This window comes from Eucalyptus grandis, chromosome 5, assembly GCF_016545825.1.
Source record: "Eucalyptus grandis isolate ANBG69807.140 chromosome 5, ASM1654582v1, whole genome shotgun sequence".
Classification (NCBI taxonomy): Eukaryota; Viridiplantae; Streptophyta; class Magnoliopsida; order Myrtales; family Myrtaceae; genus Eucalyptus; species Eucalyptus grandis.
Window position 1 is genome coordinate 18,581,098 of NC_052616.1, and position 72,089 is coordinate 18,653,186.

The following is a 72,089-nucleotide window of genomic DNA, read 5'->3' on the forward strand; positions in this document are numbered from 1 at the left end:
AAGAACTCAGATAATTCAGCATTAACGATGTCTGGGAGTTGACTCATAAACCAAAAGGTAAATCTATTATTGGAGCTAAATGGGTTTTCAGGAACAAGATGAACGAGAAAGGAAAGGTTGTAAGAAACAAAGCAAGACTCGTGGCCAAGGGATATACGCAAGAAGAAGGGATAGACTATGACGACACTTACGCACCAAAAGAGCAAGGTTAGAAGCAATTCGATTATTACTTGCTTTTGCTTGTTATAAGAATTTCAGGTTATTCCAAATGGACGTCAAAAGTGCTTTACTGAATGGATTTATCCATGAGGAAGACTATGTGGAACAACCACCTGGGTTTGAAGACCCAAGGAAACCAGACTCAGTGTTCAGACTGAAAAATGCCTTATATGGTTTAAAACAAACACCTCGAGCTTGGTACGACAGGCTGAGTAAGTTTTTAATTCAGAACGGCTTTGTCAAAGGTAAAGTAGACACTACTCTGTTTATCAAAAGAGAAAGCAAAAGTTTTTTGCTTGTTCAAATATATGTTGATGATATTATTTTTGGATCCTCTAATGAAAGTTTGTGCAAGAAATTCTCTAAGTCTATGCAGGATGAATTTGAAATGAGCATGATGGGTGAGCTAACCTTCTTTCTAGGACTTCAAGTGAAACAATTGAAGGAAGGGACTTTTATCCATCAAGAAAAATATGCTAATGATCTTGTCAAAAAGTTTGGACTGGAAAATTGCAAAAAGACTGATATACCAATGTTAAGTTCTTTGAAGATAAACAAAGATGAAGGAGGAAAGAATGTTGATTATAAGCTATACGGGAGTATCATTGGTTCACTTCTTTATCTTACTTGCTTCTAGACCCGACATTTTGTTTAGTGTTTGCATTTGTGCTAGATTTCAAGCACCCTAAAGAATCTCATCTAAGTGCTGCAAAACGTATTATCAAATACATTGCTTCAACTTCAAGCATCGGTCTTTGGTATCCTAAAAAGGGAGACTTTACTCTTCTTGGATACTCAGACGCAGATCTAGCCAGTTGCAGAGTTGATAGAAAGAGCACCTCGGGTACCTGTCAACTACTTGGAAGCAGGACAGTGTCTTTGTTTTCAAGGACGCAAAATACAGTAGCTCTCTCTACAGCAAAATACAGTGTCTTTGTTTTCACAAATTCTGTGGATAAAACAACAGCTAAGAGACTTTGGAATTGAAGATTCATGCACGGAGATTAACTGTGACAACACCAGCGCAATCAATCTCACCAAAAATCCAATTCTTTACTCAAGAGTAAAGCATATAGAGATTCGACATCACTTCATTAGAAATCATGTTCAAAATGGAGAAGTTTCGATTCAGTATGTTGACTCAAAGAACCAACTGGCGGATATATTTACAAAACCTTTGGAGAAAAATCAATTTGAAATCATCCGTTCCAGACTCAACATCTTGAAGTTTGAAGAAGTTAAAGTCTAGAGACTCTCAGACTCAGACAAACAAGATTCTTGACTGTAAGTTATTTTATTTTCTCTCATATTAAATCTCGGAAAGGTACTATCATCTATCTATAATTGATTTTTGGTACTTTCAATTTCCGTGATAAGTGCAATTTTTTTTTTTCAAAAAGAATTAATTTTTCTTTAAAAAGGCAGTTATCTATTTTTGAAAAAGGCAGTTATTTTTAAAGAGGCATCTTTTACTTTCCTTTACGACGTTTGATATTCCCCTCTTCGACCGACCTATATACGGTTCCTCTTCGTTTAACTCCAAAAACCCTAAAAAGTATCGATCTTCCACTCATGTCTTCTCCCCTTGTTTAATCTTCGAAAAAGTTGTCATCTTTCTTGGGAAAGTCAAGTTTGGAATCTTTCAAAGACTGAGAAAGATGTCGTCTTCAAGAAAGTCTTCGAGGATCGCAAGCAGGGGACCGCAGAGAATGAGTGAGGGTCCTACTCACTTTGATCTCACCGAGGAAGAGGAGTCACCCAGTCAGCAACAGAGCCCACAACATTCTCAGCAGCGTCATTCTCCACCAACTAGTCCTCAGGATGTTGGTCATCGAGAAGAGGAAGAAATAGTTGAAGGCGCAGATCCTGTAATAACTCAAAAGCCCTCTTTTATTTATAAGCTTTACCGTGCTTTAAAGAGGACCGATACTCCATTGAACTACATCGATGAGTTTCTTAAGGACAAAGGGTATGGTAATGAGTACATCTTTTTACGAAATATGGAGCGTTTGGGAATTGCCCCTAAGGGGTTGGCAGAAGAAACCCTTACAAATATCCCAAGTGATCCGCGTGTTAGAGGAGTGAGTCAGCCAGATGGGAATGATGATGACAAGTTGTACAGTCAATTTCAACTGAGAATGGGTGTTACGGCAAAAATTCGGGGAAAAAGGACAGACTTGTTTCGATCGAAGGAATAGAAGGATCTATACTCTAAGTTGTTGAAGCGTGGGGTGATAAACCCTAGGAGTGTGGACTTTGATTTCCTTGATGCTGTGAATGTCAATTTGAGGGAAAAGTTCAGTCTTCTTCAACTTAAGCAGTTTTGTTCTGACTCTACAGAAGCCTATGCTGAACTCACTACATATTTCTATTCGAATCTTAGTTTCTTGGATGTGAATAGATTCTCTTTTAGTGTCCGAGATCATGACTTTGTGGTGGATGTAGATATGCTGGCTGATGTGATTGGGGTTGAGAGAGGGAGATATCAACCTATCAATGTCTCTATTGCTCGTGCCACATTGGAACTTGTTAAAGATAGAAGGACAGAGGGAAGAATTTCCTACTCAAGGATGCGTGCGTTCAACATTCTGCTTCACAAGATTGTGATTAATTGCATCAGACCGAAGTCTACTTCAAAGACTGATGTTTCTAACTCAGAGGCAAAGCTGATGTACGCCATCAATGCTGGGAAAAAGTTTTCTCTTTCTCACACTATTTTGTTCCACATGTATAGAGCAATGGTGAAGGACAAGGGTCAACTTCCTTATCCAACTCTTGTGTCAAAGTTATTCAGACATTTGAATATTCAGCCTCCACGAATTCTTTGTGTTCGATCGTGTGATCAAATGGTGGTGGGACTGAAAATGGTGTCTAAAATGCGTCTGAAAGAACTTAACAAGGCGTTGGAGAAATTCAAGGAGACAACCCCTGCCAAGCCTCATCAAGTCTCTTCGGCATAAAAAAGAAAAGGGAAGGAGCCCATGGTTGCTCCATCCAAAAAGAGAAGAGCCCTCATCATTGAGGATGAAGATGATGATGATGACATCACCATTTCTACTATGGCATTGAAGAACATGAGTCGTTTTGTTCCAGAATCAATGGAACGACAAGAGGAAGAAACGAAACAGAGGACTGGAGAAAGAGAAGATTTGGAAGCAGAGGAGAGAGAAGATGAAGAAAGAGATGCAGAGGAGGAAAGGTTTGAAGAAGAAGAAGAAGAAGAAAGAGGAAATCAAGAAGAAGGAGAGCATGAGGAACACTTTTCTCCACCTAAAGGCATGGAAACAGGGGGAGATTGTGAGAAAAGAGGAATGTCCTCATATCCTGCTACCAGTGAAGGAGTCAGCCGCTCTCCAGCAGATCCAGAGGACGTCTATGCCTCTCAATTTCCTGAGGAGGAACATGATGTTTCATCGCCAAATCTGCGTGACTATGCTGATGTGCCATCGTCTGCCTTTACTCCATCTGATCATGTATAAACCAGAACGCAGACTGATAATTCAGCAGATTTTCGCAGAATTCTTGATGTTCTCTTGGAAATGCGGGGTCAGATATATGCTCTAGGATGCGAAGTTCAGAATTTGTAGAATGCAGGTCAAGCTTCCTCAGTTTCCTTGACTGATCAGATCCAAGCCCTTACTCTTCAGATTCAAGCAACTGCTAAGGGTGAAGAAGTGGCTCAACTGAAGGAAGAATTGAAAAAGCTGGAAGGCATCATCCAGACAATGGGAGATTTCTAGCTTGTTCGTGTTCCCAAGCAATCTTGACTCTATTCTATTTCCATCTCAACCTTTTTTATGATGACAAAAAGGGGGAGAGATGCGAGATTTGAAATCTTTGAACTCAAACTTGTTGAACTTTTAGTTTGTTTTGATTTTTGACTTGACTTGTGTGTCTAGATGTGGACTGAATTTGGGATTTGGATATGATTGCTTATATTAAGTACTATTGATATCTTATGAATGGCTTTACTCTCATGCAAGACTAACCTATTTTCTCGTGGTTGCAGATTCTAGTGTTATCATTAAGCCATTAATCTTTATGAGATATCCATCTTTGCTTGAGTAATGTTTTGCGGTCAAAGTTATTCAAATCGCAGGAAAGTTTTGTCACCATAAAAAAGGGGAGATTGTTGGAGAAATCTTCCCTGAGTGTTTTGAAGCCGACAAAACGTTTCCATCAATCTAGTCTAAAGATTTGCGACTCTACTATTTAAAGTCCAAGACCTCCTGGACCGCGACTCAAGACTCAAAGTCTATCCTCATTGATAGTTTCTAGTTTGTCGAAGAAGGTTTATCCAGGACTAGATGTTTCGTTAAAGATTTGATCTTATCGACTGACGAAGATCTCTTGGCTGGATATGACATAACGGATTCCTTTATTTGAATCAAGATTGATTAAGGATCCGATGATTAGTGAAGTATACTTGGAAGGTTCTACTTATGGAAACCGAGATCCTGATTGTATGGGCGAGCAGGATTGATGGGCTATCGACATGTTCCTTTAATAGCTCGAATGATCTTCCTAATTGATTCTGTCCAACGGGAAGATTGGAAGAATTCCTTTGATAAGTGCCAACGGGTATGATGGCATAAAGGAGTATATAAGGAAGACGTTCCAGTTGTTCGAGAGTGTGCACGATAGAAGAATTCCAAAGTCTGAAGCTCCTTGTTCTTAGTCAATTCATTCACTGAGCAAAATCTTGTACGCAAAAGAGAGTCCATATTTTGAGATACCTTGAGGAAGTGTGGTAGAGTATCTACACTGTGGAATCAAGGAAAAGCATTGATGTAACATCTCTTTTGTTCATAGTGAAATCCAGCCGGTGGGCTGTCAGTGCGGAAGAGTGGACGTAGGCTTGGAATAAGCCGAACCACTATAAACCTTGTGTTCAATTTTCTCTTCCCTACTCTCTGCTTTACTTTGATCATAATTCGTTTTGTTAAAGGAGAACTTCCTTTCTATTATCTGCCTAGTATTGCTCTCTTATCTCGAGAAATTATTTTTACACCTATTCACCCCCCTCTAGGTACTTATACTAGCTATATCAAATTGAAGTTGTTTGGTGTGATTTGAGATGAATGGGTGCAAAATTCGTAGGGTTGTGGGCTGCTGCTTTTTGGTCTTCAATTTGAAGTCCCTTGGTGAAGATTTGTGAGGGAATTGGCTTGTGGAAGAAGCCTTGGCAGCTGGATAAGGGCTGAGGACTTTTGGGGTTGGGCACTCAAGTGTTTTGGATATTTTGGTTGGACTTTGAAGGCTTTTATCCCCTCTCCTTGCTCGACCGCTCCCCCCTTGCAGCCACTTCTGCTCCCTTTCTTCCTCTTCACTTCATCTTCCTCACTCCTTCATTCTCCATTGTTGCTACAACTCACATCTATCAACCAGCCACCACCCCTGCAAGCCGAGCCAACCACCACTAGGCCTCACGCCACCCATCCAAGCCGTCGCCAATCTGCCTGAGCTGCCCGTCGACCGCCCGAGCTGCCTGCTTGCCTCCGTCCGTCTCGCGTCTGTCGTGTCTCGCCAAGCCACGATGCCTAGCTGCCCATTGCTACCTCAGTTGCTACCATTCCGCTTGCCCGAGCCACCGCTGCCCGCCCTCGCCCGAGCCACCACCGTCTGCCCTTGCCCGCGCCACCGAACTGTCTTGTCGTTCCCTCGCCGTTCCAGCCTCTCGGCTCCCTCGAACTAGCTCAAAGCGGAACCAAACTCACAGCTTAAGCCGTGAGCTGTGTGGGCCTTTTCTAGCCCTTTCCCGGCGTGCCTTGGTGTCGTTGTAGGCTTGAGTCTTGCTCACCTTTGCACCGCCGTCGCCGTGAACATTCTAATCCCTAATTAGGAGGCTAATTACTCTTAGGAGTGGATTGGTTAGGTTAATTAGGCTTAGGATGATTTAGTTAGAGTAAGTATTTAGTTAGTTAGTTAGTTAGTTCAACTAGGATGGTTGGGTTGATTTAGTTAGGAATTAGTTAGATTATATAATTAGTACGATTATATTAAATTAGGTGGTTTAGTAGATTAATTTAATTAGTGCACTTAGGTGGCTAGATTAGCTTATGTTAATTTAATTGAGTGATTTAATTTAAATATTTTTCAATTTATTTAATTAAATACAATTTATTTAATTATTTATTAATTATAAAAAATTATACAGGGATAGCCGGTCGTCGAATTTCGTGTTGATTGTCATGGTTGTATTGGTTTGTGCAATTGAGTGCTAATTTATACAATTGGATGCCGAGTGATGATTTTTGAATTACTATTTCAAAAATATGAAATTTTGGTATTAAATTAGAAAAATACTGGGTGTCGGGTGTTGACACTTAAAATGTTTTTAAGTACTATATTAAATCGTGGGATTTTTAAATGGGAGAATATCATACTTTATGGTTCAAAATGATTGTGTACCCATACACAATTATTTTACTGGGTGTTTTTAATATGAAGAAAATAGGCTAAGTACATTATTTGAAATTATGGCATTTGAGTGCAAAGTACGATGTCATTGGCCAAGATTGGATGTGTGTGTGATCATTATGAGAACCCGTCACGAACGTTTACGCCAGACGATCGCAATGGAGGCTGGGCCGATGCTCATTCTGGAATGCCGTCTAGATGTAGACGTTGACGTGCTCGACGAAGCGAGACAACGCCCGGTTATGCCAAATGATCGTCAACTATTGAGTTGGCCGTGGCCATTGGGCTGTAATTAATTGGGATGCTTGAATGAGTGAATTAACCGCGCCTGATTATGGGACAAAATTGTGTGGCACGGAATGGGACGTGTCTTAACAATTTGGCCTTATAATCGGGACCCCTGTGATTAATTGATATATGAAAGTGAAGTGTTCCAATCATCGAGTACAATTACTGTGTGCAAATGTTATATGAGTTATACTAACGTGCAGGAAGGTAGTGAAAGAAGGTAAGTCTTTGGTGATGTGTGTTTAGGTTGCTTCTAGGTAAATTATCTTCCTAATTGGGGTTTAGGGTGTAGACTCGCCGAGACACTGTCTCACCCCGTCATGGTTTACAATTTTTCAAGTCTTTAGATGGAGGTGTGCCCAGTTGGTTTTGGGTGGCCGCGAGAGGCCGATACCGAGCGTACCATCTTCCCTGTCCCCGGGAATCCTTGGACATGCGAGCTCGTCGTGACCACAATCTGGGTTGATGAGGGCCAACCTCAGTTGGTGCCTCATCGATTCAAAGCGTGGTTTCGTCACGAGCTTGACGGGGTTTGGGAGGGCCCCTTGGATGGTTTCGATGGACCTGCCGTTGAGGGTGAGACTGAGGTAGTACTTGACCCTGTCCTGGACGCCGATATTTTGGTTGATATCGCGGCGCACCGGTTGCCTGAGGCTGATGAGCCCGAAATAGAGGAGGTAAATTATCCTCTAGACCTCAACATCCTTGATGGTGTTGTAATGGACCTGAATTCCAAGTAGGAGGGTTCGGGGTAGGGTTAGCTTAGTAGCCTCTTTTGAGTATAGACCTCCTGTATATAAACCGTAGGTTTAACCTGGCTGTATATAAACCTGAGTTGTTTATAAAGTGTGGTTTGTGTAAATTTGGTTGTCCTGCTTTTCTATCCCATGTTTGTTTGTTATCTGGAGATTGTTTAAATTCGTTTCCGCATGTGTATAAAATGAATGGGTCGGTGACGAGTCCTGGGAACATCACAATTTGATTGACCACCGAGGGATGTGTGTGCACTTGAGGTTCGAGGCGTGACAACTTTGAAGTCTGCTGTCATGCCCCGATCCTCAGGCGCGCGCCCATCCTTACATGGTCGATTAAATAGCGACGTCCCAGGACGCATCGCCGACCCTTTCATTTTACTGCACATGTGGAAGTAGTTAAACAATCCTCAGACAATAAAACAATGGGATAGAAAAATAGGGCCATATTTTTCGAACATGAAAAAACCATAACCACACTTTTATAAAAGCAAATCTCATCGTATATAATACAATACTATTCACAGGAGTTTGATCTATCATGTGGCATCCGGGTTTTTTGTCAGACCTCGAATAAGTAACGGCTTGTCACGGGTTGACGGGAGTATCGACAGACTGCGTCATTGGCACCATTTGCGGACACTATTTCCTTATTGTCATCATCGGTATATAGCGTTAGGACATTGTTTCATCATCACCCGTCGTTCCGAAACATTCTTTTGGAGAGAAATTTCCCATGCACGGCCATGCACACGTCCGATGTTAATCCCGAGCGGTCTCGCCAATTGATCAAGCTGAAGGCCCGTAGCATGCAACGGCCATGCGTACCTGAAACTTTACGACGAAAATTGTCGAAGACCTCTCAATCGTGTACCCCGCAAAGGACCGCGGATCAACGCAGCTTCGTACATGATTTTTCCCCTCGGATAGCCCGGCGAATGGCCTCATTCATGGCCATGCATTCACGTAAACCTACCCTTCATGCAATGCTCGAAGCCCCGTCCGAATCTATTCCCTCAATTGTCGACCCGAAGAAGATGTTGACCAACTTGCTTGGCCACGTCATGCAGCTACGTTTAATTTTCCTTCTTCGGTGAGTTAACTTCGTTGCTGCCATGTTGACAAAACGTGTCAACTACGAGTATAATAGTTGACCATGTGGTCTACTAATTGAGGGGCACGTTCCACTGCATGGAACTGCAAGTGGCAGCCGAGTGATGCCGAGAGCAGCCACGTCTTCAACAGCTGCCCTTCACTTGTGCAACGCTGGACTTTTCCCTTGTGTTGACTCACGAAACCGAATAACAAAGAAAGAGACCGAGCTGGCGAGAGAAGACCGAATGCAAGCCACGTTTCTCTCTCCCTCTTCGGTAGCCAGCGGAGAGAGTGTCCGGGACAGCATGCCAGCCACGTTCCCACTCACCTGTCCTCGCCTCCCCCACCTGTCCATTTCTGCTGCATCAACCGAAACCCCTACATGCAGGAAATCATCATTAGCTTAATTGATATTTAGAGGGAACAAAATAAGGCTCGGTTTTGAGAGAAGAAAGGGATTAACCGAGCAGATTTGTGCAGCGAAGGGAGAGGGAAGAGACTGCCCCTCTGTTCGTGTGCTGCCGATGCCGCTCGAGTTCGCCGTCGCCGAGCTGCGTCCGAGACCCGAGTTCTCCGTTTTTCTTGATGTGGTCGCATAGGACTTAAGGCAAGTAGAAGTTCATCAATCTACGTGATGTAGTGCTGTTGCTGTCTAGTGTAGTGCAATAGACTTGAGGAAGGGTTGAGATGAAAACTGAATGCCAATCTGTGGAGGATTGAATGTGAAGTTGCTGTTTTGTGTTGGATTGAACTTGATGAGTACTAGATTGAGTTAGACATCTAGATATAGTCATATGAATGTAAAAACACGAAGATAGAAGTGTACCTATTGAAAACAGTAAGTTGTTTCGTAGAGAATAGCTTGACCTTCGATCATTATGTGAATTTTCTGTAATTTTCTAGATAGAATTTGTTGGAGAAATCTTTCCAGAATATTTTGAAGCTGACAAAACATTTCTATCAGTCTAAGTCTGGATATCGATAGTTAAAGTCTCAAGATTTTATAGTCTCAAGACTCTGTTATCTCAAGACTCAAGACTCAAGACTCAAGACTCAAGACTCAAAGTTATTCTCACTGACAGTCTTTCTAATCCAAAGTGTTGAAGGAAATCCAAAGTCGAGGTTTATGATTGAGGATTTGATCCTATCCTCTCGGGATAGATTCTTTGGTTGGATAATCATTTCGGATTCTTTATATCTTATCTAAGAACGATTGAAGATCCGATGGTCGACGAAATAATCTTGGATTATTCTATTCTTGGAAACCGAGATCCCGATTGTATGGGCGAACAGATTGATGGGCTATCATCGATTCCTTATATAGCTCGGATGATCTTCTTGATTGATTCCGTCCAACGGGTAGATTGGAGGAATTCCTTTGGTAAGTGCCAACGGCTATGATGGCATGAAGGAGTATAAAAGGAAGACGTTCTAGTTGTTTTAAGTGTGTGATCGATAGAAAAATTCCAGAGTCTCAAGATCCTTTGATTGTTAGTTGAGACGAGCGAAATTGTATACCGAGAGTGTTTATACTTGGTGACGCCTTGAGCAAGTGTGGTAGATCATCTACACCTAGAAATCAAGGAAGATCAACACCGTAACAACTCTTTGATCATAGTGGAATCCAGCCAATCGGCTGTCGGTGCGAAGAGTGGACGTAGGCTTGAATCAAGCCGAACCACTATAAACCGAGTGTTCAATTCTCTCTTTCCCTTACTCAGTCTTGCGATTGAATTTTCAACTGTTGCAAAGTCTCTAATTGTTTAAGTATCGTGCAAACATCGAGAAATTTTTGTGTATACCTATTCACCCCCTCTAGGTACTCGTACTAGCTATCTCAATTGGTATCGAGCCTGTGTTCTTACTTTGTTTGAAGTGTTTTACTTGAGTAAAAGATCCATGGCTAGTATGCTAGCACCCGCCGATGGAGGGCAAAGCAATACCAGACCTCCCTACTTCGATGGAAAGGATTACAACATCTGGAAGAACAAGATGAAAGCTTTCCTACGATCAAAGGATCCTCCTCGAATGGGACGTAGTGGAAAAAGGAATCACTATTGCTGCTGCATCAAACACCGAAAGAGGAAAAGAAACCGTTGAAACCAGCGGAATGTCTCAAGAAGAAATAAACAAGAGACAAGCACTTGATGCTAAAGCAATTTATTCTTTATATTGTGCTTTGTCACCAACTGAATATAACAGAATATCTTCTTGTGTCACAAAGAAAAGAAGTCTGGGACAGGTTACATATCACTTATGAAGGAACAGATCGAGTGAAGGAGACCAGAATTAACATTCTTCTTGGTCAATATGAATCCTTCAAAATGAAACCAGGAGAATCTATAACCGACATGTTTAGTCGTTTTTACGAGATATTGTCAATGGTCTTGAGAACCAAGGACAAAAATTTCTGATCCCATGAAGGTGAACAAGCTTCTACGTGGACTCTCCAAGGATTGGAATCATATAAAGACTTCAATAAGAGAGACGCAAAGAATCATGCCATTATCTGTAGACGAACTGATTGGAACTCTTCAGTCTTACGAAGTGGAACGAATTAATGAAGACGAAGATCCAAGAGGTAAGAAATCTATTGCACTGAAATCAAATGATGATTCTGATGATGCAGATTCTGAAGATGATATGAATGATGAGGAGCTCGCCCTCATGATAAGAAGATTCAGAAAACTGAATAGAAAAGGCAGAAGGTTTATCCCAAAGAAACAAAGTTCTCGAGACAGCGAGACCAAGTCTGTTGATGATGAGGAACCAAACAAAGAAGTAGTTTGCTTCGAATGTAAAAAGAAGGGACACATCGACCCAACTGTCCTCTTCGAAAAAGAAAAGAGGAAAAGCTGAGAAATTTCGAAAAGCTCTTAAAGCCGAAACCTGAGCGATACAGAGTGTGAAGAGAGTGATGAGGAATATGCCAACCCGTGTCTAATGGCGCAATCGGACTCGGACTGGATCGGACTCGGACTGAATTTGAGGTAAGCAATTATAAAATCCCTGTCAAAGTCTCTAAATATATTAATGAGTTATGTTTTAGTCTTAAGACTTCTCTTAAAAGGATTTCCGAACTTAAAAGGAAAACTCAGTTTTAAAACAAAAGGAAATCATTTTAGAAGAAAAGGTAAAAAATTTAGACTTGAATGTTTCTACTCTTAAAGAGAGTGAAGACAATCTTTCAAAAGAAAATGCTTTCTTAAAAACTGATTTATCAAATATTTCAAAGAAATTTTCAATAGGGTCCGAAAAACTTGAAAAAGTTCTTTCAATCCAAAGACCTTACTTTAATAAGTCGGGTCTAGGTATGACAGAAGAAACAATCCCTTTGATTGATTTTCCGAAAGTAAAAGAAAGAATTAAGAAAAGACCATCGAAAGAGGCTTATAAAAATCATTTCAAAAGAGTTTTTGTAAAGCCCGTAGGTCGAAATGCTTTAAGGTGTTCTAAGTGTAACAAATCGATCATTTTGAAAAAGAGTGTCCTATGGTTTGGAAGCCTGTGAAGAGAGTATGGCCTAATAATGCTTATCCTACTAACATGAAAGGACCCAAGAAAATTTGGGTACCAAAGAAAGCTTGAGACTCTTTTTTGAATGCAGGTCTCTGTCAAAAAAAGAAGGTAAAGTGGTATCTTGACAGCGGATGCTCAAGACACATGACAGAGACTCGAGTGTTTCATAAAGCTTATTAAAGTGAATGGTGGAAAAGTTTCATTCGGAGGAAATAGCAAAGGAAGTATTGTGGGATTCGAATTGCGAAAATTGGAAATCTCACAATAAGCAATGTCTCTCTAGTGGAAGGACTCAACTACAATCTACTCAGCATTAGCCAATTGTGTGATACTGGTTACAAGATCTTCTTTCAAGAAGGCATTTGTTCTGGAATTAGCAAAGATTCGACTCGCCTTTCATGGGTCGAAGGCATGGAAACATCTACCTCCTTGATGTAAAGCCAAATGAAGAACAATGCTTAATTTCAATTCAAGATGAAGCAATTCTATGGCATAGAAAGCTTGGCCATATCAACAAGAAGCAATTAGCCAAAATCTCTTCAAAGCAGCTTGTTAGAGGTCTACCTAAACCGCCATACCAAAAGTCTGACTTATGTACTCCATGCATTCTGGGAAAGCAGGTAAAAATTCATTTAAACAAATAAATCATGTATCTACTAATCATGTAATACAGCTTGCTTCATATGGATCTCTTCGACCAACAAGAACCCGAGCATTGGAGGTAAGAAATATTGTCTAGTAATTGTAGATGATTACTCTCGTTTTTACCCGGGTATATTTTCTAGCAAACAAATCAGAAACCTTTTCGTACTTTGAAAAGTTTGCTAAAAAGGTTCAAAATGAAAAAGGATGTGCTATTTCTAGTATAAGAACAGATCATGGAAGTGAATTTGAAAATCAAGATTTTACGAGATTCTCGTGATAAATCTGGTGTTAATCACATGTTCTCCTCTCCGTATACTCCAGAGCAAAATGGAGTTGTGGAAAGAAAGAATAGATCTCTTCAAGAAATGGCTAGAACACTTTTAATTGAAAGTAAAATTTCTTCACGATTTTGGGCTGAAGCTGTTTCAACTGCTTGCTATATTATAAATAGAGTCTTTTTAAGACCTATTCTTGATAAAACCCCTATGAATTGTTCAAAGGTAAGAAGCCTATTGTTTCATACTTTCATGTGTTCGGTTGCAAATGCTTTATTTTGAAAAATGCAAATGATCGAGTTGGTAAGTTTGAAGAAAGATCAGATGAAGGCATCTTCCTTGGATATTCTACATCAAGCAAAGCCTACAGAGTCTACAACAAAAAAGCCATCATGGAAGAATCAATGAATGTCAAATTCCAAGACTCGGTGCAAGATGAATCCAGCCCGGACTCGATGCGATGAGACTGAATCCGCTCTAGATCTTCAAATGTCTACATCTCAAGAAGCATCTCGATTCTCGAAGTCCATCATCAAGACGATCATGGAGAATCAAATAAAGAAAGAGATCATCAACCCGGTAACTGGAAACACAAATCCAGTCATCCCAAAGATCTTATTATTGGCGAACTTAATGAAGGAATCCGCACTGATCAAAAAGGCATGAAGAATCTAGTGCTGTGGCTCTCATCTCTGAAATTGAACCAAAAAGCATAGAAGAAGCTTTATCTGATGAAAGCTGGATCGAAGCTATGCAAGAAGAGCTTAGACAGTTCAACATCAATGATGTCTGGGAATTGACATCTAAACCAAAAGGTAAAACTGTTATTGGAACCAAATGGGTATTCAGGAACAAAATGAACGAAAAGGAAAAGTCGTACGAAACAAAGCAAGGCTCGTGGCCAAAGGGTATACGCAAGAAGAAGGAATAGACTATGACGAGACTTACGCACCCGTTGCAAGGTTAGAAGCTATTCGTCTATTACTTGCGTTTGCTTGTTACAAAAATTTCAGGTTATTCCAAATGGACGTCAAAAGTGCTTTCCTAAATGGATTTATCCATGAGGAAGTTTATGTGGAACAACCGCCTGGATTTGAAGACCCAAAGAAGCCGACTCGCCTTCGGAAAAAGGCTCATGGTCTAAAGCAAGCACCTCGAGCTTGGTACGACAGATTAAGTAAGTTTTTATTACAAAATGGTTTTGTCAAAGGTAAAGTAGATACTACTTTGTTTATCAAAAAGGAAAACAAAACTTTTTACTTGTTCAAATATATGTTGATGACATTATTTTTGGATCTTCTAATGAAAGTCTTTGCAAGAAATTTTCTAAGTCTATGCAGGATGAATTTGAAATGAGTATGATGGGAGAATTAACATTCTTTCTTGGACTCCAAGTGAAACAAATGAAGGAAGGAACTTTCATCCATCAAGAAAAATATGCGAATGATCTTGTCAAAAGGTTTGGATTGGAAAAATGCAAAAAGATCGACATACCAATGTCATGTTCTCGGAAGATAGACAAGGATGAAGAAGGGAAGAAAATAGATCAAAAGCTGCACGTACATGATCGGTTCACTTCTTTATCTTACCGCTTCTAGACCTGATATTTTGTTCGGTGTTTGTATCTCGTGCTAGGTTTCAATCAGATCCTAGAGAATCACATCTCGGTGCCGTGAAACGAATTATCAAATACGTTGCTTCATCTTCAAGCATCGGTCTTTGGTATCCAAAGAAGGGAGACTTTAATCTTCTAGGATACTCAGATGCAGATCTGGCCGGTTGCAGAATCGATAGAAAGAGCACTTCTGGAACTTGTCAACTACTTGGAAACAGAACGGTGTCTTGGTTTTCGAGGAAACAAAGCACTGTAGCTCTTTCAACAACAGAAGCAGAGTATGTAGCTCTTGGAAGCTGCTGTTCGCAAATTCTATGGATAAAACAACAGCTACAAGACTTTGGCATTGAAGACTCATGCACGTAAATCGATGTGACAACACCGGTGCTATAAATCTCACCAAAAATCCAATCCTTCATTCAAGAGCAAAGCATATTGAGATTCGACATCACTTTATTAGAGATCATATTCAAAATGGAGAAATCTCGATCCAATTTGTTGATTCAAAAAGTCAACTAGCGACATATTCACAAAGCCTTTGGAGAAGAATCGCTTTGACTTTATCCGCTCAAGACTCAACATTTTGAAGCTTGAAGAAGTTAAAGTCTAGAGACTCACCAACTCTAAAGACTCGATCTCTTAGACTCTAAGTCCCGAGACTCGGACATTCGTGGATAAAGACCGTAAGTTGTATTTCTTCTAAAAGGTACTAATTGTCATTTAATCGAAAAGGTACGATCTTTTGTTTAATAATTTTGGCAGTTATAGATTTTGAAAAGAAGTAATCGTTCACTTTCCATTGCACCGATTGAACTTCCCTTTTCAAAAACTAAGTTATATATACTGATTTTTCCCCAAATCTTCAAAACCCTAAAAAGCACTCTTCTCTCTATACTTGTTTCTACTCTTTGTTCATCGTCGAGAAAGTGGTCATTTTTCTTGGGAAAGCAAGTGAAGGAATCCTCCAATAGACAAAGAAAGATGTCGTCTTCAAGGAAATCATCAAGAATCGCGAACGAGGGACCACAAAGAATGAAGAAGGGACCGACTCATTTCGATCTCACCGAGGAAGAAGACTTATCTGGTCGGCGACAAAGTCCGATCGCTCTCCTCCACGTCATTCAGCATCTCCCCGCCCCACAAAGTGAAAGTCATAATCTGGAAGAAGAGATAATCGAGGATGCCGACCCAAGAAGAGTTCAAAAGCCTTCCTTTTTGTATAAACTTTATTGTGCATTGAAAAGCACAGTACTCCATTGAACTACATAGATGACTTCCTTAAGGACAAAAATTATGGGAATGAGTATCTTTTTCTGAAGAAAATGGAGGAATGGGGAATTGCCCCAAAAGGAAAAGCAGAGGAAGCTCTTGCGAACATTCCAAGAGATCCTCGTATGCCGGACAAAATCTGATTGACGCGAATGATGATGACAAAATGTTCCTTGAATTTGAACCTAGAATGGGTGTGGCGGCAAAGGCGAAAGGAAATCGGATGGATTTGTTTAAATCCAAGGATCAAGAAAAAGTGTATTACGATCTGTTGAAAAGAGGGGTAATCAACCCTAGAAGTGTCGATTTTGACTTCCTGGATTCCATCAACTTGAACCTAAGAGAGAAGTTGAATTTGCTTCAACTTGAGACTTTCTGCTCTGACTCTACAGACGGGTATGATCATCTGACTGCTTATTTCTATTCAAATCTTAGCTTTTTGGATGCGAATAGAATTTCATTCAGTGTTCGAGACAAAGTCTATGTGGTAGATGTGAATATGTTGGCGACATAGTTGGAGTTGAACGGGGACGCTATCTCCCAATTAAAGTCTCACCCGCTCGAACTACTCGGATCTTGTCAAAGATAGGGATGTAGATAAGAAAATTATCTATTCCGAATGAACGCTATCAACATTGTGCTTCACAAGATTGTGATCAATTGTCTAAGACCTAAGTCTACTTCAAAGACTTCTCGTGTCTCTTTCTGAAGCAAAGTTGATGTATGCGATCAACTCGGGGCGGAAGTTCTCTCTCCCGCACACTATTCTTTTCCATATGTACAGAACTGTGTCAAAAGACAAAGGACAATTGCCTTATCCTGGTCTGGTGACCAAGATCTTCAGACATCTGAATATTGAACTGCCACATACTTTTTGTGTTAGACCGTGTGATAAGATGGTGGTAGGGTTGAAAATGTTAATGAAGATGCGTCTGCAAGAACTTTCTAAGGCAATGGAGAAATTCAAAGTGAAATCTCCAAATCGATGCGCTTCAAAAGGAAAAGGAAAGAAGGCATTTAGTGCTTCTTCGAAAAGAGGAAAAGAATTCTTATCCTGGAGGATGAGGATGAAGATGATGATGATGAAGATCCCACTATTCCAGCAGACCGACAAGAACAAGACGTTACGTGTCTTATTCGACGTAACTTCAGCGGAAAGCGAGAAGAAGAAGAACAGAGAGAGAAGGAGAAAGAAGTTGAGGAAGAAAAAGAAGAAGTAAAAGATCGGTCTGGCGATAACTGAGAGAAGGGAAATCAAGAGATTGATCATCACTCTTCCCCTTTCGATGTCCTAGAGACAGGGGAGTTAGCGAGCAAGAGAGGTCTCCACCTCATGCTGCTGAAGATCAAAGAAAATCTCCGTAAGACCCGGAAGAAGCTCGGGTCTCTCAATTGCTCAAGAAGATGATACGACGATTCCAAATCTGCAAGACCGTTCGAAGCGCCATCGTGCACACACACCATCCGAGAAAGCCAATGCCGGTATACGACGGATGATTCGTAGATCTTCGTAGTATCATGAATATTCTTCCGGAAATGCGTAACCAGATATATATTCTGGATTGTGAAATCCAAGTCTTGAAGCATCTTTGGACAAGCATCTTCGAGTCTCTCGGAAGAAAATACAAAGACCTCTCTCTACAACTTCAAGCCAATGCCAAGAGAGAAGAGGTAGCTCATCTGCGAGAAGATCCGAAGAAGCTCGAAGGAGTAGTCCAGTCCATTGGGGATTTCCAGATCGTGCGCATTCCCAAGCGAGACATGACTCCTTTCTCACCCTCTTTTAATGATGACAAAAAGGGGAGAACCAATTTGAACAAACATTATTTATTTGACTTTTGTGGTTATGTTTATTTTTGAGTATGACTTGAGAACTTGAACTTGAGTGTTAGACTGAATTGGTTGTGGATTTTGATGCTTGACTAGTTTTGCATTTATATCAAGTATTGTTACATGGTATTACTCATGAAAGACTAACCAATTTGCTGTGGATGCAGAGTCTGGTTGTTTATTAATCTTTATGAGTTAGCCATATTGCTTGAGAAATGTTTTTGCAGGTCAAAGTTGTTCAAATCTTCAAGAAAGTTTTGTCACCATCAAAAAGGGGAGATTGTTGGAGAAATCTTTCCAGAATATTTTGAAGCGACAAAACATTTCTATCGATCTAAGTCTGGATATCGATAGTTAAAGTCTCAAGATTTTATAGTCTCAAGACTCGTTATCTCAAGACTCAAGACTCAAGACTCAAGACTCAAGACTCAAAGTTATTCTCACCGTGCTTTCTAATCCAGTGTTGAAGGAAATCCAAAGTCGAGGTTTATGATTGAGGATTTGATCCTATCCTCTCGGGATAGATTCTTTGGTTGGATAATCATTTCGGATTCTTTATATCTTATCTAAGAACGATTGAAGATCCGATGGTCGACGAAATAATCTTGGATTATTCTATTCTTGGAAACCGAGATCCTGATTGTATGGGCGAACAGGATTGATGGGCTATCATCGATTCCTTATATAGCTCGGATGATCTTCTTGATTGATTCCGTCCAACGGGTAGATTGGAGGAATTCCTTTGGTAAGTGCCAACGGCTATGATGGCATGAAGGAGTATAAAAGGAAGACGTTCTAGTTGTTTTAAGTGTGTGATCGATAGAAAAATTCCAGAGTCTGAAGATCCTTTGATTGTTAGTTGAGACTGAGCGAAATTGTATACTGAGAGTGTTTATACTTGGTGACGCCTTGAGCAAGTGTGGTAGATCATCTACACCTAGAAATCAAGGAAGATCAACACTGTAACAACTCTTTGATCATAGTGGAATCCAGCCAATCGGCTGTCGGTCGCGAAAAGAGTGGACGTAGGCTTGAATCAAGCCGAACCACTATAAACTGAGTGTTCAATTCTCTCTTTCCCTTACTCAGTCTTGCGATTGAATTTTCAACTGTTGCAAAGTCTCTAATTGTTTAAGTATCGTGCAAACATCGAGAAATTTTTTGTATACCTATTCACCCCCTCTAGGTACTCGTACTAGCTATCTCAGAATTGGACTCCGAATCCTTAATGAAAGTTGTAGGACATATCCTTAGGAATAATATATCAAAATTTGAGAATAAATGGACAATTTTTGGTTGGTGAAATGATTTTTCTTGTAAATGTTAAATCTGGAAATTATTACAGAGTGTTAGTAAGGAATATCGAAATTATTTCTCTTGATATACAATGAATCTGACTTAGTGTTCTTCATGAAACATTTTCCTTTATGTATTTTTTACAACATATCCAAATTTTAGAATTTTCTGAGTTCATTTAGGGGTTATTTCGAAATTTTCATTAAAGATGCACATTTTGGTTTTTAAGCTGTTTTACTCTGACTTTGTTCAACTAATTTCAAAAGTGAATGCATCTTGGGTTGTTATGTGACATGATGATACTAGCATTGGCATATCATGCAATATTGAGGCGTGATGAGACTCAAGTGACATTTTGTCATTTCATTGAAAAGTGTTTTTGGAAATTAAGATGTTAATTGTTGCCGTTGGACCCTCGGGTCAACGAAGCCCCGAGAGTCGGGATGCCCAAAGGTTTGAATGAGTCGATGCCCTTTGGATGCCTGGTTCTATTTTGAATACATGCCCAGAGGTTTTTTCCCGGGAGTTTCGGGATACCCGGTGGTATGCTTGTCGGTACGTAATTCCGGATGGCTAGGGTAACCATTTTCATGAGAGGCCCTCGAGGTTCCTCGTGATGCCAGGTGGGGTGCAAGATGCCCGGAGGTGTGTGCCGGAGGCTTCCACAATGCCAGGGTTGGGTGCGGAATCCTAGAAGGATGCAAACATTGGTCCTCTGGGGGAATGAAACCTTTTGAATGATAAAACGAATGATTATATTAAGTGTGAGTGTGGTCTGGTTATGGGACTAAATTGTATGGCATGGAATGGGACGTGTCATAACAGTTTGGCCCCATGATCGGGACTTCTGTGACTAGACATGATGCATCTTATTGGTTGGAAATGCACTGATCATCGCATTGAAGAGTTATATGGTTTGGATGCATACTCATTCATTGATTGCCTATCTTGTCTATCTTGCATGAATCTAGATATTGATGGTACTGCGTGATATAGCTTAATGAATCTTTTACTGCTGAGTGGTTGTACTCACCCCGTTTAGGAACTAACATTTCAGACTAGACAAGATATTTCTACTGTCACCGCCACCAGCAAATGGATCAAATGGTTGGATATGCCCGCGAGGAGGAGGACAGCAAAGGAAGGAACCTTTGGACGCCGACACCGATCGATGGACTATAAGTATACGACTATTGGAAACGTCGGTCATCTTTCAAAGTATAGCCGAGTATAGAAGACTATGGCATTTTGATATACTGACTAATCATGTCTATCTAGTTATGTAAATAAAAGTGTTTGGCTTTTAACTTATAAAAGTTTTAGTTGGTGTGCATCAATTTAATTTCAGGACGGGGAGTTGTTGGATACACTTCCGCCATATTTATGTGCAGGGACCGATCTAAAAGATATAAACCCTAAGGAGTTATGGGCCTATTATGATTCTAAGGTATCAGAGTGATATATTGTTAGAGCAAGAGAAAGGTAAGCGCACTGTGGCGACCCCAACGGATCGAGGGCCGTTCGTGGGGTGCCACATATCATCACCTTCCGGGATGGGACCCTCTATTCGCCCATCATGGTAGTGACGATACCATGATCGATACTCGTGCGGTACCAGGTCATCTCTATTCACATCAACCCAGACCTTGGACTCTACCAACACATACTCTAGCTCTTCTGGGTGGGGGTGTATCAGGAAGTGATACTCTATCTCGGTCATCTCCTGGGGAATACCAAAATGCATTGGAGGACGAGGAGGTGGAGGTGCTGCCATCTAGGGACCTATCTCACAACGGGGTGAGACTACGTCTTAGCAAATTCTATCCTCCTAAGACCTGATTAGGAAACCAATATGCCATAAGGGCTGCTTATGAACAACACGGGTTAGAGGACTTACCTTGGTTTCAAATTCCACCTGCAATTGAACACAGTTCAAATAGGCACCCGATCAATCAATCAATCATCACAATAGATCAACCTATTGATCAATCGACCTAGTCGATTACATGTCACCACGACCTCCCTTCGGTCAATACATTTTACACTATTTATAATGTCCTCTCAAATCAGGACCCGCTCACTCTAAGCTGATAAATAGATAGTATAGCTCTCGCTAAGCTGATAAATAGTGTACTATTCTCAATCTAAGCTGACATATCAAACCCTTGGGTTGATATAATACACTAATAGTGCTCTCTCTAAGCTGATAAAGTATACTACTCGCAATCTAAGCTGACATATCAGAACCCATATGATGATATAGTATACTGGTAATGCTCTTTCTAAGCTGATAGGTTATACTACTTGTAATCTAAGCTGACATATCAGAACCCATATGATGATATAGTATACTAGTAATGCTCTTTCTAAGCTGATAGGTTATACTACTCGCAATCTAAGTTGACATATTGCTTGTAGGCTGATATATTATACCACATCCAACCATTCAAATCCCTTTTTCAATTTTATCATATCCGATAAAATACACGTGCGTGGGTACACGGCCGACCTTAGCCAAAATACAAGATTTTCCTTTCCACAAATCCCACCATTTTCTATAGTCCACCAAAATATTTTTGGTGCCGTCAACCGACGCCCGGTTATTTTTCAATTAATTACCAAAATGACTTAATTTAGGAAATAAATCCTAAAATCGCAATTAAATCAATTCCTCCCAATTTAGCACTCAAATAAATAAACAGGCTGCACCACTATAATCAGCATAAAATTCTGGTTACCAACTATCCCGGTCTAATTTTCGAAAAATAAATAATTAATTAAATAATTACAAAAATTAATTATTAAATAGCAATAAATCCGATTTAGGCCAATAATGCCTAATTGGACGCCAAAACGGACCCGGAAAAATTCCAAGGTTCGTGCAATAAATACTAGGACATATTTACTTGCTAAGTACCCTAATTGTATGCCTAACATACATTAATAAATCGCTAAACTAATTGCTCTACTCTAATCTATCCACCTAATCATGCTTAATTAATGCTAATCAACCCCTAAACATCATTAGTCTACTAAGCATTGATTAATGAGTTAGGCTCACTTGTTTAACGAGCCAAGCGGTTCCAAACGTCGGGAACATCGCGGGGGTCGATTCTTCTCAAAGCGGGCCTAGGTTTCGAGGCTCAAAACTACCTCAAAATGGACCATGAACACTGCTGGAAATCCACAAACTTTCTGTTTTGTTCTTGCTAAAACAGAAGAGAACAAAGCTGGTTTAAAGTGGGACTTGATCGAGGAAGGGGAAAAAGGGCAAGTCGGGCCTTGGCGAGGCTTACCAACGGAGCACGGGCTTTGGCTGAGCTCCACAAGCTGCTGGATAGTGGCTGGGATGGCATGAGGGCGAGAAGGAGGCAAAGTGGCGTGGGTGGTGGCGCGTACGGATGGTGAGCAGTTCGGCGGTGCGAACGGCCGTGTGAGGCGGCAACGGGCGACTCCGGGCGGCTTGCTGGCGAGTTGCTCGGTTTCTCCTCCTTTGCTGGTTCGAAAATGACAAGGTAGAGGAGTGTTTGGCCGGCTGGTGAGGAAAGAGAGAAGAGATGAGGGAGAGAGAGAAGGATAAGGAGACAAGGGCTCCACCAAGCCAACTTCTTCTCTTCTCTTGTCTCCCTTGACCAACCACAGCCACTAGCCCTTCCTTGGCTGTCCATGAGCCACCAATGCTCACCCATAACCCTTGAAATGGTCCATTTTGGCTAGGCCATGGGGGGCACTTGAAATTCCAAGCAATTGACTTCAATTGGATACTTAATCTTGCTCACCCCAATCCCATTTGGCTTTGATAATTTCAATTGGTACCTCAATAATCAAATTAGTATTTTCCTCACCAATTGATCCATCTTGCATCCCACTTGCGCGATCAGAAACGGCTCCGACCTTTTATTGGACAAAAATGGCTCTAAGACAACTTTTTCCCAAAAAGTCTCGGATTTCAGAAAAATCTTCTGAGACTGAGTCGACGCTCCTATAATTTATTGTGACATGACATAAACTTCAATTTCTAAAATCAGACTCAAATTCACGGTTAATTTTCATTCGGCGCGTTTTTAGCGTAACCTAGGCTACCGGGTAACTTTCAGAAATTTTTCAGTGCAAATGACCTGTGGTCGATTTTCTTCGATCCACAATGAACCCACTCGACTCATTGGCGACTCTCGGTTGTCATGAAAATCTCAAGGATCCAAATACGAACACATGGTACCAAAACAATAAGAAAATCAGTCTAGTGCCGGCCGACGAGAATTTTCCAATTTAGTGGTGTCACCCATGATCAGCCACACATCTCTGTCAAACCAACCTATCTCTAATCTCAAATCGATTTTTAATTGTGCCGTAATGGCCTCTAAAGATGAGTACAGTTGAGAAGCCGATTCCTGGTGAAATTCTCAAGTCTATTGCCTTAAAATTCCTTAATGGTTTTCCCAAATAGTCTAGTTATCTCAAGAGTGATCAGCTCTGAGAATAGCCCTATAGGCGCGTCAATGAAATGCCCGATTTATTCAGTAGAAAACAAGACTGGAAATCTGGGATGTCACATCTGCTGTCAAGTGAGACCCATTAGACACGTGGCAATCAAAGAGTGGAGCAACCATACAAGGATGTAAAGTGCCGGACCTATCCAATATTTTCCCCATTTTACTGTGAAGCTTCACTTGTCCTCTCAGCATGTCATCCCATCAATCCAAGATAGTTAATTGGCTTTGCAACGGATTTATAAGCATGAGAAATGTAAGGAAGAAATTGAAGAAGTAACTAATAGGATAGGGTGTGTAGAGTGCATTTAGCACAAAAGAAGAATTCTTATAAATTGCAATGAAGGGACTTGTGTACAAGGGATTCGAGTACGTCCTTAAACTATTTCATCTGAACTCTGGGACGTTAAACAATGGGGTATTCCCTCTTAGGTAGGGAAGAAAAATATTTACTAAGAATTAAAGGACTCTTCTAAGTGGGGAGGGTATACTCCATCGCGCCCTTCGAGGTGTTTGAGGAACTGGTAGGTCGATATGGTAGCCGCCAGCGTCGGTGAAAGTGGAGGAGGTGGGTAAAATGCCCATTACATTGACATTGTGTGAAGGACAAGTCGACTATATAGTGGGCAATGAGCAATGATAGGGACAAATCAAAGAAGGCACCAATAGGATAGGGCGTGCAGAGTCCATTCAGTATAAAAAAGAACTCTTATAATTTGCGATGAAGGAAGTGGGGGCTCACATTCATAAATGAAAAGTGGAGCTCTCACCTTTCTTAAGTAACATAAAAAGAAAATGAGCTCACTTTTGGGGTATAGAGGAGAGACTCATTTTAGTATTATTTTGAGCGCAAGGTGTAGTAGTCCCTTTGGTCCTTTATGCTTTCTTTCACCAACCAAACAGAAGGGACTCTCTCTAGCCGAAAAGAAAGGGGTCCTCAGCACGAAGTACGTGCTATAAAAACCATGGATATTGGGGATAATTATATAATTGAAAAACCCTCGAGTATGTAAGCAATTATGATAATGTTCTAACATTTGGACCGAATCACGTTAGTTTCTCATATCCTTAATCGTTCCTTGTTTTATTTCTCAATCCAGTTTCACTTGCTCTCAATTTGATTACTAAGTTTCGATTGACTTCTGCAACAATATTTTCACAACACGTCGAGTTGCTAATTAAAAGGTTATACAAAAGGTTAGTGAAAAGTTTGTTTTCTAATGGGAAATATTGAGCTAAGATCAAGCATAGATTGCAAAAGAACTAATCTCTTAACTTTATAGTCATAAAGAGATATCGCTATCGAGTTCGGCTTTGTAGCCATAGTAGTTGGCGACTATGCATTAAGTGAAAGTGATTGGGCAACTAACAGATTGGAAACAAGAAAAAGGAGATACGGAACCACGGTGTTCTTAAGGCGCGTTTAGTAATATTTTTATTCCCGGGAACAATTTCTGATAAGAAATGATTCTTTTTTATTCTATTCTCAAGAATGATTTCTAAGCATTTTAAGGTGTTTAGTAATTGTCCAAAATTTCTATTTCCGGAATAGAATTGCATTTGGCACCGTTCTTAAAATTTATACTCCAAATCATTTTCTTTTAATTTTTTAATAATCTATTTACTTTTTTTTTTTTTTTTTTTTCTTTCTTTCCCTTCTTCCTCAGCCGATCACCGGCCTTGGGATGACCGGTGACTAGCCGACGAGGACCAGCAACCTCGTCGGAGGGCGTCGATCCCCGACGAGGCCGTGCCTCGTCGGCCGAGCCTCACCCGGCCAAGCGAGGCTCTCTAGTGGCTAGGGGAGGCCTCAATGAGGCTTGCTGGTGGTTGGCCGAGCCTCCGACGAGCTTGCCGAACCTTGCCCCACCAATCGCCAACAATCGACGACGGTGAATAGCGGCGGTGACGACCAATGGCAACAACGGTGGTGGAAGAAAAAGAGAAAAGGAAGAAAAACAAGAAGGAAAGAAGAAGAGAAAAGAAAAGAAAAATTTCGGTTGGCTTAATTTTGGAATTATTCCCAAGAACAAAGAATCAACTTTTTTTTTACTTCTCAATTCTGTTCTAAATCTACTCTCGGGAAAAAAGAATATAAACTTGTTCCCAGAAAATTTTACCAAACGAAATTTTGTTCTAAATCCACTTCTAAAAACAAAATAATAGAAATTTTTTAATATTTGGCCAGTTAGGGTGCGTTTGGTAACCATTTTGTTCTCGGTAATAATTTCTTATCATAAATAATTCTTTTTTATTCTGTTCACGGGAACAATTTCAAAGTAAAAGAAAGCGTTTGGTAACCGCACAAAATTTGAGTCGGAATAGAAAAAGAAAAATGCGTTTGGTAATCGCATAAAAATTTTATTCAAATTCTTCTTCAATTACCTTTTTAGATGAGTGTAAATTTGATATTGAATTCTCATGGACCACTTACCAATATAATTGTCTTTTTATGAGTGAAGAAATCATATTATATTTTATTATATTTTCAATTTCAAAAGAATTCGAATTTAGAATTCTATTCTATTCTAAAATTTTATCAAATTGTAGAAATTCTATTGATTATTTATATTTATAATAAGTAATACAAATATTAACTAATCAAATTTTTATTAAATAGTAAATAATAAACTATAGTATAAACTATAAATATAAATACTAAATAATAAATTAAAATACAAAATAAAATATGTATTCTATATATAGCAGAATTTCAATTTCTACTTCAAATCATTTTTATTTTATTTTTTCCTTATTTTTTCCCTTTCTTTATCCCCTTCTTCTTCTTCTTCTTCTTCTTCTTCTTCTTCTTCTTCTTCAAGGTGGCTAGCGACCTACCCGGAGCGTTGCCGGCCCTTGGCGAGACCATGCCTCGTTGGTCGAGCCTCGCCGGCAACTGGGCGAGGCCGAGCTCACCTAGCCACCGACGGGGCTCGATCTCGCCGGGCCACTGCGAGGTCGACCTTGCCTTGGCTAGGCGACGCCGACCTTGCGATGCCCCGGTGAGGTCGAGCCTCGTTGGCAGCTGGGCAAGCTTAGCCTCGCCAGATCTGGGCGAGGTTGAGCCTCGCCTAGCCATGGTCGGGCTGAGCCTTGCCCGGCCAAGTGAGGCTCGCTAGTGGCTAGGGAGGCCCGGGAGAGGCCCACCTTGCTGGTGGCTGGGCAAGCCTCCGGCGAGCTCGTCGGCGACTGGCGGCGGCGGACGGCAGCGGGTGACAGCGGTGGCGACAAATGGCTATGGCGGTGGTGGCAGCACTTGAAGAACAAGGGAGAGGGAAGAAGAACAAGAAGAAAGAAGAGGAAAAAGAAAAATAAGTTGACTTGATTCTAGAATTGTTTCCGAGAATAAAGAATCAAGTTTTTTTTTTTTATTCTCGATTCGTTCGAATCTACTTCCGGGAACAAAAAAAAAATAGAAATTTGTTCCCAGGGAATAAAAATTTTGCCAAACGTATTTCCGTTCCAAATCTACTCCCGGAACAAAATAATAGAAACACACACTATTTGGCAAATTGCCAAACAAACCCTCAACAAATGTGCCCTTAATGCCTTTTCATTCCATATATTTTTGTAAGATATGGGAATATGGTGATATTTTCTGAAGAAAAGGGAAATACGGAACCACGAGGGCTAAGCCCTCACTCGATTTCCTTCCTTTTTTTTTTTTCTAAAAATTAATTAATTTTAATATAGTTTAATAATATTGAAATTTAAAACTGTATTGGACAAAAATGCCTTTGACTGGTCGAAATATTTAGCCAGCCGACGAGGTCGAGTCCTTATTTAAAATCATCATAGTCACTCGTAAGTCTTATTTGAGACCACTGTGATCATTTCAAGCCTTTATTTGAAACGATGTCCACTTCAACCCTTTATTTGAGAAAATGATGACACTTCTAGGTCTTATTTAGAATTTTTCCTTCATTTTTTACACCAATTATAAAATGCCAAGGGATATTTTGGTGTCTAGTATTTGGCCAATCCTAGATTTTTAGAAAAAGACGGCACGATGGTCAGGTGACTTGATTGCCACGAGCACGTACAATATTCAATTTTCAATGCATGAATCAATATCAATTTCCTCGCTGACGAGAGAATAACGAAATTGAAGAAGAAAAATATTTTAGCATTCATTTTTTTTCCTATGATTTTTCTTTGAAGTAAAAGAACTTTGGATTTACGAAGTATCTCAATCATATTCTAGAGGTGTGTTCAAAACTCGGGCATGGAGTTGAACGTTGAAATTGTTTGCACTCAAGGAAGTGAGAATCGAGTTTCACAACGGTGCTTCCTAATCTACACAAGTGTCGTTATGTAATTCACCTACGCCCGTGATTTTTGATGTAATTACTTTGCCCGGTCGTTAAGCACGAGAAGACATTTCCCATTGATCTCTTGAAAATGTGGAAGATCGTATTGTTATCTTCACTCAGTCTCGCAATCCCCGTCATATTACCAGTGCAAACGAGCAAAACACTGCAGGGCGATGGTCCTTGTTGCGTCCGAGACAACCAGGTCCATCCATTATAACAATTCAGCAATTTTATGGGTTCCAATAAATCCGTCCTCGGAGAACTCGAGCTTAGAGACTAGTCAAAAGGACAAAGGGGTCGCGTCTTTTCACTTATCTAGGAAGAGGGAGGATGAGAAAAGATGTGAAGGAAATTATAGCATCCACTAACGACTGAATACCCTATTGCTTTTGCCACATAAGTAATCGTCAAAATGCCCAAAAGAGTATTGAGACCCCTCGAAACAGCAATAGACTAAAAGCCAAAACTGTCATTGTTGACAGCAAGTTTGATCGGAGCCATTGCTCCAACGTCGTGAGCCCTTACATTCCTCTCTTGGACAGCCAACTCCAGAAACTGTAGAAGGGCTTCAACAAAGCCATTGGTCCCAATAAACATTCTAGCATCGTCGTCATCCTTAGATTTGTTAAATGAGTGGATCATGTCACGTTTGGGTTGGGTCATTACCCAAATCGACCCATTCAAGCCATTTATGACCTATTAATTGTAATGCAAAATTCTTGACCTATGCCCGACCCGATTTATTCTCAACTCATACCTAACCCATTTAACTAATTCTAAAAAAGCTTATTTTGTGATTTTTTTAAAGATAAAAATGATGTCCTAAAATACTTTCATGCAATACAAATTTGGTGGACAATTTTTATATATTTTTTAAAATAAGCCTCCATTTGTTTCTTCAAGAAGTATTTTTTTTTTCAAGAAAATTACAATATTTTATAGTTTTTGCTTGAAATATAAAAATAAGTTATAAAATATTTTCTACTGTTTGATATGACAAATATGATTAAATTTTCCTCCGTGCACTCCTTGTAATATTTTTCTTTTTTAAAAATGGAATTTATCATTATTTTTATTTTTAAAAGAATTGAAAATTTTAATTGTTTCTTTTATCTTTTTCCTCCTTCTTCGACCAGTCACCAACCCTGATGACAATCAGTGATCGGCTAAAGGGTGAGCCAAGTCTCACCAGGTGTGAGCGAGGCCTCAATCTCGCCAAATTCGGCGAGCTCAAGCTTCGTTGACCTCCAACAAGCTTGTCCCTTGCCTGGCTGGTTGCCGGCCGTCACCGTGCCAACCATCGGTTGAGGAAGATGGAAGAAGAAATATATAAAAAATAAAAAGCAAAATAAAAAGCAAAAAAATGAAATATAAAAAATAATTATAATTTCAATTTATATAAAAAAAATTATTTTTATAAGGCTAAAGAGAGAAAGAGAGTGTGTTAGCCTTGAGTTGAAAATGGGTTCTCAGTCCGACCCAATTAAACCAATTTATTTTAGGCTTATAATTTTTAAACTCATTTAAGTAGGCTCTTCAAGATTTAAGTGATCCATTTATGCTTTAAATGAGTCATATATGGATTTAAGACCCATTTTGATAGGTTTAGTCATCCTTTAACAAAAGCCTGATTTGTTCTACACAATTCCTCTTCTCCATTTAGCACTTCAATAAAATGGTCATGTTTTTGAGAAATATCGACCTGAAATATCGACCTCAGGCTGTTCCGATGCAGAAAAATTTCTTTTCTCATCCTCTTCCTCTCCTCAATGGTCTCCGCCAAAGGAACCACTTTGACCCCTTTTGACTTGTAGGAAGCGACACTGTTCATTGATCTTGAATTTGTGGACTCAGACTCAGACAACACCAGCCTCCAATAATTCAAAACAAGAGACTCTGGAGGCTCGTCTGGGACAGGAACACCATTTTGCTCGCAAAAGCTAGCAACAAGTCCTTTCACACAATAATTAGGATTCAAACAAGGATGAGGCCACTTCTGTTGAGTTTTAGGACAGGTGTCGTGCCCATCACTAAACCATTTCTCAAAATGCAGATCCTTTCATATGTCTGTCCAGAAGAAATAACAATTGGATCATACATAAGTTGCAAGGATATTAGACACCTTAACTCTTCTGGTGGAAGTGGTATCTGGCCTGATTTCCTGATACTCGGCCTGAAGTTAAATAGAACTCAGCTTTGATAGCTATCTTTCAAATGCTTGACCATTGGCCACGGTGCCTCCCTCATCAAGGGAACCCTGAACGGTTGATGAACAAGGAGTTGATCCCTGCGAATCATTGTCGTCAGAGAATTCACTCCTGAATAACTTCAAATACTTTCGTATTAGATGTAAAACACAAGCCACAATTGATTCCTTTTGCTTATCTTCCTCTGGTCTAGCTCTTTCAATAAGTTTCCTTAGAGCTCTTCTCTCTGTAACAGCCGCTCTGTAAGAGGTTATTCCAAGTTGATTATCTGCTTGATAAAAAGACTAAAGTTCATTATAATCGTTAGAATCATTAAATTTTCTTCCTTGCCGGAGCAATGCAATTATTTCCTTGCCAACTTGCTTCTCCTGCGGATCAAGTGAAGATACAACAGCCTCCAGTTCGGCAACAATCTCCAGTATCTACAAAAATAAAATACAATGTCTGATTTAGCCTATTTCCGTTTAATCAGGAGGGACTCATGGACCATTCAAATTAATTAGAATGAAAATGGAAAAATACAACATGCAAAGTAATAACATTCAATAAAATTGCCAAACCACATAGAAGGGCAACGAACTTGTAGAAACATATAAATAATTGCCACAAAGAATGTTCCATTAAATCAGTAAAGAGTAAAAGAGTAGATATCTCGGTGCCCCTCGTCTGAAGTCTTGCTTACTAAGTAGATAAACAAGCCAGTCATCCACGTATAGATCATCCTAGTCAATTTCCTCTCAATTTAGGAGAAAGGTCTCCACAAAAATCAGCTTGATTTAAAAAAAAAAAAAAAAAAAAAAAACTTGCCCCTATATCAATAGTAGTCTAAACAACTAAAAATTACCTAATAACTGATAGATTGCGGGACAATGTCTTCAACTCTTGTGAGGCCATCTGCAAGAGCAAACCGAGCCTTTTCAAACTAAAGAAGAACAAAATCCCCTATTATTGCCTTCAAAGGAAAATGAATTGTTGAGAGAAAACTATAAAGCTTGGCACACGAATCAAAACTGATGTAATAATTAAATAAAATAGGAGAAGAAGATAGGAATTATGACACCGAACGCCTCTTTAATCTCCCTGATGGATTTTTTTCCTTTTGATGGGCTTGAGTTGGCCCGTCCGCCCATGATGGGCCCAAAAGGCCCGGCCCGTGAGTTGAGGGCCCATGGAGGAAGTTATTAAAAATAAAGGAAAATCAGAGAGGCGGTTATCTGAGATAAAAAAAAAAGTTACGTATTTTTTAGAACGAGAGATTACATCCTCTCTCTAAGTTACGTCTTATTATACCGCTTTCTCCCAAAGAACGGAACAGGATTATCCTCTCGAAGAACAGTGTGGATTCTTCCTCGTATCATAACACCGGTGTTTAGTCTGTGGAAACAAGTTACGTTCGATTATGTAATGTGCCTCAGGATCAGTGATTCATGATTTTTCCTGGGCTTGCTTTCGCTACGTTGTTTCTCTTAGGGTTTGATTTTGTCTCGAATCACTATTTTGGGGATCCGTTTTCCGAATTTTCCCTTCATTGGTATTAGAGCATCCTGCTCATGTTTCCCGATTACTATTTATGTTTATAAACAAGTTTTGATTAATTTTTTCATTAAACGTCACTGTTGATTGATTTAGAGACGGAAAAATCCCGACACCGTACTGTTCCCCCCTAGTTTTTGTTTTTCCATAGATCGAAGTGCGTTTTTGATTGCTTAGGGTTGAAGTGCTCATTGATACGAGAATTTCGAGTGGTGGCTCGCCACCGGACACTGTCCGACGTGCCGCCAGGCGTGTGTAGCAACAGCCCACACGTGCAAGGCATGCGCCGGCGGACGTCATTGTGACGTCGACCGGCGGTTGCCCATGCATGCGCAGGGCACGTGCTGGCCGGTTTGTCCGACTGGCCCATTCTACCCGACCGGCCTCACCGGTCCGACCAAACCAACCGGACCCGATCGGTTCGACCCGACGGACCCATTGACCAGACCCATTGACTCGACCGGTCATCCGTTGACCGTTGATCGGCGTTGACCGTTGACCGTTGACTTTTACCGTTGACTTTTTTTTTTTAAAAGGAAAAGAATGTGTTTCTTTTTCAATTATGTCTATGTGGATTATATGTAATCCCTTTTTGTTATGCATTTGTTGCAGGAACAATGCCTCCCGTAATACTCGTGCATCTATTCACACAATTCCTGATGAACAAAAGGAAAGGCTTTCAAGGATGATAGCCGATTTGAATAATTATCGATGGGAGAGTGACAATATAATTGATCATATTCTTGAGGTCAACGATAAGTTACAAGAAGTCATTTGGAACGGTTATCCTATGCCAGATTCTTAGATGGTGTGATTCTTCATGAACACCCTTCCACCAGAATGGCAAGGAGTATTGAATCGCCTATGGGTGGTCAAAGGATTTACTAAGTATAAGGAACTAGTAATGGCCTTTATTGACAAATATCATCGGACTGGAGCCACAAAGACTGCGACCCTAGGAATGACTTCGATTAGGCGGGGGATGAATGTGCGAAGGAGAAATCCTAAGGGATATCCGTCAATCTTTCCGTGGCTGTCAAGAATGCCTGAAAATTTTATAGAAGAAAAGAAGAAGAAATTGAACCAAGAAGAAGCTTTCCCTGTTCGTATAATGACTTGGTTCTAGTTTTTTTCGAGTAATCTTTCTTTTAGTAAGCTTTGTGGACATATTATGTGAATATTTTTCTATCTCGTTGATGTCAGTGTAACATCTGATGTGTTTAGTTGCATAATATGGAGATTTTCTTTCTTTAGTCATTAATGGATGTTCAATATAATTTGCTTCCATTATATATTGTTGTAAATTAATATGTTAATTTACAATTCATTGTGGGAAGTTCAAGAAAGTTTTAGTGACTTTGCTGAACTTATTTTGCATAGAAAATTATATTAATGATAATTTCAAGTTAGGATTTTTATATGATGATTGGAAACTTCAGTGACCTCTTGATTCTGAAACCTAATTTGAAATTATTCATTAATATGATGGTTTTATGAAAAAAAAGATGCATAAATAATAGATATTAATAATCGGTGCATATATGTCTGATATGTTTAGATCAATGGCTTCAGCAACTAAGAACATAATTGCTGATTTGAACAAAGAAAACAAATTGAACAGCGAGAATAGTGAAATATTGAATATGAAAATTCAATATGTGCTTGAAAAGCAAGAAGCACTAAAAGCTCTTGACTATGTTATGGAAGATCTTGAGAATGCTGTGTGCCACCTTGAGCTAGCAGAAGACTGCCTCAAGGCATTTGAGCGAGATACAGATATTTGCTGTGTTGCTTTCAGCTCAGAAGGGGCTTCGAGCTCTAAGCGCAAGCGCATTGATTCATTCAATATGTGGAAATGCAAAGGATCAAGTCATTCTTGCAAGAAACCAAGAATTAACCAACATAAGAGAGAAAAACGTCCTCGTGTGAAGAGAGGAAAACGTTCTCGTGTGAAGAGTATTTCAAGGGTGAAGTGTTTCAACTGTGACCAAAAAAGTCACTATGCTCGCAACTGTCATGAGCCAAATAAGATAAACACCCCTTGTACTTTTAGGAACTTTGCATATGTGTCAAGTTCTGTATTCTTAACTGAATCTAATCATTTGTGGACTGTAGATTTGGGAGCAACAGACCATGTAGCGAAGGATAGAGAATCCTTCGTAGAATTTCGATGAGTTCTGACTAGAACTAAGTAGATCTATGTAGGAAATAACTCTAGAGCTGAAGTTAAAGGGATTGGCACTGCCAATTGAACATGCGTGGTGGACGCACCTTGTTCCTACATGATGTTTTATATGCTCCGGAGATTCGTTGAAATTTAGTGTCTGTTTTAGTGTTGGTTAAGCTTGGTTTTAATTTGAACTTCCATAATAGCGGTGTGGATTTGTATTTGGATACAAACTACTATGGTTGTGGTTATTTTCTGGATGGTTTTATTGTACTAAATGTTGACTGTGGTGATGTCAATGTTTGTTATTCCCTTTTCACATCTTCTACTTCATATGATAAAGATGTGAATGTGTGGCATGCTAGACTTGGTCATATTGGCCAACAATGTATGAATAGGCTAGCCAAAGAGGGCTTGTTGGGCAACATTGAAAAAGTTGATTTGCCCATATATGAGCATTGCCTAATAGGGAAAACAACAAGAAAACCATTTGGAAAAGGAAAAAAAGCTGAATTTCCTTTACATTTGATCCATTCTGACGTTTGTGGTCCAATGAATGTGAGAGGAAGGCATGGGGCTGTTTATTTCATCACATTTATAGATGATTATACTCGATTCGGATATGTCTATTTGATTTCTCATAAATCTGAAGCATTGAGATGTTTCAAAAAGTTTATGAACTTGGTAGAAAATCAATTAGACAATAAATAAAAGTATTGAGATCCGATCGAGGTCGTGAATATTTATCTGATGAGTTCAAAAACTTATGTGATGAAAAAGGAATAGAAAGACAGTTGTCTGTTCCTTATACTCCTCAACAAAATGGTGTTACGGAGAGAAGAAACAGAACTCTTCTGGAAATGGTTAGGTCCATGATAGCGCATGCTAACTTGCCTATCACTTTTTGGAGTGATGCTTTGTTAACTGCTGCTTATATACTTAACCGTGTGCCTTCCAAATCAGTTACTTCCACTCCATATGAGTTATGGATAGGTAGAAAATCGGACTTAAGTTTTCTTAAGCCATGGGGTTGTGCTGCCTATACTCATGAGCCATCTCACAAGTTTGGGAAATTGGGTCCTAGAGGAAAGAAGAGTATCTTCATAAGATACCTTGAACACTCTAAAGGGTATGTGTTCATAGGTGAGTAGGAAAGTGGGAGTATAACTGAGTTTGAATCATGGGATGTCACATTCTTAGAGAATGATTTTCCTAAGAAGGGCGAAATAGGTGAGGACTACTCCCTATTTGAAACCTTGGATCCAGATAATGAATTTAGTGAAGTTCGTCCAAGTGGGAGTAATATGAGAAGTAATGAACTTAATTCAACTCACTCTTAATTACAACCACATGATGAGACGATATTATCATTATCTAATCCGAGTGGGAGCATAATGGGGAATGATGTGCAAAGTGTACCATCTCCCATACAGCGAACAAGTCGCAAAAGTATTCCCCATCAACATTTAGACATTGAAGGGGAAACTTTTATGGTTGCTCCGTAAGATGAAGATGAGCCAAGGAATGTAAATGATGCTCTAAGTTGCCCTAATAAGGAAAAATGGATACATGCAATGGAAGAAGAGATGGAGTCAATGAAGTTAAACCATGTTTGGGAACTGGTTGATCTTCCAAAAGGACGCAAAGCCATTGGGAACAAAATGGGTTCTCAAAATTAAGCGTAAAGCTGATGGCTCGATAGAAAGGCATAAGGCTCGCCTTGTGGCAAAGGGGTATAATCAATAGGAAGGAATTGATTATGAGGAAACATTTTCTCCTGTCGTAAGATTTACCTTGATTCGCATTATTTTGGCAATAGTAACAAGTATGGATCTTGAGTTACATCAAATGGATGTAAAGAATGGTTTTCTCAATGGAGAATTAGACGAAGAAATTTCTATGGAACAACCTGATGGTTTCATTATGAAAGGCCAAAAACAAAAGGTATGTCGACTTTTGAGATCGATATATGGCCTTAAGCAGTTGTCGAGACAATGGTATATACGTTTTCATAATACCATAATGGGATATGATTTTACAATGATTGATGAGGATCATTGTGTATATATCAAAAGGTCCAAAGATCAATTTGTGATCATATCATTATATGTTGATGATATACTGATTGCCAGAAGCAATAAGGAGTTTGTTAATATTGTCAAAAGTTGGCTATCTTCCAACTTTGAGATGAAAGACATGGGTGAGGCTGCATACATTCTTGGAGTTAAGATTTCAAGAAATCGTTCGAAGAGATCATTGTCTCTTTTGCAATAAACATACATAAATTGGGTTCTTGAATGATTTTGTATGCAAGATTGTAAACCCATAGATACTCTTATTGCAAAAGGCGAAGGATTGAGCCACAGATTGTGTCCAAGGACTCCACAAGAGAATGAACAAATGCAACATGTTCCTTATGCTAGTGCTGTTGAGAGCTTGATGTACGCTATGATTTGTACAAGACCTGACATATGTTTTGTAGTTGGAATGGTGAGTAGATATCAATCCAATCCAGGTCAAGCACATTGGAAAGCCGTTAAGAGAATACTGAGGTATCTAAAGGGAACTGCTGATTATACACTGAATTATCAAGGAAAGGATCTACGACTCGAAGGCTATTCTGATGCTGATTGGGGAGGAGATTTAGATGAAAGGAAATCTACCTCTGAGTTTGTTTTCTTACTGAATAATGGCGCCATATGTTGGAGCAGTAAGAAACAAACATATATAGCCTTGTCCACGATGGAAGCTGAGTTCGTGGCATTATCAACAGCAATACAAGAAGGTGTTTGACTTAAGAGATTTTTGGATCATTTAGGTATTATTGAGAATGCTGCTGACTCATTGTTGGTTAATTGTGATAGTCAAGCAGCAATAGCGTACACTAAAGATCCAAAATATCATGGCAAGTCTAAATATATAGATACCAAGTATAATTTTGTCAAAGATATAGTTGCACGAAAAGATGTGAACTTACAGTGCATGTCTACGCATAGAATGGTAGCAGATCTTATGACAAAGCCAATACCTAGAGATGTGTTTTGTAGCCATGTGAAATCTCTAGGACTATGTAGAGGTTGATGTACTGAATATTGTAATTTCCCTTAAGTGTTCACATTTGATGAATTTGTGTTTTCATCATTAATGCCTATGAATCTTTGTTTGACGTTTATGCATCCTAATGCTTAGTGCATTATATTAAGTTGAGAAAGTATGTCGGACAAATAAGAGATTAGCCCACTCACATGGGTAATCGCCTCTATTTACTGTGTGATAAATGGAAATGAGACAGTTTTTAAGCTTATTATGTAGGTGATAATTGAGAGCTCAAGCTTAAAATACCTATGTCGCCTTAACTGAGTGTTAAGATGAGGACATAATATTTACTATGTCCGAAAGTAAAATAACCCACATATTTTACTTTATCTATCTATGATACCAGATGTGAGTTCTGATGAATTTTGTGAATGAGTAGATACGTAAACTCAAGTTAGACATTAAGTATGTCTGAACTATCATCTGTACGGTATTAAAGATGTAGACATGTGCTCCATGGGAAAGGAGTTAAATACCGTAATACGTATTTCATACTACGTATGCATGAGACAACCAATAAGAGTGGCAAAAGTTTTTATCTCAACTTTTATGCCGTGTGAGACTCTTGAGGAATAGAGTTCCTCAATTTAGTGCCCTCATGACTCTTACTTATTCTCAAGATTTCTATTCAATGTTTGCTATCTTAGAATGTTGTCAATGATCATGAATTGATTTGATCTAATGGGACATTTCTAGAAAAGCAAGTTGAACTGAAATTAAGAGTTTCAAGAAAAGAGGAAGATCAAATTTGGAGAATCACATTATAGTTTTGTATTCACTGGTCGACCAATTATGATTGTTTTATGGGATAATCATAATTGTGAATACAATATGTCATTGTTTAAAAAGAGATCAGAAGAGAGATATAAATGTGATCAATCGATCTAGGGTACTACATACTAAATCTACTCATGATGTAATGGCCATTATGAGCTGCTATATATTCCTAATAGATGTATGGCAACGAGCTCTCAAAGTATGCTAGTCGCACGGACTATTCACCAGTATGAATGTTGCAGTGAGGAAAAGAGGATTCTGTTTGGCCCATCATGTCAAGTGGGAGTTGATGGATTTTTCTCTGATGAGCCTAAATAGGGCCCGTCCACCCATGTTGGTTTTGGTCCACCATGTGCGAGTGAGAGATGATGGATTTTTTTCCTTTTGATGGGCCTAAGTTGGCCCGTCCGCCCATGATGGGCCCAAAAGGCCCGGCTCGTGAGTTGAGGGCCCATGGAGGAAGTTATTAAAAATAAAGGAAAATTATAGAGGCGGTTATCTGAGATAAAAAAAAAAGTTACGTATTTTTGAGAATGAGAGATTACGTCCTCTTTGTAAGTTACGTCTTCTTATACCGCTTTCTCCCACAGAACGGAACAGGATTATCCTCTGAAGAACAGTGTGGATTCTTCCTCGTGTCGCAACACCGGTGTTTAGTCTGTGGAAACAAGGTACGTTCGATTATGTGATGTGCCTTAGGATCGGTGATTCATGATTTTTCCTGGGCTCGCTTCCGCTACGTTGTTTATCTTAGGGTTCGATTTTGTGTCGAATCACTGTTTTGGGGATCCGTTTCCCGAATTTTCCCATCACTCCCAAAAGAAACCTCCATTGGAAGCCGCATAAAATTCACAATGCTATAAGGTCACAAATAAGAGAATGGTATCGCTCAAAGGTCGAATAAGAAGGTAAAGTTTACTACATTCTCGAGCAATGCAGAAGTATATTCATGGTTTTTTCTAAGGCCGCATGCAATGAGCACAAAACCTAAATTCGAGAGTTGTTTTTAGGCCTTGCAGCTCCTAATTTAAGGAAAATTTGTAATATTTTATGGTAAATTACAAAGAGAGATTCCTACACATTTCTCCATGTAACTGGAAAAACACAATTTGTCAGATGAGCCACTAAACTCTAATTGTAGTCAAAACAATCGGGCTTCTCACGGTCCATTGCTAAAAGACGGCACTATGAGCTGATTTTTGTCAAATTGTTGACAATTTTAGAGTTACAAATCAAGCGGTAAACAACACTCTTCATAACTAGAGCCTTCTAAAACTATAACAAATCTTTGACCATGTTAAAAAAAGGGCATGATAGAGCTCATTTCAACTTACTAATCGGTATCACCAAAAAGCCATGGTGACAAGTACAAAAAGTAACATGTTTTGTTATGCCAACACAAGAAACAACTAAATATTTCTTGGAAAGAAAGAAGTGGTTTTTTAGATGGTTGAGAAACAAAAAATGGAGCAATTCCATCGTCAAAAAAGGAAGCAACTTCTTCAATTTTAACATATGAAAGATAACACAGCTACCATATCCTAAGATAGCCAAGAAAATTTATAAGATGATCGATGGTAACAAGTTAAGGGGTATAGCTACTTATAAAATAAATAAAAAAATGAAAAAAAAAATGAAGAAGTAGTCGAATAGGCGTGAGGGCTGAATTGGAAAAAGGAAAAAAAGAGGAAAGAGAGGGCGGAGTGCATTTGGGAGTGGCTTTGAGAAGCCACTTTGGGTGCGTTTGGTTAGACTTTTGGGGAAAACCATTGGGAAAATGCCAAGGACTTTAGATTGAAGAGGCTACTCAAAATGCAAATTGTGTTTGTTAAATTGTAATCTCAAAGTCTATTATGAAGTACCTTTGAGCAAAATAGTGTTTGGATAGATGATATTTACAAGGGACTTTTGTGATAAAAAAAATTTCAAAAGAAAAATAAAAAAAAATTGCCTGGCAAGGGCAGCGGCCGTCGGCGATCAAAATCTATTGTTGGCGATCGACATCTTCCTCAGCAAGCCCCGGAGACAACTAAGGAGGGTTGCCTACGGTCGAGCGACCCCCGAAGACCACTTTGGCGAAGGCCGCCCAGGGTCGGGCAACCACCGGCGACCCCGTCGCGACGCAAATTTAGGGCAAGGATCTTTAGGGGTTTGAACGGGTGCGTTTGGTTCAGCATTTCCAATGGGCTTTCAGCCTCTAAAGCTCCTTGGGAAAATGCTAGACCGTTTGGCAGTCATTTTGAAGTAGCTTTCAAGTGAAATTCAGCATTGGGAAGGTTGAAAGCCTAATGCTAGTAGGGACTAGCTTTAAGTTTTATGCATTTGGCCAAATGTCGAAACTTTTTTTTTCTTCCAAAGTTAACATCACTCATTCTTCACATTTCTGATTTTTCCCTCGTTATTATTTTTTTAAATGCCAAAATAATGCTAAAAAAAAATCAAATATATATAAATGCTAAAAAAATTAAATATATTTTGGTCTTTTTTAAAAATATATTTATATATTTGATTTTTTTAGTATTATTGTCAAAATTTATATTTAAAAAGTTGCATACATTATTTTTTTCAATTTTAAACAAATAAAAATTTAAAAATTCCGACTAAGGGTTTGGTATTTCTTTAAAAAATTATATATATTTGATTTCTTAGCATTATTTTCAAATTTATATTTTAAAAGTCGCATACATTATTTTTTCAAATTTAAAAAGGTAAAAAAAAAATTCGACGAGGGATTTGGTATTTTTTAAAAAATATATATGTATTTGATTTTTTTAGTATTATTGTCAAAATTTATATTTAAAAAGTTGCATAAATTATTTTTAAAATTTTAAACAATTAAAAATTTGAAAATTCTGATGAATGGTTTGGTCTTTTTTTTTTTATATATATATATATGTATTCGATTTTTTTAGCATTATTTTCAAATTTATATTTAAAAATTTGTGTACATTATTTTTTTCAATTTTAAACAATTAAAAATTTAAAAATTCTGATGAAGGGTTTAGTCTTTTTTTTTTTTAAAATAATTATATATATGTATTTGATTGTTTAGCATTATTTTCGAATTCAACTTTAAACAAATAAAAATTTAAAAATTTCGAGGAAGGATTTGGTTTTTTTTTTTAAATTACAAATATGTATTCGATTTTCTTTGTATTATTGTCAAAATTTATATTTAAAAAGTTGCATACATTATGTTTTTCAATTTTAAACAAATAAAATTTAGAAAAACTAATAATTATTCACCCAAAGAGGTTTTCAATTGTGTTTTTACCAAACAACATTTATCTCAAAGTTACTTTTCAAAGCATAGTTTCCCAAACGGCCTTTGCATTTGCCTAAAGTCTTTTAGGCTAAACTGTTTTGCATTTTCCCAATAGGCTTTTAAAATGCTGAACCAAACGCACTTGAAAGCCCAAAGGTGACTTGTACCAGAGATATCTGAATGTAGATCCTTTTGTCGATACCCTTAATGATAGTGATAAGTACCAGTTCATGGTTTCTTATGCCCTATCACCACCACCTACTTATACAACACTTCCACCACCAACTCAGGATTTACCACCTTTGCCTCCTTCTTCACCACCCCATAAAAAGCCAGCCATTTCTCCATTCTACAAACCAATCTTGGAATGGGCAAAGAAGAATTCATATCCACTTGTATTTCTAGAGGAAGCATTACCTAGCCAAGATACCCAAAAAAAGGCTAACCTATCAATCTTCATGTTCCAAGATGTAGATTTCCCTCCTCTCAGGCAAAGTTCTAAGCTATCCTTTTTTGCTACTGAGGAATTCATTGATCCTCAAGGGAGATATTTCCATATTCCCAAAATCTCAGTTCCCACGAATGTGGATGAACATGCAAGGCAAATAAGAACTCCTATTGTTGAGGCAGTTCTAAATTAGCAATCAGAAACTCTTGTGGCACACAACAATACTTTCAAGACAATTGATTCCAAAATCAATGAAGTTTAGTGAGACCTAAGAAGATATGATGAGACCACCAAAAGATACTTTCGAATTTCCAAAAAAAGGCTTCATGCTTTGGAATCTGGACAACATCTAGGATATCGTCATCTCGAAAGTCCAAAGACATAAATAGAAAAGCTTAAGAGGCAAATCCAGCTCCTTGAAGAAGGAAAATTTAAGCCTCCTGATCTATTTCTGCTCTGCCCAAAATTGAGTATTCTCCTCCAACCCCGAATACTTCAATTTTTGCTACAATTGTAGAAACTTCTACCAAACGTGACACTGATGTGGTAGAAATGCAAAATCGACTTAGAGAAATGGTTCGGCAAAAGGAAGCTAAGGAAAAAGGAAAGGGAGTTGTTATAAAGGAGAAGCCAGAGCAGATGATGCTCTCCAATCCGTTGGAATCATTTCTGAGAGATCTGAGTAACCAAGAAGTACGTTATGATCCTATTGACCCAAAGAATCAGAACCAACCTTCCCTGGAACCACTTCTACAAATCAACTTAGATCCAGAACTAGAATCAGATCCAGATTATGTATCATTTTCATCCTCTTCATCCTTCTCGATCCTTCATATTGAATCCTTTCCAATTGCACCACCTGCCTATTTGATATTCATGAACCAACAGCTAGACTAGGAGATGGAATCAAATCATTCAGAACTTGAGGTTATTCCACTGAATAACCCAACTCAAGTTCCTATTTTCTCTTAACAATTCTTCACTGTTGGTGATATTCCCTACTCCAAATGGCCAGAAAGATTTGAAGAGTTTCATACTTGGCTAAACACCTAAGCCCTCACAAATCATGACAAGTATGACATCCTTTATAATTTTGTTACAAGATTCACAGGTAGCCTCAAACATTGGTGGAGTTCGGTAAATGAACAAGACCAAATGCATCTGATGGCAGCTACAAACTTTGGCCAAGCCATTGCCCTCATGTACCATTTCTTTATTGGCAAACCTGCTGACCTTCTAGAGCTCAAAAGAAGAGAGTTTTTTTTCAAAGAAGATGATGCTCTCTTCAAAAGTGGCACCTCAATAAGCATTACCAAGAAATGCTTAAGCTCTTCTACAACATTGGAGTTGATCCAAACCTAAAATAGGGTCTTCCTAACCTCCATTCCTAAAGAATTATCCCAGCAGGTTGAAAGAGCCTTTCTCAACAAGCAAAGGAGAATTGTGGATATTCCCTTGGGAGAAATACAACAAGAAATCCATCTATGCCTCGATGAGTTGTGTCTAAGGTGCCAAATGATGAAGAATGTTCTCAAAGACAACTGTAAACTTGATGGAGCATGTTCACACCGGAACTTGAAGATGAAATGTTCAAAAGACGATTGTGATGACTCCTGTGGAAAGTACTTCGGGAAAAAGAAGCATTTTAAGAAATACAAACATGAATGATCTAAGCATGGATCCAAGTGCTTTCAAAGGAAGAAAAAATGTGGATTCCTGTGAAAGAGGAGAGATCGCTCTGATTGAAAGAAATCAACTCGATGCTTCATTTGCAACAAGAAAGGACATTTCGTCAAGAATTGTTCCTAGTCGAAAAAAGATCAGAATCACTCGATACACCACATTGATGTCAAAACTAGTGTCTCTCTTGACAATAATGATGTTGAATCAATGTTTTTTGTTGATGAAAATCCATATGAACAGACCCTCTTTATTATTCCTTGTTACCAAACCTCCAGTGAAATTGATTTCGATTCAGACGCTAAAGATATGTTTCATATATCTTTTTCTTCTCTAGAACAAGAACAAGAACCCAATATATATTCCAACCTCGAAGTTTGCTAAGCCAATCACAATCATTGCTCTTACTAATATTGCTGGCAATTCGTCAATTTTAGACACTAAGGTTCTCCCTGAAGAATACTAGACTTCCGTGTTCGGTATTTCAATTCTGCTTCAGGAGATACTTTCTCTACAAATGTACGAACCACGCCAGTAATTTTCAGTTCTTTCCCCGGTGTTCTATAACCACCAAAATCTTTGGATCTAGTCTTCCCAACAAAGACCTGATTATTGGTTTGGACATCATGACTCAAATTTCACAACTCAGGATTATTCATGGAAAATGCCTTAAGTATAAGGACCAAATTTTTGAGTTTGTCAATATCCAAAGGCTCTTTTCTATCTAGATGAGTTTGCTAGATCCTATCATGCAAACGTTACTTGAATCTGCTCAGAATCCCATTCCAAATTCTCTCAAAAGTGTTCAAATCCCTTATGGAAAAATCCAGAATTCTTTGATTGCCTTTCTTTTAAGAAAAATGAGGATATCAATCCCACTAAGGGGAGCCACATGGGAATGAACCCAGAATATCTTGTTTCTGCTTAGAAGGAATGCTTGGAGTTACTATAGTAAGGCCTTATTGAAATATCAGATTCTCAATGGACCTGAGATAGCCTTTTATGTCAACAAGCGAGCTGAGCAGAATCAAGGAAAAATGCGGTTAGTAATAAACTACCAACCCCTCAACATTTTCCTCCAAGATGACAAGTTCCTTTTGCCCTCTCGAAATTCTCTCTTTGCTGGGCTATCCAAGGCCTACATTTATTCCAAATTCGACCTTAAAGCCGGATTTTGACAATTGGGCATTCATCCTGAAGACAAACTCAAGACAGGATTCTATATTTTGATTCAGCATTTCCAATGGAAAGTCCTTCCTTTTGGCCTCTCCTTATTCATAAAAGCCATGTGTCATATATTCCAACCTATCATGCATAGTGCGGCAGTATATATTGATGATATACTACTTTACAATCCTGATGAAGAATCTCACTACCAACTCCTTGAACAGTTTGTAGAAATTGTAAAGTATGAAAATCATGCTTTCTCAGATAAAGATGAACATTGCCTAGATAGGAATTGAATTTCTTGGTATGCACCTCAACAAAGGTACGTACCATCCAGGGCCACACATTGCTTAGGAACTATTGAAGTTCCCAGAAGAAAGCTTCACCACGAAGCAAGTTTAACAATTTCTCGGGATAATTAACTATCTTAGAGATTTTGTTCCCAATATTGCCAAGCTACTGATTCCATTTCAGGCGATGTTGAAGAAAAACCCCCCTCCTTGGGGAAAGCCTCAGACCAAAGCAGTAGCAGAATTAAAGGAAGTCATGCAATCTCTTCCTCTGTTGCAAATCCCATCCATAGGGAATAGAGTCCTCCAAACTGACGCCAGCGACGAATACTAAGTAGCTATACTATTTGAAGAAATCAAAGACAAGTGACATCTTTGCGCTTACAAGAGTGGAAAGTTTTCCCAAGCGGAAATGCATTATCATTCTACCTTTAAAGAAATATTAGCAGTTAAGAATGGAATAAAGAAATTTGAGTTCCATCTTATTGGCCATCATTTCTTAGTAGAATTAGATATGGCATCATTTTCTCAGATGACCAAATCCAAACAAAAGCAAATCCCTCATTCCCAGCTACTTTAGTGGGCGGAATATTTCTCAAAATATTCTTTTGAGACCAAACACATTGTTGGGAAAAAGAATGTACTTGCAAATTTCCTCTCAAGGCTAAAAGCACCAGCAGAAATCAATATGTACATCATGAGGCATGCATTCCATACTTTTCATCACAACGAAAAGTATAAGATCGATAGGATACGAGACTGGCCAAGCTTGGAATTACCCTAGGAGATCATCGAGCATATCCAGAATGACAATCTCATTGAAAACCTAGAAAATCTCATGTGGCAATGCCATACAGGTCTAGACAGACTCCATGGAGGTTCAAATCTTTTTCCTTTCGAATTAAATTCCAGCTATCCATTCATACATCCTTTAATCTGAAAGGAAGATGATTTCCATGATAAACTCAGATGGTTGTTATGGTACTTAACCAATAAATACTTAATAGCTATGGAGTTTCTCATAAGAAGGTTCATTGCTAACCTATATGGAATATTCTCACTTGGGCAAAACATTGAGAAGGAAAGTGACAAGAACCTTTTAGCTGTTCTCAACTGGTTCTATCCTACCACTTATTGGAAATACCTCTTGCAACAGGAGCTGAGAACTGTCTAACTAGATCCATAAATCTATACTATTGTGTTTCTTTGACGTCCATGGGCTTTTGTACGAAATAATGGCACCATTATCAATGCACCACAAAGTATAGGAACCACATCCTATAAACCCCAGGTACATCTTAAGGAAGCTTGTATTTACAAATCATTCCCCAGTGGTGTTGGTTGTTGCGAGATCCAATATCGAGAACTCCAAAGAGTTTTATGCTAGGAAAACAAAACCATCCTTGAAGATGTGTGAAATTACATTGTACCAACCGCATGGGATCATTATGACCTTGCACCTGAAGCAAACCAAGCCCTCTAGGAGTATAGACAAGAACAAGACCAAGCAATGACACCTCCATCTCAAGAACAAGAAATGATAAATACAGATGATCTAGCAGAGTCTTCCCAGGAATCCTATGCTGAGATCTCCTATGCTCAATGGGGAGGTCCCCTCTCTCAAGATCTCTACGATCAAGGACCCTTGTCTTTATCCCAAGGATTAGACTCCGGCACCTTCTCCCATTATGCTCAGACCTCAAACTAGCCCCAGCCAGCCATGCCTGCTAACACTCTAGGACCCTCCAAGAACCAGCAAGAATGTCCCCCCTCAGGTGAAATAGCAATGTGGGATGCTATCATGGAAACACGTGGAAGATGGACTCTAACTCAAATCAGTACCCCCCGAAGTCCTTCTGACATCAGGCTCTCAAAGCTCGAGCACCGTTACAAGGAAGAACAAATTGGCATCAAAGCCAAGTTAAGGTGGATCCGGGTGCATGCTTAAGGGATCTTATGTCACGCCCCAATCGTCTGAGCGTGTGTGTGACACCCCGAACCCTTCGCAGGTCGTCACCGGCGCCGATGTTACACTTGATTTCCTCTTTCATCTTGTACTTGAACAAGCGTCATTAATCACAGGCATATATATTTTTTTTTTCAAAAGCGGTCCCAGCGCGACTCTTAGCGGAAGCAAATTAAACATCACCATCTATCCCCCTACCAATCCATGATACAAATACACACCACTAATCATCGAATTTAAAAGATAAGCCATGCCACTTTTATTTACATATTATCGTGATGGGTTTTTCATGGGTCGATACAACAAAAGGAGACCAAGATTTTCAACCACACTCGGCCTCATCCCAAAAAGATACTACGACCCCTAAAGAAAATCACATGACATCCCCCCATCCAACAGTGGCAGCTACTCCCAAAAAGATGACACCAGCTCTCTATCCTTCACGCAACCATCACACCCATCCAGGTGCATCGGGTGGTGGTGGCGGCAACATCCCCCTAAACACTCCGTCTCGGCGGACATGAACAGACAAAAACTCCTGGATGACTGGGCCCTCAGCTAGGCCCACGTCGTACATGACCAGCACACGCACTCGCACAAATGTCAGTCCAGGGATAGTGACGCAGTCGATCTCCGTACATTCTACTTCTACATCTGACGGAATACCATAGAAGGTGCCTCGCGTGACGGTAGGAAGCGGCATCTTTCTAATCTGAAATGTTATCCCAAAAGGGGTGAGTACAACTACTTAGCGATAGGAAATCCAATAACATTCCAATGCATCATGCATATCATCACACGTTGCAAGCATCACCTACCTTGTAATCATGCGTATCATGCATCATCACATCATATATATCATCATCATCATGGTATATCATATATCATTATCATAGGGGATCATCATATCACATCACATGCCATCATCATCATGCATCATCATGCATATATTATCATAGGTGATCATCATATCACATCACATGCCATCATCATTATGCATCATCATGCATATATTATCATAGGCGATCATCATATCACATCACATGCCATCATCATCATGCATCATCATGCATATATTATCATAGGCGATCATCATATCACATCACATGCCATCATCATCATGCATCATCATGCATATATTATCATAGGCGATCATCATATCACATCACATGCCATCATCATCATGCATCATCATGCATATATTATCATAGGTGATCATCATATCACATCACATGCCATCATCATCATGCATCATCATGCATATATTATCATAGGCGATCATCATATCACATCACATGCCATCATCATCATGCATCATCATGCATATATTATCATAGGTGATCATCATATCACATCACATGCCATCATCATCATGCATCATCATGCATATATTATCATAGGTGATCATCATATCACATCACATGCCATGAGTTAATTATCATCTTTATCCTTAAATTTTGATCACCACATCACCCATCTCTCAAATCATTAATCTCATCATCAACCCTTCGGGCAGAAACCTCCGACAGGGCTCCATCATCAATCTCATCATCAACCCTTTGGGTAGAAACCTCCGACAGGGCTCCCGGCAAACTCAGCCATCCCATGGCCACCGGGCTTCCGGCCTCCCACATTCCGGGCATCTCGCATCTCAACTAGCATCACGAGGCATTCCCTTCGGGCAGAAACCTCCGACAGGGCTTCTGGCCTTTACCCTTCTAGCCGGGCATCCCGCACCCAAATCCTAGTGTCGCGAGGCATTCCCTTCGGGCGAAACCTCCGACGGCTTCCGCCCCCACATTCCGGCATCCTGAAACCCCCAGGGAATCTCTGGAATTACGCCACCAGGCCACCAGACAACATCCTCCACCACAACCTCATTCTCATCCACAATTATCCTTTTATCTCAATTTAACATGGCAATTGATCAAACAAATCACACTTGCATTTCGATTCACATGTCATACACATGCCAAAGCTTAATCACATGCATTTCAACTTAATACATGTACAAAGACCTCATCACACAAGTGCCACACAAATGGAATTGAATCCATGGCCAAATAAAAATCCATTTTATTTTATTTTATTTTATTTTTTTATATTATTATATTATTATTTATTTCCATAAATATTAAATTTAATATCTATGATTTTTCCCAAAATCATGATACTCAAAAATCATTAAGCAAACAAATAGAATCACAATTTCATGCAAAATTTGTGGCCGAATTGAATTTCTTATAATTTCACAATTTTCACAAAATAGCACCTTATATTCGGATAATGGCCAGACTTGCACAGTTTCCAAATAAATTTGATTAAAATACACATATGGCCTTCAAAAATTACGAAATTTTACAGGGTGATAGCCAACACATTTTCGTGCATTTCTCATGAAGAACTCTAAGCCAAATTATTTTTAGATTAATTTCTACAACCCTACGTAGCTTCTGGAATCACGACCGCGACGTCCAGAACACACTCCTCCGAATTTCTTAGTTTTCACCCATCAATTCTCTTTTTTTTCTTCTACAATTTGATTATGTTATGTACCAAGGTGTCCTTTACAAGTTTCATGAAGAGATCTAGGCCAAATAACCAGATTATGGTCACCATTTTGGTCCATGAAGTCTCGGGTGTCTCGGTACACTTCATCAGAATCAATCATCTCCGAGATCTAGCCGATTTACTAGGCTACACTCATTCATTTCTCTTCAAATTTGAGTATGTTGTAGCTTAATGTATTTCCTACAACTTTCAAGAAGACAACGAAGTGAGATCTCCAACAGAAATCAACATGCAACCAAGAAATCAACAAGAGGTCAGTGAAATTTTCGCAGATCTAAAGTCTCCGTACAATAGAACTTTTGACCCCTCAAATCTCCATCGTTTTCTACAAGTTTTTAGTATGTCATAGTACAAGACGTTAGCTTCAACTTTCATGACGACACCGAAGCCAAAATCTAACTCCAAACCCACATGCAAACTCGAACAAGCTACTGACTCCAACAAACCGAACGAGAACAGTCACACGGTTTGCAAAAATATCAACTCTTACCTCGGTTTTTCGCACAAATCACACCTATAATCTAACATGCAAACACCACAGCAAACATGCAAGGGAAGTTATGGACTCCACTTGCCTTATAGGTGAACAAGCAACGACGAACGGCGACGGGACACGGCGATCGGACGGCGAGCACACGGCGGCACCTCCCTCTCGGCTCCGCCTCCTCTCTCTCCCTCTCGGGCTCTCTCTCTCGCACACCTCTCTTTTGGACGAAAAATGGAGCAAAGAACCGGCCATCTCTCTCTCCTCATCCCTTTTATATCCCCTTAATCTCATGATTACTTGCCTTTCAAAGGGACCAATGCATGAGGACTTGTCTTGCCACTTGTAATTTTTTATTTTTTGAATTTGAATGGGCTTGGGCTTAGGCCCATCCGGCCACTCCCTTGGGCTGGTCGAGCTCCCTTCTTGGGCCCTAATGGGCCGACTAGCTTGGCCCACCAAGCTTTAGGCTAATGGGCCCAAGGCCCATTTCAATAATTAACTCCTTTTTCTTTTTTCTTTTTTTGAATTCCTTTTTATAAATATTTCTAAATTCAAATTTCATCTTGGCCAAAGTCTTGGGATACTTTGTTTATTAAGATTTAAATTTATAATCTCATGGCCAATTATTAATCTATGAATTTAAATACACAAATCATCAAATTAAAAGACAAATTGGCTAAGGCATAAGCCAAAAGAAATTCTATCACCTAATTAAAAATTTTAACTCACCTTAAGGCTCGGCTTTGAATTTCTGGGATGCCACATACCCGAGACTTCATGGACATAGATGATGACTATAATCTGGTTATTTGACTTAGATCTCTTCATGAAACTTGTAGAGGATATCTTGATGAATAACATATCCAAACTTCAGAGAAAAAAAAAAAAAAAGAAAATAGGTAGGTGAAATCTCAATATGTCGGTGATATGTACACTGGACGATGCGGTAATGGATCCAGAAGCTTCGTGAGACTGTATAAAATAATCTAAACATAATCTGGCTTGGAGTTCTTCGTGAAAGTTGTACAAAAATGTCTTGTCTATAACTCTGTAAAATTTCGTAATTTTTGGAGGCCGTATGGATATTTTAATCTAATTTATTCGGAAACCGTGCATTCTGGTTTCATCCGAAAATTATATGATGCTTTGTGAAAATTGGGAAATTTTGTGAAATGCTATTTGGCCATGTATTTTGTATGAAATTATCATCCTATTGGCTTGTTTAATATTTGCTGTAATTTTTATAATTTTGGGAATTTGGTCGAGCTCCCTTCTTGGGCCCTAATGGGCCGACTAGCTTGGCCCACCAAGCTTTAGGCTAATGGGCCCAAGGCCCATTTCAATAATTAACTCCTTTTTCTTCTCTTTTTTTTTTTGAATTCCTTTTATAAATATTTCTAAATTCAAATTTCATCTTGGCCAAAGTCTTGGGATACTTTGTTTATTAAGATTTAAATTTATAATCTCATGGCCAATTATTAATCTATGAATTTAAATACACAAATCATCAAATTAAAAGACAAATTGGCTAAGGCATAAGCCAAAAGAAATTCTATCACCTAATTAAAAATTTTAACTCACCTTAAGGCTCGGCTTTGAATTTCTGGGATGCCACAGTGTGCCCATCCCTCTATGGTCAATTAAATAGCGACATCCCTGGATGGATCGCCGACCCATTCATTTTAATGTGCATGCGGAAGCAAATAATTAATCCCCAGACAACAACAAGATGGGATAGAAAAGCAGGGCCATAATTTTTCGAACTGAAAATCATAACACACTTATATACATATATCAAACTATGTCATAATATACAATACTAGCTGATCTATTTACAATGTTTACAAAACAGGGGGGTTTCATAAAACTACAGATCCTCATCCTCATCCTCATCCTCATTGGAGCCTTCAGCTGAATACACCGGGGACTCCAGTTCCGACAGGTTGGGGTCCACCACTAAACCACCTGGAGTATCTAGTGTGCCCTTTCCAAAAGCATCCTCCAGCACATAAAAAGGAACCTTGGACTCCGGTATGGGCCCCTCTCTCTATCCATTCAACTCCTGGCGATACCATGATCAGTATTGATGGGGTACCTTTTTGGGTAGACACGCATCGACCCAGACCACGGATTTCACCAACTCATATACCCATCCCCTTGGTCTCCATGAAGCGGGATGAAGCACTTTTGCTCTGTAACCTTCTTTGGCTATCCAAAATGCTCAGAAGGAGCTTCCATCTATGGACCTAAAAGGTTATCCCACAACGGGGTGAGACGATGTCTCAGCGAGTTTGTCACGCCCCGAACCTCGAGCGCGTGCACATCCCTCTATGGTCAATAACATTTTGCGACTACCTAGGATGAGTCGATGACCCTTTCATTTTAAGCACATACGGAAGCGAAATAATAACCCCTGACAACAAACAACATGGGATAGGAAAGTAGGGCAACATTTCACAAAGCACACTCTTATAAACGAATGAGGTTTAGGTACAAAACGAGTCTGGTCAAAAGCCTACAAAAGATCGGCTCTAAAAAAGGAACTGTCCTACGATATACTAGTCGGACACATACGCCGATCCTTCGTGTGACATCCTAAAATTCAAACCTTCTGAAGGACGAGTGAAGGTGAATTTTGTCAATGCATTATTGGTTGATCTCACTCGGAATTGATCACTCCTAAGATACTGACCTTGAGGGGAAAGGCTAATGAAGACAGAACTCGTACGACTAAAGAACTTGACCTGGGAAAATGACTTGATCGTGAGACTTGTGTGAGGACGATCCTATAGATAGGCAGGCCGATTATAAGGGCGACTAGAAGTCGATTTGCGGACAGAACATAATGGAATGACGGGTGATTCCGTTTACCATTATCGAACCCACGAACGACCCTATGTCGATCCTCAGTAATCGTGTACTTTGAAATAAGAATCTATCTTCCGCAATTTCATGTAGTCAAGGACGTCCAAGTGTCGAGATGTCTTGAACGTGGTTTGGCACGAGTTGGTTAAGCGTGAATCCTTAAAGCCACCTGTCAGTCTGAGTTGTAACCAAAATAGCATTAGGGAGAATTTGACATGGCAAGAGAACTTAGGATCGGTCTTCGGATTGTCGGGAATGTCCGGGATGGATTTGGATGAAGTTACATCAAACAGTCGACAAAGTCAGTTAAGCTGAGCAGTTGGAAAAGGGGTTTTCGGACCGAAGAAGCAAGCTCGTGAGGACGTGGGCCTGTCCAAGCCAGTGTGGGCCTTAGGCCCAAGTTGGGACAGCCACCAAATGGGCTAAGTCAAGCAAAGGAGCCCATTGGGCCAAACCAACTATTCATCTTCTAAGCCCATGGGCCAATTCTTGGCCATTTCAAGCCCAACCAATTCCCAAGCCCATTCCTATTCATGGCCAAGCCCAATCCTTAGGCCCATCCACCAATTTCAGCCCAAGGACATAATGGTAATTGTGCAATGTGAAATGACCAAATTGCCCCTAGTTGTAGGGAGAAAAATGCTAGAGAAGAGAGAGAAGATGATGTCATCATGCATGGGAAAAAGTGCTCTCAGCCCTCACATCACTCTCTCTCTCTCCCCTTATTCGGCTCTCTCTCGATGGAGCTCTCTCTCCCTCATTGTCTCTCTCTTCCAGTTTCTGTTCCAGCAGACCCTCCTCCAAATATTCGAGTTGATTGTTGGTTTCCCGGAAGAATTAGCGTCTATGCCACCCACCGTTGTCTTTAGGAGATCCAGACTATCTGCCTAGAACCAGCCATCCGTCGGTCGGAGCCTCCGTTTGACCCGTCGGCCGGCCAGAAGCCAGCGGCAGTCCGACCGCCTGGAACAGTTCTGCTCCAGCTGACCTTTCGTCAAAGATCCGAGTTAAAAGTTGCCTTCCCGGATGAATTAGCTTACGCTCCACCCACCATTGCAAAGAAGACATCCAAGCCATACCGGAGCACCCAAACGCTCGCTGGAAAGATTCTTCGGTCGTCCCATACAGCGGAGCGAAGCCACCGGTTGTCGGATCGCCCGGTTCCACCCAGTTCCGCCTAGTTTGTGATTTTGGCCTGTTTTCTCTCATTTCGACCGAGCTTTCACCTAGCCCAGCTACCAGCCACTCCCCCCTTGACCCTCTGGTGCTGCCGGTTGCCATCCCCTTCGTCGGAGCTCTGGCCAAGCCGTTCAACTCAATTTCTCCTCTGGTAGGGCTGTTTTTAAGTGTTTTCAGTGGGAGTCCGAGCTGTGGTTGCTGTGTTGAGTTTGGGACCGCCATGGATCATCCTTGTAGAAGTCCTGGTGTGTAGCCATCGTCATCACCGCCACGTCGGTGCCTTCGGCCCGCTTAACAGGTGAGTTTAGCTCCTAATCCTTCGATTAGTGCCTAAACTTGCTTAGGGTTTGTTTAGTTATGATTAATTATGGTTTATCAGGTTTACTTAAGTTGTCTTAGCCCTAAGATAGGTGGTTACATGGATGGATTAGATTAGTTTAGCTTAATCTTGTTTTATTTGCTTAATATGGTTTATGTGGTTAATTAAGCACGTTTATCTTAATTGATTGGTTTCCTTAATTTAATCATTTTTAATGATTTCTGAATATAATTTATTATTTATTGAATTCTAGAAATTTACTGTTCACACGACGCTATTCACAAATTACTGTTCACGTGCACTATTCATCCATAATGCGAAAAATGTCTAAAATTCATGTGTGTTGATTTTATGAAGTAAATGGATGTGAAAATGCATAGCATCCGTATGAATTGAATGATGATTTGTGCAATGGTGTGGTGATTGGAAATTGTGGATTTTATTAAGAAAATCCCGAGTGTCGGGTTTTAACACTGAAAATGGATTTGGAGTATTTTATCAAATAGTGGGGTTTGAAAAAGGATGGTTTCTGTTTTCATGGTTTGAATTTGACAAGTAACCACACACGTGGCAATTTTCTTGAATGATTTTAAAGTGAAGAAAAGAGGTCAGGATTACTATTTTAATGAATGGCATTGAGTGAAATGCAAGGTATCCCGGGCCGAATTTGAATTGTCATGTGTGGTTAAAAGGAAACCGTCCTGAGCTTTTGAGCTGGACTTGCCCTTATATAGGAGGCCCTTTACAATGAGCTAAACTAGCCCCTATATGGGAGGCCCTTTACAATGGGCTAGACTTGCCCCTATATGGGAGGCCCCTTACAAAGGGCTTGGGTCGCAATTGATTTTGAGCCTATACTCCTTCGGGAACGCTGTCGACGTAGTGACGAAGCCGCGCTCCAAGGTGGGGAGGCGATGCCTGGTATTAATGTCAGTAGATAGCCAAATTGAGATTAGGTTATGCCCTTGAGTGGCAGTGAATAACAATTAGAACGCATGCTAATTGTATTTGTTGGTTATGTGAAAGTGTTTGCGTTCCGGTTCTTTAAGTTCTTATCTGCATGCGATTGAGTAGTATGAACTGCACTAATATGCATGAATGCATGAGAATCATGGTATCAATGGTTCCGGTCATGCATGGAACCACATCGCTTATGGCACGCATACATAAATCGATAACGTGCAGGGTGAGATCGCTTGTGATGTGACTCGATGTGATTGATGAAATGTATCATTTAATGGAGATGTGCATTGCATGTATCGTGTTGAATTATAACATTCAGGGTATGGCATACTAGGTAAGGTTGTATGTGAATCGACTGTTGGTTGTTGCTTGTGGTGGGGTAGTTCTAGATAGATACCCTGGGTTGAGCTGGTGTACTAACCGGGGCTTAGGGGTGGAACTCGCTAAGATTTACATCTCACTGGTTATTGAATAACCATTTTTAGGTCCCTAGTGTGAAGAACCCGGAGCTTGAAGCGGAAGGGTTAGGAGCATTGGTGGCTCAGTAGTTCTTTATGAGACAGACCTTTTGTATAAGCTTGAGGTGTTTATGAATGTGTATTTTGATTTGGAATTGTTGTCATGCTTTTCTATCCCATGTTTGTTGAGGTCAGGGGATTAGTAATTCGCTTCCACATATGCAATAAAATTGAAGTGTCGGCGACAAGACCTGGGAACATCGCAAAATTCTATCGACCACCGAGGGATATGCACGCGCTCAAGGTTCGGGGCATGACACTTCGGACTCCACCTCCACAGACTTTGGGGTTTCGGTTCGGATTGTAATCTCTAATGAAAAATATAGCCCCATGAGCAAAAGCCCCTGTCATGATGAATCCTGCGATGTATTGGTGATTTCCACAACCACCATCTAATGACCTAAAAATGGTTATATAATAACCAGTGAGACAATGTCTCAGCAAGTCCACCCCTTAAACCCTTATTAGGAAGAAAATATACCTCAGGGTGCTCTAGCCATACAACCACATAATTTGAACAGAGGACTTACCTCTCCTCAGTTCCCTCCTGCATGTTAGCACAATTCATATATCACATAAGGGCAGTAGCAACACCCGAGCATTTGGAGCATTTCATTCAATCTTAGTCAATTAGTAAATCAATCAGTTGAATCAACACCATTAATCCATCATTCAATCAAACAATCCACAAGAGTCTCAATTATAAGGCCAAATCGTTATGACACGTCCTATTCTGTGTCACACAATTTTGTCCCATAATCAGGCGCGGGTAAAACATGTCAGTGGTTCCATCTACACTCGATATTTACTCTCAACATTCCAATTCAATACTAGACTCAAGGCTCTAGAGGTGACCCTCCACGAAGTCTTGTCATCGTGCGGTACTTAGTCCTTGACCACAAATAATAATAGTATAAGGCACTAGAGGTAACTCACACGAAGTCTTGCTATCGTGTAGTACTTAGTCCTTCACTACAAATAACAATAGTATAAGGCACTAAAGGTTACTCACATGAAGTCTTGTTATTGTGTAGTACTTAGTTCTTTTATTGCACTAGGCAATAGTATAAGGCACTAGAGGCGACTCACACGAAGTTTCATCCTCATGTAGCACTTAGCCCTTCACTATGCATGACAATACTGCAAGGCATTAGAGATAATTCCCATGCGACTCAGGTCGCCATGTAACACTTAGCCCTTCACTACAATAAGCAATGATATAAGGCACTAGAAATGACTCACACGAAGTCTCATCCTCGTGTAGCACTTAGTTCTTTACCGGCTCACAACCTATGGGGTTTCCTCAACACACCCTATGTCACCTTGACATTCAATAGTCACCTTACCATTACTATAAACCATCACACGATCATCAAGCATAAACTCTAGGCATGTAACAAACTAATCATATCATCAAATATGCACAAATCTTCACTTAATTAATGCGGATGCCCATGTATTTACACATTCAAATTACCTCATAAGATCAAAACACATGAAAATTAGACAACTTTTTCTTCTCGGGTGAATAGTGCACGTGAACAGCGCAAGCAAATAGTGTTTTGTGAATAGTGTTCGCATGAACAGTAATTTTTCAGAATTAAATAACTAATAAAGTAAATTCATAAGTCATTAAAAACACTAATTAAAGCAAGCAAAGCATCAAGAACCATTACCAAACTAAAATCAGTCCTAATTGGCAGAAGTCGGGCCACTCATGTGTCTCCAAATTTAAATCCAGAAACCTAATCAACCGAACTCAGAAAATTCCCAAATTTGAACATGTTGTAGAGGACACAAAAAACTAACTCTTTCATGTAGACACCCTAACCCAGATCCTTCTACATTCAGCCTAGTAAATCGCTCAATCCAGTACCAAAACTAGGTCCATTTTCTAGAAACTCTGTTTTCTTAAATTAGTTTGGTTTGAGGTCTAAAACATGTCTGTTTGATCCGAAATTTGAATATTATAAACTAGAAGATGTGAAAACAAATTTTGTAAAGAAACCATTTTGAAATTCGAACCTTAAGAGTTGATAAAAACCCCTAGAATCGCTAAAGGTCACCAGTTTCAGCAAAAACTGAGGTTCTGTTTGCAAATAACGGAGCTGATATCTCCTTCTATTATATCCCTAAAAATCTTGAGAAAAATATATGTTGTATCTGAGGATGTCTAAAATATTTCTTAGGAAGACATCAACCTCAAATTCGCAACCTATTTTGATCTAAAAAATGACAAACAACAAGGGTCCAGGAATCAGTTTTGAGGAACAACCACTGAATTCTACTAAACCATACTCAAAGGTAGTAATCTCACTAATTAGATTAACACTAATCAATTATAAGGCTAATATAACCATTCTAGATTATCACTAATCCATACTTAAGCTAATATAAACAACCCATAAGCATAATTAACCTCCTAAGCAAGGTTTAGTGAGTAAACTCACTGGTTTAGCGTTCTGATGAGTCCACGGCGACCGCGATGCCAAGGTGGGCGACAATCCTCCAAGTGGTGACACCAAGCGAGGCTGGGAAGGGCTTGAAAATAGGCCACGAAGACTGAAGACCCTTGCCGGTTTCTGCTTCTGTTCTTGGCTGATCCGCATAAAGGAAACCAATTGCTACAACGGTGAAAACGGGCCGATCGAAGCTCTGGCGAGTGGGTGGTCGGCAACCAATGGATCTCGGGGGTCAAGGGGGACTTGTTGGTGGTTGGGATGAGCAAATGAAGGGTCGAAATGGGAGAAAAACGAAGAAAACGCGAAACAGGTAGACCAGGCAGGCGGACTGACGGATCGACGACTAGAGGCTTGTGGCGGCCGGACGGGACGGCCAACGACTCCGTTCAGGGTGAGGCTGAGCTCTTCCAAATGGTCTAGATGTGCTAAAGATAATGGTGGGTGGAGCGTTGGCTAATTCTCACAGGAAAACAACTTTTAACTCGAGTTTTTGTCGAAAGGTCAGCTAGAGTAGAAACTGGAACGAGGAGAAAACATAGGAAAAGGGTCCCGTGGCTTGGGCTAGTGTGCGACGGCCAAGGGGGAGTTGTTGCGAGTTCTCTCTGGTTTTCTTGAGCTCAAAGAAGGTCCAACAATGGAGAAAGCAAATGCCCAGGGAAGAAGAAGAAGTGGCTGAAGCAAGGGGGACCCCAAGTGAGGCCCATGAAGAAGTGGCTTCAAGCCTCAACACTTGTCCATTTATCCCTTATCTTGCCCCCACCACCTATGGCCCTTATCCTCTGCCATTTAGCAGCCCACAAGCTTCCTTGGTTGTGGCATCCCAAAATTCAAGACAAGCTCTAAGGTGTGTTAAAGCCCATAATTAGGTAATGAAATTTACCTATGGTTTATGCTTTAGCCATTAGTCTCCTCCTAAGACTAAGTGATATAGGCTTGTTTTCATGAGTTTTTAAATTAGTATTACAGGATAAATTAATGAGAATGATTTATCCTTGGCCATGTGAAATTTAAAATTTGAAATCTATAAAAGAAATAATTAAAGATGAATAATTGAAAGTGAAATTGTGGGTTTAATTAGGTTGGGCCTTAGGCCCAATAGGTTGAGCTCTTGGTGGGCCGAATGGCCGGCCCAATTGAGGCCCATGAAGAGGTGACCGTCGACCATGGGAGGGAAGGAGTGGCCGGCCCACTTCTTCCAAGCCCAATCCAAGCCCAAGCCCATCTTGCATGAGCTTGGCCAAGTGGCAAAAGAGGATTACATTCATTGGCCATTGAGGGAGGCTACTAATCATTACTAATGATTGTGGCTTAAGGGAAATAAAAGGGGGGGAGAGAGAGAGAGTGGCCGGTTGAATTCGGCCAAGCCAAAGAGAGAAAGGGGGAGTTGCAAGAGAGAGGAACCGAGAGGGAGGAGAGGAAGGAGCTTGCCGTTCGTCCGCCCGCACTCCGTCCGTCCGTCCATCGCCGGTGTGCCGTCCGTTTGCTGTCATCCGTTCGGTCTTAGAGGCAAGTTGGGATCGATTTCCACTCTTGCATGTGTGTCTTGCATGTGTGATTTGTTGGTGGTAGATCTCGGATGTTAGGGTAGGCAAAACCGAAGCTAGAATGTGACTAGTTCTTGAAAATGCTTGCTGATCTCGTGTAAACCGCCGACCCAGAAACTTGTGGAGGCTTGCATGCATGTTTAAAGTTGGATTTTGACTTCGATTCCTTCATGAAAGTTGTAGCCAACATCTTAAACTACAAAATAATAAAAGTTGGGACAAAATGGTTGATATTTAGAGGGTCAAACTCTCTTCCTACGAAGACACTAGATCTGGAACTATTTTGCTGACCTTTTGGTAGTTTTGTGGGTTGCATGTCGATTTTTACCAAGAATCTCTCTTCGACTTCTTCATGAAACTTGTAGAGAACATCCTAAAGATTAACATACTCAAATTTGAAGTAAAATGAGCAAGTGTAGCCTAGTGAATCGACTTACTCTTGAAGACGGTAAATCTGGAAACACGGTACTGGACTCCCGAGACTTCTTGACCCATATGGTGACTATTCTTTGGAAATTTGAATTATATCACTTAATGAAAGTTGTAGGGAACCTCTTGAAGTAAAAAATATCCAAATTTCAGAGGAAAATAAGAAGAATAAGTGGGTGAAAACTAGATATTTCGGAGATAGCTATACTGGACGTTTCGGTGCTAGAATCAGAAGCTTCGGACGACTATATAAAATTATATAAAACGAATCTGGCCTAGATGTCTTAATGAAAAATATACTTTAGTGTCTTAAATATAACCTGGTAAAATTTCATAATTTTTGGAGGTCGTTCGGGTATTTTAATCGAATTATTTCAAAAACTGCACATTCTGTTTCTATCCGAAATTGCATGCTGTATTGGTGTGAATTATATCTTCTTGTGTGGAACTCTATTGGGCATGTGCTTTTCATGAAATTATTATCTTATTGACTTGTCTATCATATGTCTTGATTTCATGATTTTTGAGAATCATATGGATATTTAAATTTAAATATTTTCTAAAATGGTACAAGCTGGAATTTTGTAAACCTCAAAATATGGACTATTCTAAATTGCATGGACTCCATGAATTGTATTGTTATGAGTGATTGTGTCTTGCTGCATGTATGAATTCAAGGATGAATATGATCTTGATTGCCATCACATCACATGCCATGTTAAAATTGAACTATAATTGAAGATGTGAATTGAGATAAATGAGAAGGCCGTCGGAGGTGTGAGCCGACAATGCCCCGGGAGTGTCGGGATGCCTGACTAGAAGGGTACGGCCGGTTGCCCGATGGCCTTGAATGGTCGGATACTGGAGGGTCCTCGGGAGTACCAAGAGGTATCGAGATGCCCGGAGAGTGGGGGAGCCGGAAGCTCGGCAGGTATTGTGCCGAGGGATGCCTCGCGATGCCAGTTGGGGTGCGAGATGCCTGGCTAGAAGGGTACGGCCGGTTGCCCGGTGGCCTTAAATGGCTAAATGTCGGAGGGTCCTCGTGATGCCATTTGTGGTACGAGATGCTCAGAGAGTGGGGGAGCTAGATGTCTGATTGTATCTTGGATACATGTGGGATGCAAACATTGGTCTCGGGAAAGAGAAATGTGGTGGTCCAAAATTAAATTGAAATTGAATTATGCATGATGATATATGCATGACATGATGATGGTACATGTGATATGATGATGATGTTACATGCATGGATGCATGACATGATGATGGTACATGTGATATGATGATGATGTATGTACAAGAGGTATGATGGCATGTGCATGATACCAAGGTAAGTTGTGCATGGATGCCTTAATGACATGTGATGTTATGATTGTGATGATTGTGTGGCATGATGCATTGAGTGGTTTATTGGTCCTTTACCTGCTGAGTGGTTGTACTCACCCCTTCGGAGACCAACATTTCAGATTAGCAGGATGCCGCTCCCTGCTGTCACGCGGGGCGTCTTTTACGGCCTTCCTTCGGATGTAGAGGTCGAGTGTGTGGAGATCGACTATCCCACCATTCCTGGTCTGACATTTATTCGAGTTCGCGCCTTAGTGATGTATGACGTGGGCCTGGCTGGGGGCCCTGTCATTCAGGAGTTCATATCCGTCTATATTTGTCGAGACGGAGTGATGCGTGGGATGTTGCCGCCGCCACCACCTGATGCACCGGGATGGGTGTGAGGGCCCGTGCGTGAGAAGTAGGAGCTGCAACTTTTTGGGATGATTAGCTGACACTAGTTGATGGGGGATCTTGCACGATAGACATAGTGGGTCGAGCGTTTCTTTTTGGGTTATGGCCGAGTGTGGCTACATGTCCTGGCCTTTCTTTTGATGTACTGACCCAAGGAAACCCATCATGGAAAATATGTAAATAAAAGTGTCATGACTTTATCTTTTCTTATGATGTTTAGTGGTGTGCAATTGTATCATGGTTGATAGAGGGAGAGATGGCGATATTATATTTTGCTTCCGCGAATGAGTCGCGCTGGGACCGTTTTCAAAAAAAAAAAAATGGTCTATGATTTACGACGCTTCTTCTAAGAGATGTAACTAGTGTTCCATTAGGTGTAGCATTAGGTGCCTGTGGCGACCTAAGGTGGTTCGGGGTGCCACATTGGCAAGCTTCCCAAGTGTGTTGGAGAAAACTTCCCTATTTGTTTTAAAGTTGACAAAACGTTTCCAATCAGTCTAGTTTGAAGACTTGCAGACTCTACCGTCAAAGTCTGAAGACCTCCAAACTCAAGATTTAAAGTCTGCCCTCATTGATAGTTTCTAGATCGACGAAGAAAAGTATTATCCATTGAAGAAGACTTATTCAGATGTGAGGATATCTTTAAGGATTTGATTCATGCAGTTGAAGAAGATCTCACGGCTGGAGATGGCACCTCGAGATCTATTATTCGTATTAGAATTAATTCGAGTAATTTAGATATGTTGATTGGCGAAGTATACTTTGAAGGTTCTATTTATGGAAACCTAGATCCCTATTGTATGGGCGAGCAGGATTGGTGGGCTATCATCATATTCCTTAAATAACTTGAGATCTCCCTAATTGATTCTGTCCAACGGGTTGATTGGAAGAACTCATTTGGAAGGTGCCAACGGTTATAAAGGCATGGAGGAGTATATAAGGAAGACGCTCTAGTTATTCGATGGTGTGCGTGATAGAAAAATTCCAAAGTCTGAAGCTCCTTGTTCTTTGTTGTTTCAATTGTTGAGCTTAAATTTGTACTCAAAAGATAGATTAGATACTTGCGAGACATTGAGGAAGTGTAGTAGAGTCTCTACACTGTGGAATCAAGGACGTGAGACTGTAAAATCTCTTTTGATTCTTAGTGGAATCTAGCTAGTGGGCTGTCAGTGTGTGAGAGTGGACATAGGCTTGGTCTAAGCCGAACCACTATAAACCTTGTGTTTTGATTTTTTCTATCCCTAAACTCTTTACTTTAAATCGCAGCTCTATATGACTATTTATAGTTCTTCACGACTTTAGTTTATTATTCTTAGAAGTTAATTTGTTTTGATAAGATTCACAAAAACTTCTTTGATAACCTATTCACCCCCCTCTAGGTGCTTGTACTAGCCCTATCAAAGTGGTCCAAAAGTCCTCTCCCCCATGGCGTACGAATTTTGTGCATTTGTTCCTCAAATCCCTTAAATTCCTCTTCATTTCCACTTCAATTGAACTCAATTCAAAGCCTATAATTTCATCCAATGTGTCCACACTTAAATCCACATTTTTCCTTGCCCATAGAACCAACTTGCATCCCAAAAATATGACCAAAAGTGGGCCTACAAATTTCCCTATCCAAAATACTCTTACTTTGGATTTTTCGCTGAAAATCTCGGTTTGCAGAAAAATCTTCGGAGAATGAGTTGATGTTCCTAAAATGACTTGTGACATGATAGAACTTTCAATTTTTGAAATCGGGTTCAATTTCACGGTTAATTTCAATTTGGCGCGATTTTAGCGCGTCCTAATCTACCAGGTAGCTTTTAGGAATTTTAGTGCAATTGACCCGTGATTGATTATTTTCAAGCCACAAAGTATATCTTCGACACATTGGCGACTCTTGGTTGTCGTGAAAAATCTCAAGGTTTCAAATACGAACACAAGGTACCTAAAATGATAGAAAACCGGTCTAATGCTGATCGACGAGAATATTGCAATAAGGTGGAATCACCCACACTCTAATCACGTGTCTCAGTCGAATTGACCTATCTCTGATCTCTAATCGATTCTAATAGTGTCGTAATGATCCTTGCAGATTAGCACAGTCGAGCAGTCGATTTCTAGTCGAATTCTCAAGTCTATTGCATTTAGATTCCTTAAGGGCTTCACTTGATAAGTTAGTTATCTCGTGAGTGGCTTACTCAAAGAAAAGAACTATAGGCGTGTCGATGAAAAGCTCGACTCGTTCGATTGAAAACAGAATCAGAAATTTGGGATGTCACAGAGTTCACCACCCCCTAAGACCCGACTAGAAAGAAAATACGCCCCAAGGGCTGCCTAAGCACAAACACGAATTAGAGGACTTACCTTTGCCTCCATTCTTTCATGCAAGTCAGTATAAGTCATAAATTCAACGAATCATTTCAACACCTCAATTCATCAAATCAGATCGAACCATCGATCAATCGACTCAGTCGATTCCATGTCATCAAGATCATCTCTTGGTCCACTCATTCAATACTATATATCTAGTTCGATCGTATCAAGAACTGCTCACCCTAAGCTAAAGATAGATAATATAGCTTAGCCAAAGCTGATAATGAAGTATACTGTTCACTTAAAGCTGATATATCCAAGGCCTGCAGGTGGATATATAGTATACTCATGATGCTCACCAGAAGCTGCTAAGGTATACTGCTTACCCAAAGCTGACATATCAAAACCCTCAGGCTGATATAGTATATCGGTATACTGCTCACCCAAAGCTGATTTATCAAAGCCCGTAGGCTAATATAGTATACCTATGATGCTCACCCTAAGCTAATAAAGTATACTGCTCGACATATCAAAGCCCGTAGGCTGATATAGTATACTTGTTCTCACCAACTGAGAATGCCACCATTTTCATCATTCCCGATAAAAATATTCGTGTGTAGGTATACGGTCGGCCTTAACCAAGATACAATTTTCTTTCACTTGAAAATCCCATTATTTTATTATAGTGCATAAATTGGCGTTAAAAACTGACGCCCCGGTATTTTCTAACTAAATACCGAAATTATTAAATTTTGGAGTAAATATCAAAAATTGCAAATCACACTCAATTTGCACCATCCAACACTCAATTAAATAAACAGGTCACACCACTGCAATCAACATATAATTCTGGTCATCGGCTATCCCAGTCTAATTTCCGAAAAATAATAATTAATTAAATAATTTCGAAAATTAATTATTAATTACCAATAAATAGTAAAAATGCACTCTTAGGCCAGAAAAGCCTAATTAAATACCGAAACGAGTCTGGAAAAATTCCGAGACTCATTAGATAAATACTAGAGCTTATCTACTTGCTAATTGCACTATTCTAACCACCTAACATGCAATATCGATTAACTAAATTGCTAATATATTCTAACTATCCACATAATCCCTAATTAACTTAAACTAATCAACCCTTAAGCATAATTAACTTCATAAGCAAGGATTAGTGAGTAAACTCACTTGATTAACGATCCGCTCGGACCACAATGACGGGGACGCGAAGAGGATCGACAAACTTCGAAGCAAGTGCTCCTCTCGAGGTCCGGAAGGCCACCAAAACGGGCCAAACAGTGGGCTGGAAATCCACGCTGTTCAGTTCTGGTCTTGGGCCGAACGAGGCTGCTTCGGGCTCATCTCGAGTTGTAATCAACCAAGGAGGAGGCGGACGAATTGGCGGGGGTGAGCAGCGGTTGGACGGTGGCTCACGGCGGTTCAGGCAGCGGGAGCAACTTGCGACAGTGGCTAGAATGGCCTGAGGGATGGGCTGGACGTGGGAGCAAGGGCGAACGACGGCCAGGGATGCGCGGCTAGCAGGCGGGGCTCGCGGTGGCAACGATGATGACACGGTGGCTCTAGGCGACTTGGCGGGCCTACTCGACGAATGGGGGTTGAGCTATGACATCCCGAACCCTTTGCAGGTCGTCACCAGCGCCAATGTTACTCCTTATTACCTTTCTCCTTAGAAGATGCGTCGTAATTTATAGACACATTTTTTTTTTAAAAACAAAACAGTCCCAGTGCGATTCATTAGCGGAAGCAAATTAAAACATCACCATTTCTCCCCCTACCAACCATGATACAAATACACACCACTAATCACCATAATTTTATAAACAAGCCACGACACTTTATTTACATATATATTTTCAAGATGGGACTTCTTTTGGGTCGGTACAATAAAAAGGAAAAGCTAGGACTCAGCCATGTCCAGCCTAAAACCTCAAAAAGAACCCTCGACCCTCTACATCACATGTGCACAACCCCCATCATAAGTGTCGGCTAACTATCCAAAAAGAAACAACCCCTACTCGTCACGCACAGGCCTCACACCCAATCCGGTGCGTCAGGTGGCGGCGGTGGCAGCATCCCTCTCATCACCCCATCGCGGCGAACGTGGACGGAAACAAACTCTTGGACAATCGGGCCCCCAGCCAGGCCTATGTCGTACGAGCCAAAACAGCGCACACGTATGTAGGTGAGTCCAGGTACAAAAGGACAACTAAACTCCTCACACTCTACCTCGACGTCGGACGGTAACCCATAAAATGCACCACGCGTGACGGCAGGAAGCGGCATATTGCTAATCTGAAATGTTGGTCCCCAAAGGGGTGAGTACAACCACTCAGCAGATAAGGAATCCAATAACAACTCAATGCATCATGCAATCATACATGCATTGCAGGCTCTACTTACCTTGAAGCCATGCGCATACTTTCATGCATCATCATATCAATTTATAACACATACATGTGTATCATCATCGTATCATACATGTCATCATCATCATGACATCCACACATGTCATCATCATCATGGCATCATTACATCATACATGTCATCATCATCATGACATCATCACATTACACATGTCATCGTGCCATATCATATATCATCATTATTATCATCACCATGCATATCATCATGCATATCATATCATGGGTGATCATCATTATTTCACATCACATATCATCATCATCATCATCATGCATATCATCATGCATATCATATCATGGGTGATCATCATTATTTCACATCACATATCATCATCATCATCATCATGCATATTATCATGCATATCATATCATGGTTTAATTTCCACTTTTAGCTTTCAATTTGATCACCACATCACCCATTTCTCAATTCATCAATTTTATCATCCCCTCGGGCAAAGACCTCCGAGGCTTCCGACATTCAACCTCCCAGGCCACCGGGCATCCAGCCCCCCACATTCCGGGCATCTCGCATCTCAACTAGCATCATGAGGCATTCCCTTCGGGCAGAAACCTCCGACAGGGCTTCCGGCATTTACACTCCCTGGCCGGGCATCCCGCACCCCAATCCTGACATCGCGAGGCATTTCCCTTCGGGCAAAGACCTCCGACAGGGCTTCTGGCCCCCCACATTCCGGGCATCCTGAATCTCCCAGGGAAATCCGGCAATGCATCTCTATACATTCCGGCCTCATCCTCCACCGCAACCACTTCCTCACTTATTATTATCCACATTTACCGTTATTTTGATCTCAATTTAACATGGCATATGGCGTGACATCAAACAAGTCATACTTGGCATAGGATTCGCACATGCATCACAATTCAATGTCATACATATACCAAGACTTTATCATACATGCAACAAGATAAATTTAATGGAATTTATGGCCAATAAAATAATATATTTTATTTTATTTATATTTTTCTTTTTATTTATTTATTTATTTATTTATTTATTTATTTAAATTCCAACTTTTGTCATTTCCATAAATTTAATATCAACAAATTCCCAAAATTATAAAAATTACAGAAAATATTAAACAAGCCAATAGGATGATAATTTCATACAAAATACATGGCCAAATAGCATTTCACAAAATTTCCCAATTTTCACAAAGCATCATATAATTTTCGGATGAAACCAGAATGCACGGTTTCCGAATAAATTAGATTAAAATATCCATACGGCCTCCAAAAATTACGAAATTTTACAGAGTTATAGACAAGACATTTTTGTACAACTTTCACGAAGAACTCCAAGCCAGATTATGTTTAGATTATTTTATACAGTCTCACGAAGCTTCTGGATCCATTACCGCATCGTCCAGTGTACATATCACCGACATATTGAGATTTCACCTACCTATTTTCTTTTTTTTTCTCTGAAGTTTGGATATGTTATTCATCAAGATATCCTCTACAAGTTTCATGAAGAGATCTAAGTCAAATAACCAGATTATAGTCATCATCTATGTCCATGAAGTCTCGGGTATGTGGCATCCCAGAAATTCAAAGCCGAGCCTTAAGGTGAGTTAAAATTTTTAATTAGGTGATAGAATTTCTTTTGGCTTATGCCTTAGCCAATTTGTCTTTTAATTTGATGATTTGTGTATTTAAATTCATAGATTAATAATTGGCCATGAGATTATAAATTTAAATCTTAATAAACAAAGTATCCCAAGACTTTGGCCAAGATGAAATTTGAATTTAGAAATATTTATAAAAAGGAATTCAAAAAAAGAAAAAGAAAAGGAGTTAATTATTGAAATGGGCCTTGGGCCCATTAGCCTAAAGCTTGGTGGGCCAAGCTAGTCGGCCCATTAGGGCCCAAGAAGGAGCTCGACCAGCCCAAGGGAGTGGCCGGATGGGCCTAAGCCCAAGCCCATTCAAATTCAAAAAATAAAAATTACAAGTGGCAAGACAAGTCCTCATGCATTGGTCCCTTTGAAAGGCAAGTAATCATGAGATTAAGGGGATATAAAAGGGATGAGGAGAGAGAGATGGCCGGTTCTTTGCTCCATTTTTCGTCCAAAGAGAGAGGTGTGCGAGAGAGAGAGCCCGAGAGGGAGAGAGAGGAGGCGGAGCCGAGAGGGAGGTGCCGCCGTGTGCTCGCCGTCCGATCGCCGTGTCCCGTCGCCGTTCGTCGTTGCTTGTTCACCTATAAGGCAAGTGGAGTCCATAACTTCCCTTGCATGTTTGCTGTGGTGTTTGCATGTTAGATTATAGGTGTGATTTGTGCGAAAAACCGAGGTAAGAGTTGATATTTTTGCAAACCGTGTGACTGTTCTCGTTCGGTTTGTTGGAGTCAGTAGCTTGTTCGAGTTTGCATGTGGGTTTGGAGTTAGATTTTGGCTTCGGTGTCGTCATGAAAGTTGAAGCTAACGTCTTGTACTATGACATACTAAAAACTTGTAGAAAACGATGGAGATTTGAGGGGTCAAAAGTTCTATTGTACGGAGACTTTAGATCTGCGAAAATTTCACTGACCTCTTGTTGATTTCTTGGTTGCATGTTGATTTCTGTTGGAGATCTCACTTCGTTGTCTTCTTGAAAGTTGTAGGAAATACATTAAGCTACAACATACTCAAATTTGAAGAGAAATGAATGAGTGTAGCCTAGTAAATCGGCTAGATCTCGGAGATGATTGATTCTGATGAAGTGTACCGAGACACCCGAGACTTCATGGACCAAAATGGTGACCATAATCTGGTTATTTGGCCTAGATCTCTTCATGAAACTTGTAAAGGACACCTTGGTACATAACATAATCAAATTGTAGAAGAAAAAAAGAGAATTGATGGGTGAAAACTAAGAAATTCGGAGGAGTGTGTTCTGGACGTCGCGGTCGTGATTCCAGAAGCTACGTAGGGTTGTAGAAATTAATCTAAAAATAATTTGGCTTAGAGTTATTCATGCGAAATGCACGAAAATGTGTTGGCTATCACCCTGTAAAATTTCGTAATTTTTGAAGGCCATATGAGTATTTTAATCAAATTTATTTGGAAACTGTGCAAGTCTGGCCATTATCCGAATATAAGGTGCTATTTTGTGAAAATTGTGAAATTATAAGAAATTCAATTCGGCCACAAATTTTGCATGAAATTGTGATTCTATTTGTTTGCTTAATGATTTTTGAGTATCATGATTTTGGGAAAAATCATAGATATTAAATTTAATATTTATGGAAATAAATAATAATATAATAATATAAAAAAATAAAATAAAATAAAATAAAATGGATTTTTATTTGGCCATGGATTCAATTCCATTTGTGTGGCACTTGTGTGATGAGGTCTTTGTACATGTATTAAGTTGAAATGCATGTGATTAAGCTTTGGCATGTGTATGACATGTGAATCGAAATGCAAGTGTGATTTGTTTGATCAATTGCCATGTTAAATTGAGATAAAAGGATAATTGTGGATGAGAATGAGGTTGTGGTGGAGGATGTTGTCTGGTGGCCTGGTGGCGTAATTCCAGAGATTCCCTGGGGGTTTCAGGATGCCCGGAATGTGGGGGGCCGGAAGCCCTGTCGGAGGTTTCTGCCCGAAGGGAATGCCTCGCGACACCAGGATTTGGGTGCGGGATGCCTGGCTAGAAGGGTAAAGGCCAGAAGCCCTGTCGGAGGTTTCTGCCCGAAGGGAATGCCTCGTGATGCTAGTTGAGATGCGAGATGCCCGGAATGTGGGAGGCCGGAAGCCCGGTGGCCATGGGATGGCTGAGTTTGCCGGGAGCCCTGTTGGAGGTTTCTACCCAAAGGGTTGATGATGAGATTGATGATGGAGCCCTGTCGGAGGTTTCTGCCCGAAGGGTTGATGATGAGATTAATGATTTGAGAGATGGGTGATGTGGTGATCAAAATTTAAGGATAAAGATGATAATTAACTCATGGCATGTGATGTGATATGATGATCACCTATGATAATATATGCATGATGATGCATGATGATGATGGCATGTGATGTGATATGATGATCACCTATGATAATATATGCATGATGATGCATGATGATGATGGCATGTGATGTGATATGATGATCGCCTATGATAATATATGCATGATGATGCATGATGATGATGGCATGTGATGTGATATGATGATCACCTATGATAATATATGCATGATGATGCATGATGATGATGGCATGTGATGTGATATGATGATCGCCTATGATAATATATGCATGATGATGCATGATGATGATGGCATGTGATGTGATATGATGATCGCCTATGATAATATATGCATGATGATGCATGATGATGATGGCATGTGATGTGATATGATGATCACCTATGATAATATATGCATGATGATGCATGATGATGATGGCATGTGATGTGATATGATGATCGCCTATGATAATATATGCATGATGATGCATGATGATGATGGCATGTGATGTGATATGATGATCCCCTATGATAATGATATATGATATGCCATGATGATGATGATATATATGATGTGATGATGCATGATACGCATGATTACAAGGTAGGTGATGCTTGCAACGTGTGATGATATGCATGATGCATTGGAATGTTATTGGATTTCCCTATCTGCTGAGTAGTTGTACTCACCCCTTTTGGGGATAACATTTCAGATTAGAAAGATGCCGCTTCCTACCGTCACGCGAGGCACCTTCTATGGTATTCCGTCAGATGTAGAAGTAGAATGTACGGAGATCGACTGCGTCACTATCCCTGGACTGACATTTGTGCGAGTGCGTGTGCTGGTCATGTACGACGTGGGCCTGGCTGAGGGCGCAGTCATCCAGGAGTTTTTGTCTGTTTATGTCCGCCGAGACGGAGTGTTTAGGGGGATGTTGCCGCCACCACCACCCGATGCACCTGGATGGGTGTGATGGTTGCGTGAAGGGTAGAGAGCTGGTGTCATCTTTTTGGGAATAGCCGCCACTGTTGGATGGGGGGATGTCATGTGATTTTCTTTAGGGGTCGTAGTATCTTTTTGGGATGAGGCCGAGTGTGGTTGAAAATCTTGGTCTCCTTTTGTTGTATCGACCCATGAAAAACCCATCACGATAATATGTAAATAAAAGTGGCATGGCTTATCTTTTAAATTCTGATGATTAGTGGTGTGTATTTGTATCATGGATTGGTAGGGGGATAGATGGTGATGTTTAATTTGCTTCCGCTAAGAGTCGCGCTGGGACCGCTTTTGAAAAAAAAAATGCATGTGATTAATGACGCTTGTTCAAGTACAAGATGCAAAAAGGAAATCAAGTGTAACATCGGCGCTGGTGACGACCTGCGAAGGGTTCGGGGTGTCACAGTATCTCGAAATACATCACCAGAATCACCGTCTACAAGATCTAGTCGATTTACTAGGCTATACTTGTTCATTTCACTTCAAATTTGCGTATATTGTAGTTTAAGATGTCTCCTACAACTTTCATGAAGAAATCGAAGTGAGATTCTCAACAAAAAACAACATGCAACCACGAATCCAGAAAGAGGTCAGTAAAAACTCTCCAGATCTGAGGTCTCCGTAGGATGAGACTTTAACCCCTCAAATCTCCATCATTTTCCACGAAATTTCAGTATGTTGTATTTCAAGATGTTATCTACAACTC

At 40.0% G+C, this 72,089-nt stretch overlaps 1 pseudogene; it reads right to left on the reverse strand.

The window, feature by feature from the left end:
- Positions 1-28,479: 28,479 nt before the first annotated feature.
- LOC120293691 lies at positions 28,480-53,946 on the reverse strand (annotated as a pseudogene).
- Between the last annotated feature and the right edge of the window lie 18,143 nt (positions 53,947-72,089).